At 38.1% G+C, this 60,948-nt stretch overlaps 1 protein-coding gene, 1 non-coding gene and 3 pseudogenes across 2 annotated transcripts; 2 read left to right on the top strand and 3 right to left on the bottom strand.

Annotated features, from left to right (window-relative positions):
- Window positions 1-772: 772 nt before the first annotated feature.
- LOC133062925 (solute carrier family 25 member 3-like) lies at window positions 773-3,091 on the top strand (annotated as a pseudogene).
- Window positions 3,092-8,589: 5,498 nt separating this feature from the next.
- On the bottom strand, window positions 8,590-31,052 carry LOC133062824 (olfactory receptor 4A5-like; annotated as a pseudogene).
- Window positions 31,053-36,581: 5,529 nt separating this feature from the next.
- LOC133065132 (U6 spliceosomal RNA) lies at window positions 36,582-36,688 on the top strand. Its single transcript, XR_009694855.1, has one exon. It is a non-coding gene; the product is annotated as a U6 spliceosomal RNA (small nuclear RNA).
- A 3,877-nt stretch (window positions 36,689-40,565) lies between these two features.
- On the bottom strand, window positions 40,566-41,488 carry LOC133062726 (olfactory receptor 4A47-like; annotated as a pseudogene).
- Window positions 41,489-52,960: 11,472 nt separating this feature from the next.
- Window positions 52,961-53,890, bottom strand: LOC133062675 (olfactory receptor 4A47-like). The gene has a single exon (XM_061152038.1). The coding sequence runs from the start codon at window positions 53,888-53,890 to the stop codon at window positions 52,961-52,963; it is 930 nt and encodes a 309-aa protein (XP_061008021.1).
- Between the last annotated feature and the right edge of the window lie 7,058 nt (window positions 53,891-60,948).

Here is a 60,948-nt window from a genome sequence, read left to right as displayed (position 1 = left end):
GAACAGAATTGAGGGAACCTTGAGACCCCTGGACGAGAGAAAAACAGAAATCAAAAAGGCAGGCCCTAAAGAAAGATCAGTGCGCCTACTGCAGAGAACAGGGGCACTGGAAAAACGAGTGTGCTAAGAGGGACCTGAGGAGAGGTACGACCCAGAGAGAGAATCTCCCCTGGAACTCGAGTTCTATATGCGGGGGAAGACAGTGACTAGGGAGTCAAGACTCGGCACCCCTCCCCGAGTCCTGGGTAACGAAAAGTAGATCTGGGGACCCACCAGGTGTCCCACTCGTTTTTGGTGATGCCAGGATGCCCAGCGCCTCTACTTGGAAGAGACTTGTTGAATACTACCGATGGCATTCCCTGTGGATATGTTGGATAATTGCAGTCATGAGGAACTGGAAAATTCTGCTGAAGATTACATGTTAGATCTGAGGTGTTGGGACCCTGAAAATCTGGATCCTATTAGCCTGTCAAATGTAGGCTTTGTACCTCTCTATGGTGGAGATCAGACCCAGAAAGTTCTTGCTCTCTTTGCACCTGAGGACTCACTCACAGCTGTGGCAGTTTACCTTGCTGATCAGCGGTGGGCTATTGATGATACTGTGAAAACATCTGTCCCTTCTAGAGAGGGGCTTAAGCAGGTGAGAACTCTTGGGGAGAGAGTGGTTAAAGCAGGAAATGGAGAGAAATGAGATCCCATTCCTGTGTCATAGCAGTACTGATTACAGAGCTGGGAGAATGACAGTCACATGTCTTATCCTTAGCCTTAAGAGATGAATAAATACGCGTTGGCCTGGGCTGAAACGGCAGGGATGGGACTGGCCAAACAGACATCCGGTCGTCATCAAGCTAAAGGCCTAGGCAACTCCTGTGAGGGTGAGACAGTACCCCATGAGCCAGGAAGCTCGGCGGGGGATCACTCCCCACATTCGACGTCTCATGGATGCTGGAATTCTCAAGCGGTGTCAATCCCCTTGGAACACCCCCTTACTGCCAGTGAAGAAGCCAGGGGGGACAGATTACCTGCGAGAAGTCAACAAATGGGTGAGTGACATACACCCCACTGTCTCTAACCCGTATACCCTCCTGAGCAGTTTGCTGCCTGAGTACACTTGGTACACTGTGTTGGACTTGAAAGATGTCTTTTTCAGCCTACCCCTGGCGGCCCAGAGCCAGGAGATATTTGCCTTTGAGTGGGCCGAGGGGGAAGGCCAACCAGTAATCCCACAGAGGTTCAAGAGGCTCTGAGGGAGGACCTCTACGAATATCAGACTTGCCACCCAGAGGTCCTTCTGCTACACAATTAATAGCCTGGCAAGAGGTCACCTGTTTGGGGTATAAGATCAGGCAGGGGCAAAGGTGGCTAACCCAGACCATGAAGGCCCAAGACCCCCCGCCAGGTGAGAGAGTTTCTGGGGACTGTTGGATATTGCAGACTGTGGATCATGGGGTTTGCTGAGAAGGCCCGGCCCTTGTATGAGGGAAGTAAAGAGACCCCAAATTGGACTTGGACTGAGCCAATGAAACAGGCTTTCCAGACACTCAGACGGGCCCTACTAGAAGCCCCAGCCCTTGCCCTGCCTAACCCAAATAAGCCATTCCAGCTGTTTGTAGCTCCATGATTGCAGCGACATACTGGCTGAGGCCCTGGCGGCACGAAAAGACTTAACTGATGTACCCCTAGACAACAGTGAGCTAGTATGGTTCACCGATGGAAGCGGCTATGTAAAAGATGGGCAAAGGAAAGCGGGAGCTGCCGCGGTAGAAGAGTACAGTTGTGAATATGGCTCTGCGAAGTTTTATGCACTGTGTGGCTCTGGTGGGGTCTTAAGTTGTGGTCTGACACACACTGCTGTTGTTCCTCTGGATTTAGTGAAATGCCGTATGCAGGTGGACCCACAGAAGTACAAGGGCATTCTTAACTGATTTTCAGTTACACTCAAAGAGAACGGTTTCCGTGGTTTGGCCAAAGGATGGGCCCCGACCCTCACTGGCTCCTCCCTGCAGGGGCTCTGCAAGATTGGCTTTTACATGCTTGGAGAGGAGAATGCCTATCTATGGCGCACATCACTGTATTTGGCTGCCTCTGCCAGTGCTGAATTCTTTGCTGCTGGCTCCTATGGAAGCTGCTACGGTTCGAATTCAAACCCAACCAGGTTATGCTAACACTCTGAGGGATGCAGCTCCCAAAATGTATAAGGAAGAAGGCTTAAAGGCGTTCTACAAGGGGGTTGCTCCTCTTTGGATGAGACAGATACCATACACCATGGTGAAGTTTGCCTGCTTTGATTTTGTGACGGTCTACTTCAGGCTCCCTTGCCCTCCTCCCCCTGAGATACCAGAGTCTCTGACGAGGTACCGAGGGGAAGAACCAGGGCAACACTGGGAGATAGATTTCACTGAGGTAAGGCCAGGCAAGAACGGGTATCGCTATATGTTGGTTCTGGTAGATACCTTCTCAGAGTGGGTGAAAGCCTTCCCCGCTAAGGGAGAGACAGCAATAGTGGTTGCTAAAAAGATCTTAGAGGAGATAATGCTTAGGTACGGGCTGCTGGTGACTATGGGCTCTGATAATGGACCTGCCTTTGTGAGCCAGATTGTACAAGGGCTGGCCCAAGCTCTGGGGACAAAATGGAAGTTACATTGTGAATATAATCCCCAGAGCTCAGGACAGGTTGAGAGAATGACAAAGTTGGCAACAGAGACTGGCGGGGACTGGGTGACCCTCCTTCCCTTTGCACTCTTTCAGGCACGTAACACCCCTTATAAGCTGCCCTTTTGAGATTCTGTATGGAAGACCCCCTCCTGTGTGTCCTACATAACCATGTTTGGAAATTGATTCGAGAGATACACAAGGATATTGGCCCAGGTGATTGAGTTTGGGTAACCTAGATGGAAAGGCCCTTATGCTGTTCTCCTTACCACTCCTACTTCTGTCAAGGTCGACAGAATTGGACCCTGGGTTCACTGCAATCACGTGGAGCAAGCCACACCGGAAGAACAGGAAAAAGCGCGCCTTTAAAACTGAAACTCGTCCGCCGGGAGGTCTCCTAATTCTCCTGCTGATTATTGCAGGAGCTGAAGCTGCGTAACCTCTTGTGATGGGCCCCGGGAATGGGACGTAGGAAACAGAGATTTGGTAGCCCTGAGTATGGTGCAATCCCCAGGGCCAAGTACCTCAGATACGGGGGAATTTAACCAAGCTTCACTATCTCTGCAAGGCCAAGGGCTTTCCTCCCTACGAGCCAAAAGAGAGAACGGGAAGCCCAGCAGAGATGGTTTGAGTCTTGGTTTCAAACACTCCCCCTGGCTGGGTTCACTTATAGTGTCAGTGGCCCAAGATGGAAAAGAGGAAGATTCCTCTACTTGAACAACAGACAGGGGGGAATGTGAGGCGAGCAGGAGTAACGCAGCTTAGATTAGGAGTAGGCCTTCCTACTTGGTAAGATTATCAGGCCACCTGGATACAACCAATTAGCCAATTAGGACCAATTAGCTTTCACTTAATACTGACCGCTGGTTGCCAATTAGGAAATTAGGAACGGGGCGGAAACCCCCAGGAAAGTCCCAATGAAATTGCTTTGCAAACGTGTAACCAATCCGCTTCTCACCCTATAAATTTGTGTAACAGCTTGGGCTCGGGGCTCTCTGACCCGCACCACTGTGTTGGTTGCGCGGAGAGCCCTGGCTCGAGTCAGTAATAAACTTCCCCTTTTTGCCAGTTGCATTGTCTTGGAAGCCTTCTCTCTTCCCGCTCGGGGATTTGGACATCGGGCATAACAGTTACTGAAGGACAAGAAGTTAGATTGGGAGGTTGACATAGGGAAATGGGGTGACCACAAAAGCGTTCAGTGAAAGCGAATCACAGGCAGCTAGAACAGCAGGGGAACTTGAGGACCAGGGCATAGACGCATAGGTCAAAGTCAGGGACAGACAGGCACAGGCTGGCAAGGAGGGAGCTGAGATCCCAGGAGAGGTCTCTGGCCAGAAGCTAAGTTGAAAAGAGGTTAGACGATTGGAGGCCCAGTGAAGAAGGGGAAGTGAAAAGCACAGTGCACCCGGAACCGGAAGCAACTAGAGGAGCAAGCGAGCACATGAGACTGTGGACGCAAGGTTCCCATCCTGGGGGCCCAGAAGGGCGGGCACTGCAGACACGCGGGCAGGGCGCGGAAGGCCGCACTCAGGGAGAGGACTCGAGAGTCTGGAGTGGGACATGGTGCCAGTGAACGAGACCTACTTCTAGCTCCGCACAGACACAGCCGGACAGCCCTCTTCAACCCATCAGGTCGCAGCCAGGGCAGTAAACTCTCAGGGCCGGTTCCTGAAAGGAGAGGCTGCAGGATCCAGCTGGTACACTGTCCAGAAGGTCTCCCCGGCGGCCAGGTCCCACCGCTGTGTGCCTGCAGCTCCCGTTCAGCAGATGTTGGCTGCTCTAGGTTATTTCCCCTCTGAATATCTCTTTTACCCAAGTGACCTTTCCTTTGAAATGCAGCCTTTGAATTTCGTTTCTTGAGCCTATTGTACCCCACTTTTCATGATGTCCATGAAGGATAATGCATCTGCCAAAAAGAGATCAGCAGATGATTTTCCTTGACACAAACGGAATCAGGAGTGTGTGACAAACCTGGGAAATTGAGATTAACAGAGAGATGAAGGAAAGAAATCCCCCCTCCAAAGAGAAATAGAAGAATGCCTCAAAGGCAGTCTTCACAATGTGGCCAATGATCAGACCTGTGTTTTGATATTTCCCCAACAAGGAGTGAGAAAGTGGGAAGTGACATTTTCCCATCATGAAGTGGGATGAGTAGAGGAAGCAGTCTAAAAGACGTCATATTCTTACTTAACTTTATTGAGTCACTTTTGTCTTGTATAAAATGGATAGAAATCTATTTACCAATACTTGTTCCTACAGTAATAATGTATATAAAGAGCCTGTCGGGATGTATGCCTCATAGTTTGTATTCAACAGTAGTTAGCTCACTTCCCTCACTAACACCTAACATTTTTATCAAATGATATTCCAGATTAAACCAAATATGTTTATACAACAGATCCAAACATTATATCTCACTGATTTTTAGGAACAGCACACTTATTCCCTAAATATATATTTTTAATGAATGAAATATAGTCACATGGTAGTTTATCCCCAGGACAGATTTTTGAGGATGTGTAAAGGAAGATCTTAAACGAGCTTTAAATTTACTGACAATCTAGTAAAACTGCATCCACTGTGAATACCAGACTGTTTGCATTTCCTTTTTCAGTTCTCATACCTTCCAAGTGTTCTGTTGACAATTTATAATTTGTGTTGCATTAATCTTACTCCTTCACTGAGCCTCTGATATAGCCCCTAAGATATAATCATTGGCCTTAGTTTTTTGCTCTTTAAATGCTCTCACTACTCTAGAGTAGAAACCACATTTACTCAAGACTTATCCTATCCTTGAAGAAAAATGAAACTGAAAGTTTAGTTACTCAGTGGTGTCCAAATCTTTGCGATTCCCTAGATCATAGCCTGCCAGGCTCCTCTGTCCACAGGATTCTCCAGGTAAAAGTGCTGGAGTCAGTAGCTATTCCCCATCTGCAGGGGATCTTCCTGATCTAGGAATATGAACTCAGGTCTCCAATATTGCAGGCAGACTCTTTACCATCTGAGCCACCAGGGAAGCCCATGAATACTGGAGTAGGGAGCCTACCCCTTCTCCAGGGGATCTTCCTGACTCAGGAATTGAGCTGGTGTCACCTGCATCAGGTAATTCTTTACCAGCTGAGCCATCAGGGTATACATATGTATATATACTTTTTCAGATTCTTTGTCTTTATAGGTTTCCATTACTACACTCATGTTGGTCTTTGTAAAAGTGAAGTGGCATAACAAACCTCCAAAAAGAGAATAAACTTGCACTGCAGAAATATGTTGTTACCTATGAGACAAGGCTAAGCACACTGACACCATCTACTTGAAGGACAGAGTCAGTCATTAAGACGGCAGATCATTTTCTCATCTGTAGGCCTAAACATAAAACAGACAACTCTGCTTTATTTGAAAGAGAGTAAGACTGAGCTTTAAAGACCTGGATTGATATTTCGTAGGTGAAACTGTTGACAGGAAACTGCATTCCAGTGTAATATTCCTGACATACACTGGGGGAAACACATGTGATTTGAGTCAAGTAAATTAGTAAATTAGTAAACCTCTATTTGCTTCTCTTTGTGCCTAATAGATAATAAACCATTCATGTAATGTAAATATATGTATCTGACCTACAGAACAATAGTTTGGAACCTACCCATATGCTTTTTTTGTTGAGATTTATAAAAAGATGTGTACGTTGCTTCAACTGGTTCCTGAAGTCTTGGTATGAAAATGAAAGTATTTCCTTTATACACACACAAAAAAAAATGTGAGTCATAAATGTGTTTAACAAAATAGAGCAAATTAAGAATACTTTCAAATTTTCTGAATTATTCTTTGTTAAGAAAATAATTAGAGATAGTGAATTATTCCGTCCTCCCCAGTGACTCAGAGGTAAAAGAATCTGCCTGCAATGTAGGAGAAACAGAAGACATGAATTCAGTCTCTGGGTCAGGAAGATAAGTTGGAGGAAGAAATGGCAACCAACCCCAGTATTCTTGCCTGGAAAATTCCATGGACAGAGGAGCCTGGCAAGCTAAATTCCATGAGGTCTCAGAGAGTTAGACACGACCGAGGGACTAACATACACAGAGAGTGAGTTACTCTTTCCTTTTGATTAGTTCATAGTACAGAAAAAACTCCAGCTGCTATTCCTTTCCTCGATTGTCCCTTCTCCACATATCTACCTAAGAATTTCTATCCCTTATTTGCTTTACATCAGGTGAAGCAAAACTAGAAGAAGTTCTGAGATCAAAGTTCTATGGACAAGCCAATTTCATCCAATTAACATATATGAAGAAATTGGTAAGTAGCTAAGATAATGGAGAAAAACTTCCTTTACAATCATCAAACCAAGGGTATATAGTTGTTTTTTCCATTGCTTATTCTGAATCTAATAACACAAACACGGAAACCTCAGGAAAATATATTGAAGCTTACCAAAATGCCTAAAATGTGTGTAGTCAATATTAAATAATCAACAAATGTTAACTTCTGGGCCTTATATTTTTGTCAATGATGGAAAAAATTCTTCATTGTCTTCCACAACTTACAACACAAATAATCTTCCCTGTGTATATAAATCATTATTCTCTTGGCATCATGAACAGCCTAAGTCACTCTCTTCTTTAACAAACTCCTCATGGCATTTTTCACTTCTGTGTTTCTGTGTAAATGATAGGATTTAACAAGGGAGTGAGGATTCCATAAAACACTGTCACCAACTTGTCTGCAGGGTAAGTGGCCACAGGACGTGTGTAAGTGAACACACATGGTCCAAAAAAGAGCATCACTACTGTAAAGTGGGAGCCACATGTAGAGAGGGCTTTGCATCGTCCTTTAGGACTATGGGATTTCAGGGAGCCCAGGATGACTATGTAGGAGACGAGGAGCAGAAAAAAAATGAGCAAGGCCATGCCCCCAGTGTTGGCTGCCACCACCATTCCAAGCCTGTAGGTGTCGCTGCAGGAAATTTCCAATAGTGAGTAGTAATCACACATGAAGTGATCAATGACATTGGTACCACAAAAGGTCAAGTCTCCTGTGAAAAGAATCTGCACGGAGGCATGCAGGATCCCCCCGGTCCAGGCCACCAATGCCAGGAGCCGGCAGAGCCCCTGGCGCATGACGGTCGTGTAGTGCAGAGGCTTGCAGATGGCCACGTAGCGGTCGTAGGCCGTGACCGTGAGGACGATGACCTCTGACGCTCCCAGAAAGTGCTCCATGAAGAGCTGAGTCAGGCAGCCTCCCCAGGAGATGGTTCTCCTCTGGTACAGCAGGTCAAAAGTCATTTTAGGGGTGCTGATGGAGTTGACATCTAACAAGGACAAATGAGTCAGAAAGAAGTACATGGGAGCGGACAGTGTGGGGCTGAGGGAGATGGTGACGATGAAAAGATTGGCCAAGACAGTGAACAGGAAAATGAACAGAAAGAAAACAAAGAGTACTTTCTGCAGGTGTGGATCCCGTGTGAGTCCCAGGAGGACAAATTCAGTCACATTGTTGGGAAGCCTGAAGAAATCCATTTAGAAAGTAGCACGTTCCTGGGGCCTCAGTTATTTGCAGAGGAATGAAGAATGATACCTATTCATCATGAAAGGACTGTGTTCTAAATGTCTTAGAAAAAAACAAAAAGCAGAACGATCTATTCACTGTAACTCTGGACCATTTCCTCAGCACTTTTGCCCCAATACTTGCTGCAAGTCTTTATTTTCCCCATGATACTTTTCATCTCTTCAGACACGTGGAACCTGTCCCCTGTGAAACACCTCCACAGCAATATTTCATGTGTAATTTGCTGAGACAACACTGGGCTGGCTACATGACATCTGATTCTCATCCTGGTTCTCATTTGTGTGACTCTGCAAAGCTATCAGAGTGTACCACGCTTCTGAGTTTTCCTCTGTGTCTGTGAGGTTGCAAATTTTAATTCTCAGATGTAATTTTTTAAGTTTACAATTGCTTGAAATAATTAAGAATTTTTCCCACTTCCATGAGGATTTGCATTTCAGTTCTCCGCTCTAAAGTGGAAGGAAAGGCACCATCAATAAGTATCTGTTGTAAGAAGAGAGTTTACGAAAATGTATGTTAGTCGTTGGTGATACACTCTACCTGATATCAACCAGAACACATAAACTATTCCATCGTTTTCTCACTTACCTCTAGTGCCTGAATTCTATTGCATGGGTGCTCAGTCGTATCCCACTCTTTTTGAACCCATGGACTGTAGCCTGCCCACCAGTCTCCTCTGTCCATGGAATTTTCCAGGCTAGAATATTAGAGTGGGGTTACCATTTCCTACTCCAGGGGATCTTCCCAACCCAGGGATTGAACCTGTATCTCCTGCATCTCTGCATTGGAAGATAGATTCGTTACCCCTGCACCACCTGGGAAGCCCCTGAAACCTGTTAGGTGATGGGTAAATACTTAGTGAATTGCCTTTTGCCATGAGTAATGTATAACTGCTTCCCCTGACCATACACCTATGAAAAATTCAAGTGTTCTTTTCCCCCTGCTCTGTTTATCATTAGTCTCTACTTTATGAGAACCATAAATAGATATTTGAAAGCAAGCTGCACCCCAATTTAATAGTTCCTCACACACTATTAATTGTGTGGAATAAATACGAATATATCTAGTTATCTCTAGGAAAGAGTATGTTATTGGGTTATTTTACCTTCAGTGTAATTATGGTGTCTGTTTATTGTTATTCTTTAGTCTTCAAAATTATGTTCCACATACAATTTGACATAGTTAAATTCAGTAAATTTACAGCTTCTGTAGATGTGGATAAACAACTCTTGCATAGGTGTTAAGTACACAAAGAACTTTCATACAGAGGACATCCTTATTTGCAAAGTTCTGAAAGTAAAAATTTGATGTGAAGAACAGAAAGAAATAGATAGGTAGGATAGAAAGTTAATGTGCTACACATATTACATGTATACACAGACTAACACAAACGTATATGAAATCTTTTACCTATCACAGGTTTGCTCATTGAACAAATATTGATCACTTACTGTGTATGTTAATGTATGTTTGTTTACACAATGTCATGAAGAGTGTCTTAGTTAAATGCCTTTAATGCCTGAAATTTCATTACCAAAGAGAGGCAAGGCGTCCATCCATGGTAAGAATGGAATTCTCACTTCTTTATGTTTCTGCTACATATAGTACTGTGTCTTCTTCTCCCATCTTCACATAGCATTTATCTTCCTGGTCCTAGGTTACCACTTTACCATTAATAACAGAGTGAAAAATTGGGGGAACATATATTTTCCAGAGAAAAGAGAAAAGAAAACATAAACATAAAATGTATTCTGCAAAACATATGTCTTTCTTTTCAAAGAAACTGGATAATATCTTTTATTTTTCAATTATCCAGAGGAAAATTTTATACTTAGGTAAAAATGTACAGCAGCTCCATTGCATTGTATTTTTTTCAAGTGGGATTCCCCCAACAGAACAAAAAAGGATATAAATATACAGAAAATAAGAGTTAGATATACTTAAAAATGTTTTTGAAGTAAATATGAAAAAAAAATCACTTTTCCATTTTTCTTTGGCTCCACAATATTCACTTTAGGAATAAACCCTGACAAAAAATACTGTTAAAGGACAAAAATAATTTATAATTATGTTCAACACAAATATTAAGAGCTGCAGAAACTTAGAAACAACATGGAGTGTTCAAAATTGGAGAAATCGATGATTAAATGTAGGGCATCACTTTGATTACTGTGTAGATTTTAAAAATTGTGCAGTGTCACTGGAAGAGTCTCAATTTGTAATATAAAGTGGAGAAAACCTGGATGCAAATTTGAATTGCATAATTATTCTATTTTAATTCTGACTAGTGTATTACTCAAACTGCATTTAAATATATATCCATAAGAAAAAAAACCAAACTTTTTTATTTCTAAAATGAAATTATATATATATGTCTATCTTTCTTAAAAATTTGTATGCTGAAAATGAGATTTCAATGTCAGGTGAAGATAAGCAGTGATTACATGATTTATAAGGTCAATTTAAACCCAAGAATCTATGATTATACAATTTCCTGGGGAAAAAAAAAAAAACCTCACCTGTACTCACCTATGTGTGACATGGATCCGTGGCCAGTGCCTCAGGAAGCTCTTGGTTCACCAAGAAAAAAGTGAAGTTGTAAGATTTTAAAATGTCAACTAGCTGAGCTACAATAAGCATCTTTGTTAATTTATACATGATATCTTTGGATGAGCCTTAAAAGTATGACCATATATATTGTTTGTAGGAAAATCTGTAGTTTCCTAGCTGTGGCTAATAGGACCCCAGGGGTATTCAACCGTCATTAGCAGACCTTGCCAAGTACTCAATTATTTCATATAAGTTAACTGAAGAGCACAGGAGAACTTTTATAGAACTCATCTTTAATTTTGAATGCCTCTTGTGTCTACAAGAAGACAAGACACTATGACAAGAGCAAGAAAATAGTTGAGTACTTATGAATTTAGATATTTGATAACATGAGTTTATTATGAGGTCTTAATATTTAGTATTATACAAATTAAACATCTAAGCGGGTAACTGATTTTTAAATTTTATTATAATAATTATTTTTAAATTGATCTGTTCATGCTAATCATAATTTTAAAATATTGCTTTCAGATATACATTCATTTATAATTATAAATCCTACTGTAGTATTGTCACTTCTCATCAGGTAAAGTGTACAGTTCTTCTTTGAATTCTTTCCTGTGTCAATTCTGGAATTAGATTAGCATGATAATGTTGAAGATAATTCTATTCTTCAATTATACAGAAAGATGTTGAAATGCATTTATTTCAGTCATTTAAATTAATTGTACAATATTTATATGGAATACAAGAAAATGGGCTTCCCTCATAGCTCAGTTGGTAAAAATATCTGCCTGCAATGCAGGAGACCAGGGTTCAATCCTTGGGCTGGGAAGATCCCCTGGAGAAGGAAATGGCAACCCACACCAGTATTCTTGCCTGGAGAATCCCTTGGACAGAAGATCCTGGCAAGCTATAGTCCATGGGATCACAAGAATCAGACACAACTTAGCAACTAAACCAATGGCAACCCACTCCAGTATTCTTGCCTGGAGAATCCCTTGGACAGAAGATCCTGGCAAGCTATAGTCCATGGGATCACAAGAGTCAGGCACAACTTAGCGACTGAACCACCACCACAAAAAATGGGCAATAATATCCACAATTTATAACAGGAAAATATAAGACAGGAAAGAAGAATGTTATTTGCCAAGGAGAAATAAGAAGCCAGGAGACCAAATCTTGGACCAAGATCCTTATCTAAATTATTGTTTACAACTGAAGTGACATGACACATTTACACTGACACCTACTATAAGGCCCATTACAATTGTCTATGTAAATAAATAAATACTGATTTGATATTTGAAAATATTTTATAAATAAATTTAAATAAATTCAACTCAGAAACATTTCTGTATAGATCAACACTCATTCAGCATGTTTGAATATGCTTGCATTACTAAGAAGAAAAATACATTGTACCTAGCGCTCAATTATAGGGGTTCTCGAGGTGGCTCAGACAGTTAAGAATCTGCCTACAATGAGGAAGACCTGGGTTTGATCCCTGGATTGGGAAGATCCCCTGGAGAAGGGAATGACCACCCACTTTAGAATTCTTGCCTGGGAAATCCCATGGACAGAGGAAACTGGTGGGCTATGGTCCATGGGGTTACAAAGAGTCGGATACTACTGAGCGACTAATACTTTCACTTTCTTGGTGACTCAGATGGTAAAGAATTTGCTTGCATTGCGGGAGACCTGGGTTTGATCCCTGGGTCTGGAAGATCCCCTGGAGAGGGAAATGGCTACCCACTCTAGTATTCTTGCCTGGAGAATCCTGTCAACAGAGGAGCCTGGCAGGCTACCGTTCATGGAGTTGCAGAGTCCAACACGACTGAGTGACTAACTGGTTGTTCAGTAAAAATCAATTGACTCCGGAAAATGTGATCACTGTGAGCAGCATGTATTATGAAAGAAAAGAGTTTAAGAAAAGTGAAACCACTTGATCAAACTTATATTCACTGGGCACTCCAATATTAGGGTACACTAATAATATTTGTGGTGTCAGATGCCAAAGATAGTTTGAATGAGAATTTGAAACTAAACAACTACTAGGGGTATGGATTTTCCTGAAGTGTCATCATGAAAATGTCATGACCTTGTCTTTATATTTGGAATGAAAGTCAGATCAGAGAAATAGCATGCCCTGACAAAGTTATCATTCCCAACCTCATAAAAGATTGAAACCCATTCAGAATTGTCTGTTAAGTGGTCATCCAGCCTCTACTTAATTAGCTACAGTGCTGGGTAGAGAGATTGATTTAGAACCCCTATACCTGTCTATTCAACTCCCCAAGCTAAGAACAGCATGAAAAGGAACGAGAGTGGGATCAGGTCCAAATCATAGAAGGTTTCCATAAAAATGTTCTTCTAAAGAGGAGCTCCTGGAACTATACCAGGAAAGTCTGTTTCCAGAATACAAGTTCAAGGACATAGTGATTTAAAATTCCAGAGAGACAGCAACTAAGATTCTCAAAACTGAAGGGTAAACCAGAAGGAAAGCAAGAGAAAGTATATATGGATTTTATTATAGTTGCTCAGAAATTAGTTGAAGGATGATTGAATTTTTGTTGTCAGACACTACTTTTACAAAAACAAGGTACCTGCTAAAGTATTCTTATGAGGAGCTTCATGCATTTAAATAGGTAGAGAAATATATCCTCAAAATAACAAATCCCTCAGGAACAGAGATCGTGTTTAGTCCAATCCGAGAAATCTTTCATTACAGAAGGACAAGGACATCTCCAATGTTTTTTTTACCAGGAATGGAAATGTTTTGGGGAGGTGAACTGTCATCTCATAACTCCTCCAGTTTTACTTCTAATTGAAGTAGAAGTAAAATAAACAATATTTATGGCAATAAACATATTGTTCTGGGTAGAATTACAGAACTTGGAAACACCTTTCAATTTACCTAAATAAAGTATTTGTAGAAACAGGGAAAGCTGTTTAAGGTTATAGAAGATGATGGCATAGTCTGAAAGAAAACTAATGTCTCCTGATCCCAAAGCTAATGTCCTTACACTCCATCACATTTTCATGACAAGAATATGTGCTAAATATTGTTATGATATAGAGTCTATTGGCTTCTTTTTTTTTTTAATTTGGCAACTATTTTTTATTTTTTCATTAAAAAAATTTATTGATGTATTGTTAATTTACAAATTTGTGTCAATTTATACTACCTAGCAAAGTGATTCAGTTATATATATATATATGTATACACTCAGGTTCATATTCTTTTCCAATATGGTTTATCACAGGATATTGAATATAATTCCCTTGTTTCACAGTAGGACCTTGTTGTTTACCATCCTATATATAATAGCTTGCATTTGCTAGCCCCACACTCCCAATCCACCCTTCTCAGCACCCCTTCTCCCTGGGCAAGCACACGTCTGTTGCCTGTTTGTGAGTCTGTTTTTGTCTAGTAGATAAGTTCATTTGTGTCATGTTTTATCAAGAATTCCACATATAAATGATGTCATATGGTATTGGCCTTTATCTTAGTATGATAATCTCTAAGTTCAGCCATGGTGCTGTGAATGGCACTATTTTGTTCTTGTTCATGGCTGAGTAGTATTCTAGTTCATTGCTTTCTTAATAAAACCTATGGTACCATGAAGTGAGAGACTGGAACTTTCTGTCAAAAGAGGAAATACATCTATGAAATACACACACACACACACACACACACATATATATATATGTATGTATCTTCTTAGACTTCATTTACAAAAAGAACTAAAATTAATTTAAAATAAATTCTCATAAGTTTGGCACTTGTTTAGCTGAGAAATACTTCCTTTGATCAACTGTGGAGTAATGATTCCTAGTATATGTATATATTGTATGTATACCCTGTATTATTTCAATTACTATAAAATAGAGGTTCTGATGAAAGGTTTGTTGTCTTTGATACCTTTGAAACTTTTGAAAGTATCAAATTTGGATTTAGAAGAATGCAGATCTGAATACTAGCATTTTCTCTGATATTGAGCAGATTATTGAACTTCTCTGAACTTCATTGCTCTTCATTAATGAAATGGGAATAATCATAATAAATATAATAATCATAGTAAACATGATAACAATTTCTTATCTAAAATTACATTCCTGTTTAATCACATTCTAATGGCACTTTTTGTCCTCTGTAGTCCTTACTGTATATATAACAAGGTTTAAAAGGGCAGTAACGAGAGTATAACATACTGCTGTGGCTTATTCCTGGGAAAAGTAGCTCCCGGCTGCAGACACCAGTAGACAGGGCCTTTTTTTTTTTTCCCTCCCTGAAGAGCTGTGAGTCCTCCAGGAGCACAGGATGGCAACATAGGACGCCAACAACATTACAAGAGTGATCACATGGATGTTCCTACAATTTTGAGCAACCAAGAGAGCAGCAGAAAGTATCAGTGAACACAAGTTGTTTCAGGAGGACATTTTCACACGTGAACTGATACATGATATTGGGGCCACAGAACCAGAGCCAGAAAGTGACTAAGATCTATCCAGTCAAGTGGAGAAAGCCTATCACCCAACACACCTCCAGGAGGCAGCACAGAGCGTGGTTCATGACGGTTACATAGAGCAAGGACATCCATAAGGAGGAGACTCTCTGAAGCTCCTGAAAACTAAAAGTTCAATAAAGACCTGTGCCATGTAGTCACTGAAGGAGAAAAATTTTAATCAGAGAGGGACTCAATTAGCATTTTAAGAACTATGGAAGAGGAGTAGCAGGGATCCATCAAGAACAGGAAGGTCAAGAAGAAACACATCAGGGAGTCCAAAGTCTGGCTGCCGATGGTAGTCACCACAGTGAGCATGTTGCCCACGACAATGACAATGTAGGGGATAAGTAACAACAAAAATAGATCTCTCTGCAGCAGGGAATTCTGTGTAAGTCCCATTAGAATGAATTCAGTCACAGTCGTTCTGTCTTCTTTCATTTCAATGCTCACTATGAATTCAGAAGTGGAGAATTATCCTGTAAAGACAGTATTTTTAATACCAAAGAGATAAGAAAGTTATAATATGGGTTTTAGGTAAGTCCAAAGCATTTTAGTAATAGATGCTATTTTTCCCATGGTATGTAGGAGGATCAGAAACATACTATATTTTCTAGTTTATGAAGAGTGAATTTCTAAAGCTGTTTTTTTCAGCTTATTACGTGTGCATGCAGGCTAAGCTTCTTCAGTTATGTCTGACTCTTTGAAACCCTACAGACTGTAGTCTGCCAGAGTCCTCCGTCCGTGGGACTCTCCAGGCAAGAAAACTGAGTGGGTTGCCGTTCCTTCCTCCAGGGGATCTTCCCAACCTAGGCATCAAACCCACGTCTCTTATGTCTCCTGCATTGACAGGCAGGTTCTTTACCACTAGCACCACCTGGGAAGCCCTCAGCTTATTAAACGATGCTCAAATTCTTCCACATCTTCTGAAAAGTGGTCCCTGGGTCTTTGCTGAAGCACAACCAGGCACAGGGAGCTGAGTTCATCATGTAATAAACTTGATTGCTTTTCAGCCAATAAGAAATTTTAAGAACGCTTCCCTACATATTTTTTAAAAACTGTAAAACTATTGATTCTTATTCTATATCTGTTAATACACAGATTGTCTAATTCACTGTCCTCTTCCATATAAAAGACATTTAAATAAGTCTGAGACATAAGTCTGTATCTGTCTTCATGCATTTATCACCAGCATTTGGTTCAGTGTCTGACTCATACTGGTGTTCAATACAATTGGCTGAATAAATAAGTTGGAAGACTTTTCATTCCCTGATATTTTCCTTTTCCCTCCCCTCTAACTCCCCAAATAGCATTTACTCTCTTTTTATCCTGTGTGCTATTTCACCATGGTTTTTCTGTTCTATTTTGTTTGGGAATTTTTTCCATCTAATTGATTTGTAAAAATCTCCTTTATAACTTGTTTTGAAGTGAAATGTTCTTATAGAACTTTCTCACTTCTGTTTTCATCATTTGTGATATCCAAAGATTACAAGTTCTGAGATAATTAAGGACTTTTCTCTTGAGAGATGTTATTATTTAGTAAATTACAAAGACTTTTTTTGACAATTACAAAGTTTTTTTGAACATCAGGGATCATTATTATAAAAAAATGATCAAAACCTAATATTGACTGCTTCATATATATTAGGATTGTGCAAAGAATTTTATTTAAATAATTTCATTGATTATGTTTAAAACAAGTTATATGTTGTAGGAAGATAGGAAAATTGAGACAAAGAAAGTCAGCAATGTGCCCCAAGTGCATAGAGCAAGTGAGGAGCAGACCTAAAGATACAGTTCAAGACTAACTGATCTCAAGTTTTTCTTACAAATATTAATTACCTTATTTATTTGTGGTGGCTCTGGGTCTCTTTCTGCTGTGCTTAGGCTTCCTCTAGATTCAGAGAGCAGAGGCTACTCTCTAGTTGTGGGGTATGGGCTTCTCATTGCGGTGGCTTCTGCTGTGGAACACAGGCTCTAGACAAAGTCTTCAACGGCTTCAGCACGTGGCTCAGCAGTTTCAGCGGGCAGACTCTAGGACACGCAGGCCTCAGTGACTGCAGCACACAGGCTCAGGAATTGCATCTTGCAGATCCCAGAGCTCTGGCTCAGTATTTGTGGCACATGGACTCAGCTGTTCCTCGGCATGAGGAATACTCTCAGACCAGGGATGCAACCCTTGTTCCCTGCATTGTCAGGTGGATTCGTACCCATTGTGCCACCAGGATGAACTCTTCATGACCCTATGGACTGCAGCACGCCAGGCTCCTGTCCTTCACTATCTCCCAGAGTTTGCTCAAACTCTTGTCTTAAAGAGAATCTAATTTATTTTTTATTGTGCACACAAAGAATCTGAGACTCAGAAAATGAAAGCAATATTTCTAAAATTGCATGTTCTGATACTAGCAAATTAAAGAATTCAGGTTACTTAAATCCCAGTCTGTTTTATCTTTGCCTTATATGGAATAGCTGATATTCTAACTTGTTAGAGAGTAATGAAAGCAATAGGAATTGTTTTGTTTGTCTAATTGATGTATGTAACTACTTCAATGAGCTTCACTGTTTTCCAGTGAGACCTGCCTAGGGAAATGAAGATGTTAAGAGACTATAGGCAAATACATCCTTTGGCTCAATCCTATAGGGTTTTATCATATAAATGTAAATCACTTTATATGATGTGTTTTCTCTGCGACTCAGTCTGGAAAGAATCAGCCTGGAATGCAGGAAACATGGGTTGGATCACTGGGTCAGGAAGATCCCTTGAAGAAGGAAATGGCTACCCACTCCAGTATTCTTGCCTGGAGAATTCCATGGATAGAGGAGCCTGGTGGGCTACAGTCCATGGGGTCACAGTCAGACACAACTGAGAGACTAACACCTTCAAAGATTAACAATATGGTATTTGTTAAGTTTCCATTTTCCATGTTGATTTAGCATGGCTCTCCATTTGTTGCTAAACCAAAAAACTAAAGTACATGGGAGTGGGATAAGACTTATTCCCTGCATCTATCAAATTTCTTTAGGAGCCCAAGAATATGGTACTTCTTTGTGCCAACTATTTAGGAAAGGAAGATTTTTTAAAAAAAAAAAAAAGTTTACTCAGTCCTTTATTATAATGACTTTATTCAAGCATCAGGGACCCAGTATGGAAATACACACCCTCCGTAGAACGGTCATAGGCTACTAGATATCAGAACTGGCCCAGTGTAAGAAGAATGTCAGGTCAATGTTTTGTCACTTTGTAAATGTTAATAAACAGAAAATGAAATGGGGTTAGAAGACTAGAAAAGGGAATTCCTGAACCCTGCCACATAGCAGAGCCTAACAGGAAGAGGAAAGACTCTGCTTTCCTGTCAAGGGCCTAAGGCAATGAAAAATCATGAACTGTTTATTTACTAGAGCCCACCTTCCCTCTCAACTTCCCTTTCCCTTCCATAAAAGCATTGCTGTTCCTTTCTCTTAGGGGTGATTGCACATTTTCCTCCATGATTGCAAGCCTCAAATTGCAATTTTTGCTGATCTCCAATAACCCTGTCTTTTGGTGAAATGTCTGTCAGCCTATTTGTATCATGTCAACAACCGTCAGTAAATTTTCCGACCAGTGGAGGACAGTGCCATTCTGCCAGCCAGGAGTGAGCTTTAGCTTAGAACCTACTTCAAGTCATCTCCGAAAAGATTTGAGTATTTTTATTTGCTCAGAGCATGATTAACTGGTAAATAGTCTCAGACCCACAGGGAAAAACTTAGGTTGAAGGTCTACAGCACCTATTTGAGGTGATATTACAGAGTTCTTATTTTAAAAATGTTTGATGTCTCCCTTCTTCAAAAATCTCTGGGTTTGGAGGTGACTTGATGAGGAGCCACAGTTTTACTGAATTGAATTCTGATTATTCAGTACAGATCTCCATTCACCAAACCTAGTGTAAGGTGTACAGTAAAGAGTATTTGATACATATAAGTATACATACATACATACATATATATATATATAGCAAAAAGGTTACCATAGTAACATTAGCTATCACTTCATCACCTCCCATAATTATAGTTTGTGTGTATGAGGTGAGAACATTTAAGATCTACTGTTAGCAATGGTCAACATATAATCAATATTGTTCATTGTTGTCATCATGCTGTACATTTGATCCATAGAAGCTGCTCACCTTAAAACTGGAAGTGTGAACTCGTTGATCAACATCACCCACTTTCACTTATCCTCAGCCGCCAGTAATCAATACTGTACTCTCTCCTCTGAGTTTTGCCTTAAAATCCACATATGAGTGATACCATACAGTTCTTTTTTATTTCTGTTTCACTTAGCCTGATGCCTTTAATGTCCCTTTATATTGTCACAAATGGCAGGTGTACCTTATTTTATATGGATGAATAATATTCCAATAGATATATTTTTCTCAACTCATTCATCTGCCAATGCACATTTTGGTGATTCCCATATCTTGGCTATAGCGATAAATAAACATTTATTAAATAAATAAGTAAACATTTACTTGCAATAAACATGTAAGTACAGAGATCTCTTCAGATTCCTGATTTCATATTCTTGGATATTTACATATAGTAGGATTGCTTATTTACATGGTACTTTTATTTTGTTTGAGAAACTTCCATAACTTTCTCCATTGTGGTTGAACAAATTTAGATTCCCATGAACAGTATAGAAGGGTTCCATTTTGTTTGTTCTAACCAAGATTCATTGTCTTCTATATATGTCAAATAGCCATCCTAACAGGCATGAGGTGATATCTCATTATGATTTTCATTTGAATTTCCTCTTTGATTAGTGATATTGAGGAACTTATCAGGTTCTTATTGGCATTTGTAGATTTTTTTCTGGAAATATATATGTTCAGGTTATCTGCCTATTTTTAATTGGGCTATTTCTTCTTACATTATTTAGTAGATGTTCCTTATATATTTTAGATATTCACTCCTTATGAGTATATGATTTGCAAACATTCGCTCCTACTCTATAGGTTATATTTTCACTTTGCTTCCTTCCTTATGGAGAAATAGTCTGAATCTAGAACTTGAGATCCTGGACTTTAAGCTGATGTCATCACGGGATGAGACTTAACTGACCTGATAGTTTTCCCTACTCCCTCTAGGAGCCCTGAGCTGACATTTTACAAGTCTGACAACCTCACTGGACAATGTCTATATAGCTCTGTATCTATACGGAGAAGGAAGAGATGACCCAGAAGGGCTTTCTCTTCTATCTATCCCTGCTAAGGCATCATTCATATACCTGAAGTCGTTTTGGACCCTCCTTAAAAGCCAAGCAATATACTGATTACTAGAGAGTGACATCACTCCTTGCCATATGAAAGACTTGTTAAATCAACTCCTGCCTGAATTCATTATGATCAGATACTATCAGGAAGCATTTAACAAAAGGCTTCCTGTGTGCTGTTTTGGATCTGTCAGGAACCCTCTGGCCCTTATTGATTCCTGAATATTCAGGAATTAAGAGGAGAGGCACGCCTTTCCTAGGGCTGAGGAATCCAGGCATTTCTCATTACAGTGATAAGTACCCTCTTCCTTTTTATGAGCCAAATGCTAAAAGGTGATTGTTTGCAGCTCTCTCTCTTTGATAGGGATCATCTTATGTTTTATAAGTCTGGAATTTTAATCTTTGTCTTTGCTGAGAATAACCACCTTGTAAGACAGTATATATGCCCACGCCATGTTGATTAAAACACCTTTGCTCCATCAGAGCTTTGGTCCCCATGTCTTTCTTTCTTTCTTTCTTTCTATTCTATTCTTTCTGTCTTTCTCTCTCTCTCTCTATTTCTGGCTAATTCCTTGGAGCACGGAGGCCCGCTGAGCTCCCTTTCTTGCCTGGGCTTCTAAGACCCTCTGGAGAAGGCGCACTGTGCCTTCACCCACTCGAGAGGGCGCCTGGTGCCTACGTGCAGCAGAGCGAGCCCTAAGAACAGGGCTCTATTGGCTTTCCGCGTAAACCAGGGGATACCAGCCTCTCTCTCTCTCTTACTCTCTGGACCGCCAGGTTCCGGTCCATTAAAGGACCAACAAGTGCTATCAGCCTCTTTCTCTCTCTTACTTTCTTATTGTCGACTCCGGACCACCAGGTTCTGGTCCATTAAAGGACCAACAAGTGGCACCCGAACAGGGACTCTGGTACACGTGGCTTTGGACGGAGTGACCCCTAGGGCCTATTGAGGCCGGTAAGTACTAAGACATGGGTAAATCAGCTGGAAAGCCCCCTCACTTTTCTACTTGACTTCAGCACTTATTTAAAGTTCAGGGATTTTCGGTTTCACGCCAGAGAATAGAGGCTTGCCTTCAGACAGCGGTTGAATGTAACCCTTGGTTCCCTAATGACGGTAGTTCCGATAGATTTCTGGCCCCTATGGGCTCTCATTGAAACTGTGATTCTGCCATTTCAAGGTAATTCTAGCCCTCCTGATATTCGGCAACAGGCAGAACACTTATTACATGAATATAAATTAGACGATGATACCTTACAAAAGGCCCAATTAGAACAACAAAAGATATTTCAAGATTTTCCTACTAACCCTGCCCCAGTTGCTCCAAGGGCTCCTCCCCTGCCAGAGGGCACATATCCCAATGTCCCTCCCTCTATAAAACCTAATGATTTTGACACTCCCCTAAGACACCTTTTAACATTAAAACTGACAACACCTTTCTGAATAACAATAATCTACCCACTTCCGACAGAGGCTCTCTGAGTTGCTGGCTTTACAATTGCAAGTCTCTGAAGCTGAAGGTTTCTCCGCCTTTCCAGTTTTAAAAACTGTTGACGCTCAGGGACAAATAACACCTCAATATGAAGGTATTAACCTTTTTCACATACAACAAATGAAAAGGGCCATAACTTTGGAAGGGCCACATTCGCCTTTTACTAGAGAGATTCTAAATGCTCTGGCATCTAATATTGGAAACTTTATTCCCTATGATTGGCGAATTTTAATAAAGGCTCTCCTTAAACCAGGAGAGTATCTTCAATGGACAATGTGGTTTCAAGATATAGCCAGAGATCATGCTAACAGAAATGCTCGAGCTGGCGCTCCCCAAAACCAAATTACTTTTGAAATGTTAACTTGCACAGGGCAATTTGACGCTATAGAAGCTCAAATACGATGCCCTCCTTTGTTGCATGATCAGTTAAAAACAGTGGCCCTTGAAGCTTGGGATCGAATTACTCCTCAGGGGGAACCTACAGGTAGCTACACTAAAATATTGCAGGGACCTAATGAAAAGTATGCTGATTTCTTAGCTAGATTAGAAACTGCTATTTCTCATACAGTAATTGGAGAAGAAGCTAAAAAGCAACTAGAGAAATTACTTGCTTATAAAAATGCGAATCAGAAATGTCAAAGGGCTATAGCTCCAATTCGTGATACAGGGACTATTTTTGATTATTTGAAGGCTTGTCACAATATAGAATCAGAAACTCAAAAGATGCAAATGCTAGCTGAAACAATGGTTGCTGCCTTAAAAATAGGAAAATAATAGATGTTTTACATGTGGAGATAAGTACCATTTAAAAAGAGGCTGCCCTAAGAAAACTTTAAAAAACCTCCAAAAATCTGCCCTTACTGCCGTAAAAAAATGCACTAGGCCAAAGAGTGTAAATCTAAATTTGATATTAAAGGAAAACCTATTCCGGGAAACTCCAAGCAGGAGACCTCCCAGGTCCCCTTCAACAAAAACCAGGGACAAATTCCATCTTTTTCCTCAAACCCTCATCATCCAGCAGTGATGCCCTCGATATACCAGCCCTAAACTCCTTTACCCTCAAACAGTCCTCTCTAAAAATACCTACTGGACGTTTTGTGCCCCTGCCCCCACAAACCTTCAGTCTTTTATTGACCGATCTAGTTTGACTTAACAGACAAAAAAGACAGGGGTCTCCAAATGGAAAAAATAGGCTGCAAGTGTCAGACATTTTTATCTCTCTTAAGCAGCAGGAAAAAACAAACTGGCGAGATATATATATATATATATATATATATATATATATATATATATATATATATATTTTCTTCTCTATATAAATTTAAAAAGAAGTTTCTCTTAAAATACTGTGTTGCCATAATGACACCTGGTTTCACTTGAACTTAACTTTTCTCAAACCTTGAGCTAACCAATGCGTTTTTCTTATGGAAATGTTTGTCTTAAGCTATGTTAATGTGCTATACATTTACCCCAGACTCAATGTCTTCAAGTTGGTTCTGCCTAAGACTCAAAACAGACTTGACAAACCTTTATGTTTTACTCATGCAAATGTTCTCTTAAACTATGTTAATGAAAGTATATTTGCTTAAAAACCTGCCTTTCTTCAAGATTCTTGTCCTAAATATTCAGTTTTTGTATTGAAAGATACAGAAAGCTCCACCATAAACTCCTACTTCTATTAAAACAGACACTGGTCCTGCCTATATTTCTAGATACTTTAAACAATTTTTACAATCTTTTTCTATTAAACATATTACAGATATTCCTTATAATCCACAGACATAAGACATAGTCGAACGAACACATCACACACTAAAGTTACAAATAAAAAAATTAAAGAAGGGGGAATACACAGGTACACCACTGTCTTCCTTATCTAAAGCAGACTTTACTAGATTCCAACATAAGATATTTTCTAAACTCATAATTATTGTTAATGCAGCTCTATTTGTTTTAAATTTTTTAAACCTACCACAGGGAAATATTTTAACAAGAGAAGAAAGACTTGGAGGAATTGAAGGACACTTCTCTTCCTCTGCCCATTTGGGACCAAGACGGGTTCAATAAACAATAGAAATTTGAGAAATTAATCTTATAGGGAAAGGGATATGCTTGTATTTCCCCAGGTGGATCCAACAACTTTTTCCTCAGAAAATTCTACCCAAAGGGGCCCCCAACATTCAAAATGGAAACAACAAAAAGCCCGGGAGGAAGAAGTTCCAATACAGGCCATGGCTGCTCTAAAGATCTCCAGAAAGCACTGCCCTCAGCGACATCAACCCTATGATCTCCCCACTTGGGGACAAATAAAAACCCTCGCTAATCAAGTTAAGAATCTGATTTCTCAACAGGGAATGCCTCAGAGTCCTGAAACCTTATCACTGTGCTCCGTTGGTCTGCGACCCCCCTCCCCCACTCAAGCAGGATTAACTAACTTACTTACCCAACCCCCCTTTATTTCAGGTCATAAAATGGACGGAGAAAAGACCCAGCTTATCAACCAATGACTCCACCCACATGCCCCCTCCCTGGAACCCTCACACCCTGGGGAGGAGGGAAACCTGATTAACATTTCTTTAGGTTTTGAAGTCCTTCCAGTGCCTGGGCCCAGGAAAATTATGCATAAATATCAGCCTACAAACTTGGGCTTTTGTCCTGCCTCCAAAAGAAGACTTTTGGACATTGCTGCCCTTTTTCTGTCTGTGAACCATGTTTACTACTGAAACTTTAGGGAAACAGTTAGGGAAAGAACAAAAAACATTATGTAAAAGGTTACTAACACAACATTACCATTAACATGAAACATTACCATGACAAAGGACTTCTTGGCTGACATCCTCCTCTTCCTCCTCCTCAAATCATCCTCGATAAACAAATTGGGCCTGAACTAGAGACATATAAAACATATGGAAACTTGCTGCCAGCACCAAAGAACTTGGGACTCGGACCAGACATTTCACAGAGACCAGTTGTGGTCCTAGTAACTATTTCTTTTGCTATAATCAGTCATATTTTATACAGGCCTGTGTTCCACTTCCTTTTGTTATAGTCATAAGAAATCTACAAATTGATCTGTAACTTGTATTAATTGCCAATTTTGTGTTACTCCTGTTCATTTCAATCATAGTACCTACAGCTGGGAACAAATCAAATTTCATTCACATGATAATGCCTCTCTGAGTGTACAATTACTGCAAAAGGAAATCTTTGAAACTTTCTAAATGTCTGCCCTCCTCCACTAATTTAGAAACTTTAGCTAAACAAATTATCCGGGCTAGACCCACAAGGATGGTTTCAAAGTATTACCCACAGCATCAGGTCTAGAACTGTAACTTTGGTGATTGTCTTGATAATTTTATTTGTTGTTAATCATCGCCCTTCTATAAGGTTGGTTAATACTAATCAGACTCATTTGGTCAGGACCTTTATTTTCAAATATAATAAAATAGGGGGAATTGTCAGGAAGCATTTAACAAAAGGCTTCCTGTGTGCTGTTTTGGATCTGTCAGGAACCCTCTGGCCCTTATTGATTCCTGAATATTCAGGAATTAAGAGGAGAGGCACGCCTTTCCTAGGGCTGAGGAATCCAGGCATTTCTCATTACAGTGATAAGTACCCTCTTCCTTTTTATGAGCCAAATGCTAAAAGGTGATTGTTTGCAGCTCTCTCTCTTTGATAGGGATCATCTTATGTTTTGTAAGTCTGGAATTTTAATCTTTGTCTTTGCTGAGAATAACCACCTTGTAAGACAGTATATATGCCCACGCCATGTTGATTAAAACACCTTTGCTCCATCAGAGCTTTGGTCCCTGTGTCTGTCTTTCTTTCTTTCTTTCTTTTTCTTTCTATTCTATTCTTTCTGTCTTTCTCTCTCTCTCTCTATTTCTGGCTAATTCCTTGGAGCGCGGAGGCCCGCTGAGCTCCCTTTCTTGCCCGGGCTTCTAAGACCCTCTGGAGAAGGCGCACTGCGCCTTCACCAACTCGAGAGGGCGCCTGGTGCCTACGTGCAGCAGAGCGAGCCCTAAGAACAGGGCTCTATTGGCTTCCCGCGTAAACCAGGGGATATCAGCCTCTCTCTCTCTCACTCTCGGAACCACCAGGTTCCGGTCCATTAAAGGACCAACAAGCGCTATCAGCCTCTTTCTCTCTCTTACTTTCTTATCGTCGACTCTGGACCACCAGGTTCCGGTCCATTAAAGGACCAACAAGATACAGAGCAGTGAATGGAAAGATATAACCCTGTGTGTGGACAGATGTAGGCTGGTGTGTGATCACATCAAATACATATGCATATGCATATACAATTGCATGCATATCAGTAGTCAGATACTGATCCATGTGTGGTCAGATACAGACATGGTTGTGTTCACTTACAGACACAAACGTCCAATTGGGTAGAAACCTACATAACATTGAATACGTATGTACAGGTGGTCATAGTGATTTATATGAGGTTGGATACAAATTTGAGAGTGTAGTAGGATAAATAGTTTTGTTGAATACAGGCCTATGAATGTTGGGATACAGACATACGCCTGTGGCTTTGAGAACTGAGCTGTTGTTCATGACAGCAAAGGATACTGATCCTTTCTGAGCAGCTCATTGAAGGTGTGAATCAAGTGTAAATAAGAGAGTCTTCTTTTTCAAAAAGGAAAACAAAGGAAAGGTCCATAAACACTTTTTGGAGATGATTGCATATGTTTATTGAGACATTAATCAATCTTTCACCGTATGTATCTTATTCTGGATGGAAAAACAAAATATTTAAACATGCCATTTTCCTTAAAATAAATACATAGAGTCATGACACTATACATTTACCTTTATGGGAAGATTTCAAATTTTGAAAATTACCCCAAATCTTGGTGTCTCAGATGGTAAAGAATCTGCCTAACATGAAGAAGACCTGAGTTCAATTCCTGAGTTGGGAAGATCCCCTGGAGAAGGGAATGGCAATACACTCCAATACTCTTGCCTGGAGAATTCCATGGACAGAGGAGCCTGGCAGGTTACAGTCCATGGGATCACAGAGAGTCAGACATGACTGAGTGACTAACAGTTTGTAGTGAAGGAGGGGAAGGTTGAGGAGGAGGAAGAGGAGAAAGTGTTCCAAAATTGAATATTCTAGGTAGCATAAAATACTTACATACTAAATAAAATAATATCAAATTAACTGAAATTAATAATTATGTTGGTAGACTATATTATCTGCAGAGGAAAAGAGGCTTAGATATTTGCTCATCAAAAACAAAATAAATGCTAATGGGTGGGAAATAAGTTTCAAAAGTTGTTTTTAAAAACAAACAAGATGTTAAAATTTATAAAAATCCTTGCGAGGAAATGGAATTTTCCAAAAGAATGTGTTAGAAAAAATAAAACAGTGAAAAAAAAATTAAAATAGCATGCTTATATATTTTTCTAATTATATATACATAGGAAATAAGTTACTTAGCAAATGTCAAAGAAGAGTAAATATCTATAATAAGTATATGTATTTTTTTCTGTAAAAAGTGTTAGTCAAAATTTATCAGTAAATATTCTCACTCCAATAGATCAAGAATTCAAAAAAATTGAAAAGGGCTATAAAGTGGGTGCTGTATCCCCTACATTGGACAAGGAATAGAAAACACAAAGTCAATGAAAAAACTTTCCCTGACTTCAAGGAACTTGTAGATAAATAAACACAGGCAATTCACAAAGCTATTTATCTCATCACTTGAAATAAAAAAACAAATTTGAAAATTAACTAAATTTCTCTGTTTGGTTTTTTGGGCTACTGTTAAAGAATACCACCAATTTAGATAAACTAAATAATAAACAATTATTTTTCACAAGTTTGGTGGCTAGAAAACTAAGGGACCAAAACAGATTCCGTATCTGATGAGTCTCCCTCCCTAGTTTATAGACAGCCATCTTTTTTCCTATGTCCTTTCATAGCAAAAGGGTCATGTGAGCTCTCTGATGTCTCTTCATAATGGCATTAACCCCAATCAGGGATTCCCTCACAGCTCAGTTGGTAAAGAATCTGCCTGCAATGCAGGAGACCATGGTTTGATTCCTGGTCTGGGAAGATCCACTGAAGAAGGGATTGGCTCCCCACTCCAGTATTCTTGGGCTTCCATTGTGGCTCAGCTGGTAAAGAATCCACCTGCAATACAGGAGACCTGGGTTCGATCCCTGAGTTGGGAAGATCCCCTGGAGAAGGGAAAGGCTACGCACTCCAGTGTTCGGATCTGGAGAATCCCGTGGACTGTATAGTCCATGGGGTCGCAGAGTCAGACTCAGCAACTGTCACACACACACTATAACCCCAATCATCAGAATGCACCTTCATGACTTAGTCATCTCCCAAAGGGCCCCCTCCAAATAGTACCACATTAGAAAGGAACTAAGTTATGATTCTGGAGAGGGACACAAAATTTTACTTCTATAGCAACATCCAAAAGTCAAGGAACAAATTATTTAAGATTTGGTAAACATAAAATTTGCCATTATTCAGTGAATAGTATTGTGTTTGAGAAGGTTTTGAGAAATAGAAGAAATATAAGACATTAGAATATAAGAACTCTCTATCTAAAAGGTATAAAAATCAGGATATGAGATTTCTCATTTAGTATCATTTACAAGTGAAAAGCATCCATTGCCCCATATCCTCAGCCCCACACGAATCCAGGCTGAATAAGGGAGACAGAATAACAAGTTCCTTGAAGCACATGCTTCTAACCGTATTAGAGGCAGCTAATATTTTATTTCAAGCCTGTTTCCGAGGAAGAGGGAGGGTTTTATGAATGACGTCTCTGTCAAATAAAACAGTACAGTCTGGGCCCTTTATTACCTGATCATCTGTGTTAGTGACGTCCTGGTGACTCAGGGGGTAAAGGGTCCTCCTCCAATGCAGGAGGCACAGGAAACACAGGTTCCAGCCCTGGGTCGGGAGGATCCCCTGGGGAAGGAAATGGCAACCCACTGCAGTACCCCAGCCTGCAAAGTTCCACGGACAGAGGAGCCTGCTGAGCCACAGTCTATGGGGTCACAAAGAGTTGGACACGGCTGAGCGACTGAGCAGTGCATGTTGGTCTCATAAATGATTTGACTTGTCTTGACTAAATCTGTGTTTCATTAATAAGAGAAACGAGAATGGCATATATTGTCAGAATCTTTCTTAACAATGATATCACTTAAAATGTCTGTTGTCAAGTTCCGTAATACAAATTTGAAGCTCATGAATGATGAATTATGCTAAATTTATGCATAAAAGACAGAGCCTTCATCTCTATAGAGGTTATGAGACACTATAAACAAAGAAACAGGGATATTGAAAAATAGTGGAGGTTTTACCAGAAATTCTAAAGTATCAGGGAAGGTGAAACAATCATCTTTATAAAAATTTAACTCCTAACAAAGCTGGTAAGCTTCGGGAGATAACATGATTGTCCAGTTGGAAAAGTAAGCAAGATCTGGTTATTTTTCTGCATTTACACCATGCTTATTCAGATTATTCGTGTAGCCTCTTCATGATAAATATCACAACTCTGAAACATTCTTTGACTTTAACATTCTAAGTAACATAAGCAACATAGTATATGAAGAGAACCTTACAGATGGAAGAATAACTCATGTGCCTCAAATATTAATATGTGCTGTCTTTGTGTGAAGAGCAGTGAACCAAGATTTTATGCCATATTTCTTGTATTTTTTTTTTAATTTGTAATGAGCCTTATTAATTCTAAAAGGTCAGTTTTTAAGAGAAAAACATAAAATCTTCCACTAATTAAATAAATTTAAAATATTAACTATAGCTTAACTCATCATATAGAAAATAAATTTAAAGTCTCAAGAGACCTTTTACAACCAGAAACTATAAATATTTTCTGAAGAAATTGTGGAAATCTTTAAAAAATGTGTTTTGAACATAATATGTACTTTGAACTAAAAAAATAATGAAAATATTAAAAGTATATTTTGATCATTAGGACTCTTACCAAAAAATCTTTTCATTATGTTCAACTTATTAAAGCAGAGAAGATTATTTTTTCCAGTTAAATAATCACACATGGCTTTCCTTGGAGGAACAATGCTTCATAAAAAAAAAAAGAAAAAGGTTATATATATTCATGCTGTTTCATTTTCTTCTTTTGCCTCTGTTCCAGAGCTTTTCCATGGCATTTTTCATCTCACCATTTCTCAGTGTATAGATTAGAGGGTTCAACATAGGGGTGATAATGGTGTAAAACACAGTCAAGTATTTATCAATGGGTAAAGTAGAAAGAGGTCTCACATACAGAAAAATACAGGGCACGAAGAAGAGGACCACCACGGTGATGTGGGAGCCACAGGTAGACAAGGCTTTGTGCCTTCCTTATTGATTATGATTTTTTAGGGAGCACAGAATGACCCCATAGGAGATGAGTAAGAGTGTGAAGATGGCCATACAGATGGCCCCATCATTGGCCAGGACTGTGAGGGCAATAAATTGGGTGTCAGTGCAGGCTAGTTTTAACAAGGGGTACATGTCACACACAAAGTGGTCCATGACATTGGGGCCACGGAAAGGGAGTTTATAAACAAAGAGAGGATGAAGGACAGCATGTAAAAACCCACCAGCCCAGGCAAAAGCAGAAGCAGAACATACACTCGCTGATTCATGATTGTCAAATAATGCAAGGGTTTGCAGATGGCCACATAGCGGTCATAGGCCATGACCACCAGGAATAAAATCTCAGCACCACCAAATAAGTGACCTATAAAAATCTGGGCCATGCAAGCTTGGAAGGAGATGGTTCTTTTCTCATAGAGTAAGTTTATAATCATATTTGGGGTGAATGTAGTAGAATAAACAGCATCCATAAATGATAAGTTGCCAAGAAAGAAGTACATAGGGGCATCCAGGGTTGGACTGACCACCACAGTCAGGACAATGAGTAGGTTTCCCACCATGGTCACAATGTAGATGAGCAAGAAGATGACAAATAGTACTTTCTGACCCTGGGGGCTCTGAGTGAGCCCCAGGAGGAAAAATTCAGTTACATTGTTCCTTTGTTCCATGGGTTCTTCTGTATGTCATATTTCAGAGTTCTGGACAAAATTACCTGTAAATATATATTATTAATAGTGACTTCCCAAAAGCTTAAGCTAATTTGTTTATGCAACAATTAGGCAGTAAAGTTTATTATGTGTCCATATTTTCAGATGTTATAAGACTGATTAAAATATTAATCCTAATCTCAACAAGCATATAGTCTAATGGAGAGGTGAGTGATTAGAGACATGTGTGGGGAAAAGCCACAGTATTAAATACATGAGTTGCCACAACTAGCTTTCCATTTGGAAGCTCATTAAATTGTATAATGTAGATAGTATCTTTTGAACTGTGGTGTTGGAGAAGACTCTTGAGAGTCCCTTGGACTGCAAAGAGATCCAACCAGTTCATCCTAAAGGAAATCAGTCTTGAATATTCATTAAAAGGATTGATACTGAAGCTGAAACTCCAATACTTTGGCTACCTGATGCGAAGAACTGACTCATTTGAAAAGACCCTGATGCTGGGAAAGATTGAAGGCAGGAGGAAAAGGATGAGATGGTTGGATGGCATCACCAACTCAATGGACATGAGTTTGAGTAAGCTCCAGGAGCTGGTGATGGACGGAGAAGCCTGGGGTACTGCAAAGAGTCAAACACGACTGAGCAACTGAACTAAACTGAAACTCAGAGTTACTTTTTATTTACTTTCCAGTTAATGGAGGTTACCTTGCACATTTTAGGAGCAGAAGAATCTTCTTAAGAAATTATTAAAATCCCAAATAGATATATTTGACAACATAATTTTTTTATGGGTTTAGGAAAAGTACTAAAACAATAGACGAATGTAGTTTGTGGAAATTATTTACATTTTAGAGGATATACACAGCTAAATCTAAAATAGACAAAAAAATTTAAACTATTAAGTTATAATAGATATAAATAAAATCATGGCATAAAATACATAAACAAACAGTTAAAGGAAGAATACCTCTAAGTGGTCATCGGATATATGATAGGTTGTTGACTCTCACCTGTGAACAAACAAGTAGGAATTGTAGTCACAGTTTGCTTACTACACTCTTAATTTTTGTTCTTGAAAGTCAGTGAATCAAAGTCTACAGATGCTACCTCATCTTTTAATTTTAACAGATTAACATATTATATTTAGAGCACATATTAATTGAGCATATTATCAGATTTAAAAATATTTGCCCACAAAAATATCTCCAAATAGTTGCATTTAAAATTAATTTCTAAGAATATTTTTGAGAAGGTTAATTTACTCTAGACCATTACAATATGAACGTATTGAAGAAGAGAATTACAGAATAGACTTAATCTGCAGATTTTTCAGAAATTACAAAGGATTCCTAACATAATTGATTATGAAAATCACAAAGGAGAACCCCTAAAAAACTTAATTGTCAAACCACCAATGTACTCTTGCAAAATGTAAAGCCTAGTTCAGAATTTTATGTATAAATATACTTCCTGAGTTACCAGCATAAAGAGAAAGCCTTTCAATCCATGTTCTGGACTCCCATGCTGTCTTCCTCATCCTTCATGAACTCACTCCATCTCTGGGAACAGAGAGCAAGATACATGCACCATCACTGGACCTTGAACTGCTTCCGCGTGATCAACTCTTCTCAAGCTTGCAGGAAATCTAATTCATCTCTGTCACTCAGAGAAAATTGCATTTTCAAATTGTTGGGATTCAAAGACGAACATCAATGTCCTGTAATCCAAGCAATTTGAATCTTGATTGTCAACAGAAACTCAGAATATCCATTGTTGGCAGGATGTGTTCTGATAACAAATGTTAAATCAGTTTTTTGATTGAGGAGAGAGAGAGAAAACTTCAAATTCTGCAAGAATTGTTTACAATAAAAATTTTGCTCTTTGCGCTTATACCAGTGAAGATGAAATAGTGAAAGAGCTTTTGCAACATTTTGATTCTCAGTCACTTATACTGTCCTGTCTTCAAATAGCACTGTTGAACTTTGGATTTCCTGAAGAATAACTTCTTATACACACTTTTTCATGTTTTGAGTCCATCATTTCAATTCAAGAAGAAGCCTGTCATGTGGTTACTGCTACAGACAAATACTCTCTGAGGTAAGGGCACAGGGTCATAAACACTTTGTCTACATTTAATTGTGTCTCATATTATTGAGCCATTCAATTGCTTCATCTCCAAACATGATCATTGTCTAATTAAATTCACTGGGACCATGATCATGATTTTGAGGTAGATTCTTTATCTCCAGAGATACCACCAGGATAATCACTGTGTAGTACATGACTTATAGAATCCTGTCCCCTGGGAGAAAATCATGAAAAACAACTTGAGGTCATCTCACAGGAATGGAAATGTCCAGTCTGGGAAGAAATAAAATATATAAAAACTTTCTTGTGTAAATCTTGACTTTCAAAACAGGAAATCTGTTCAAATTTAAGTTTTATCTTTGAAGATATCCGAGCTGATTTCAATTTATTCTTTGAATGTTAAATAAAATTAATACATTCCTAGCAAAATGGATTATAAAAAATAAGAAAAAAATAAATTATTAGAATCAAGATTGAAAATAGGGTCATCCCTACAAATTCTACAGACCTTAAAAAGATAATCAGGTGATATGATTAATTAATTTTTGACAGTATACTTGCCAATTGAAAGAAAATAGAAAAACTGCCATGAAAAATACAACTTTATAAACTCAGAGAAAAATAATTAAAAACTGGGATAATCTAATACTTAAATAAATTTACATGACTAGAATTCTATCTTTTAACCCCCAAAAAAGTTCATTCCCATATAGATTTGATCAACCAATTCTATATAAAAGCTAATCTGGGAATAGTACACACTTTCTCAGAAGGGAGGAAATTAATATACTCCCTAATACCCTAGTATAACCTTTATACTATAATAACACAAGGGTATCACAAGAAAAATATTTGCATGAATATCTCACAGTAACAAAGATACAAAATTCTGAACAGGATATTTACTTTGATTCTTTTGGATCATTCCTTTCAGAATTTCTTTTAAAGAAATCTTCATATGGTGTTTGAAGCAAGTCTTGAGAAGTTCTCAGTCTAGGGCTAATCATGCCCCACTACCAATGCAAAATCTTCCTAAATATTCAACCAAGAGCACTGCCCCAGTGAACCATGAGGCTTTCCAGCTGGTTAGAATAGGCTCTCTTCCTGGCCCAGCCTGAACACCAGCCCTCATCTCACTAACCATCTGGGTAAATCTTTCCCCATCCTTAGGTATTCTTGTATGTATGCACTAATCAGTACTCTGATGAATAGTTGAAAGGGATCCTCTTTTGTTGTTGCCCAGAATTCTCTCTCTCTCATCCTCCTTCCCCATCCTGGATTACAAGTGTATCATCTATAGTATTCTACTCTCAGAATTTTGTCTGCCTTGGTCTCCTCAGATCCCTAACTTCATCTCCTCAACTCATACAGTCTACATGGACATTTTGAGGTATCTCTCTCTGTAGCACAATGTGGAAATTTTTTAAAGGTAATAAACGGGAAAAAGTCTTGCAGGCCAATTTGTTTCCCATCTCTCAGTAATCATAGTCACTTATTTTTCAAATCTAGTGCCTTGAAAATTATGATGTCATTTTTTTTCTGGTGTGTTTCCTTGTTTGTCAAAATTCTACATGGATACTTAGATCAGTTTTAATCATAATTCCAAATAGCTGGAAATAGCCAAAATATTGAGAAAATAATAAAGAAAAGGATACAAAAGCTGTGATACATCCATAAAATGAAATACTAGTCATCCATAAAATAAACTGCAGATTAACACACTGATATTTACAAATCTCATATGCATGATACTAAGATTAAGAAGCCATACTGAAGAGTACAGAGTAGACATAGTTGTACAAACAGAAAATGCAAATAATTGCACCAAAACTGTTAGAATTGCTGAGCAAATCCAACAGTATTTCAGAACACAAAATCAATATACAGAAACAAGTTGCATTTACATATAATAACAAAATATTTAAAAAATTAAAATATTCCAATTTAAAGCAGCATCAAAAAGAATAAAATACATAGGAATAAACTGTGGAAAATTCTGAAAGAGATGGAAATACCAGACCACCTGACCTGCCTTTTGAGAAATTTGTATGCAGGTCGGGAAGCAACAGTTAGAACTGGACATGGAACAGCAGACTGGTTCCAGATAGGAAAAGGAGTATGTCAGGCTGTATATTGTCACCCTGCTTACTTAACTTATATGCAGAGTACATCATGAGAAACGCTGGGCAGGAGGAAGCATAAGCTGGAATCAAGATTGCCCGGAGAAATATCAATAACCTCAGATATGCAGATGACACCACCTTTATGGCAGAAAGAGAAGAAGAGCCTCTTTATTAAAGTGAAAGAGGAGAGTGAAAAAGTTGGAGTAGAAAATGTCAACCCATTCCAGTATTCTTGCCTGGAAATTCCATGGACAGAGCAGCTACAGTCCATGGAATTGCAAAGAGGCAGACATGACTGAGCATACACACAAAATTTTTTTCCAGATCTAGAGACTTTTGAATGAAGGAGTCTTCATGTATTATGGAATAAGATGTTTGCAATAACCACACATAGGTGATGTAAGTCTTCATTCCAACCTTTCTATGAAGGAACTGAGAAAGGAATATTTAATTCACTGTATTAAGTGAAGTGAAGTTGCTCAGTCGTGTCCAACTCTTTGTGACCCTATGGACTGTAGCCTATTGGGCTCCTCAGTCCATGGAATTTTCCAGGCAAGAGTACTGGAGTGGGTTGCCATTTCCTTCTCCAGGGGATCTTCCCGGCCCAGGAATTGAACCCGGGTCTCCCGCGTTGCAGGCAGACGCTTTACCATCTGAGCCACCAGGAAAGCTAATTCACTGTACTACACACTTCCAAATTATGAAAATAGGGGGAGTTCACACCTGGATACTGCAGTGAACATGGCTGGGATCAAGGATTAACCACCTGTTCAATCATGTAGAAATATGGAAACTAGATTCAGGATGAAAGTTCTCTGCATGTACTTCTCAAAGTCCTTCTCTGCCTCAAGTTTATAAAGATAATTATCTTTAAACATTTTAAAGTTATTTATTTCACATTTACATATATAACCCACATAGACTATACTCTTTAAAGTATAATGTGACATGAAAATACACTTTCCTATCATAAAGATAAATAGGGACTTCCCTGGCAGTCTAGTGGATAAGACTCTGTGCTTCCAATGCAGGGGTGCAGGTTCAAACCCTGGGTGAGGAACGAAAACCCCATGTGCCTTGTGGCAAAAAATAAAGAAATTTTCCCGGTACATATATTGAATAACCATTCTGTCTCCCAATACCTTGCAACATCATTACTTCCAGATACAAAAATCTGTATATTTACTATTCTATTTCTTAGCTTTCTCTTTTGTTCTATCAGTGTACATATCCATGAGCCAGTACCATAGTGTCTAAATTACTAGAGTGTTTCAGATACTATTGTGATATCTGAAAAAATTCACTATTTAAAGCACCAATAGTGCTCGCTTTGGCAGCACATATACTAAAATTGGAATGCTATAGAGAAGATTAGCATGGCCCCTGTGCAAGGATGACATGCAAATTTGTGAAGCACTCCATATTTTTTAAATGGATTAAAGATCTAAATGTAAGACCAGAAACTATAAAACTCCTAGAGGAAAGCACAGGCAAAACACTCTCCGACATAAATCACAGAGGATCCTCTATGACCCACCTCCCAGAATACTGGAAATAAAAGCAAAAATAAACAAATGGGACCTAATGAAACTTAAAAGCTTTTGCACAATGAAGGAAACTATAAGCAAAGTTAAAAGACAGCCTTCAGAATGGGAGAAAATAATAGCAAATGAAGCAACTGACAAAGAATTAATCACAAAAATATACAAGGAAATCCTACTGTTCAATTCCAGAAAACTAAGTGACCCAATCAAAAAATGGGCCAAAGAACTAAACAGACATTTCGCCAAAGACATACAGATGGCTAACAAACACATGAAAAGATGCTCAACATCACTCATTATCAGAGAAAAGCAAATCAAAACCAAAATGAGGTACCATTACACGCCAGTCAGGATGGCTGCTATCCAAAAGTCTACAAGCAATAAATGCTGGAGAGGGTGTGGAGAAAAGGGAACCCCCTTACACTGTTGGTGGGAATGCAAACTAGTACAGCCACTATGGAGAACAGTGTGGAGATTTCTTAAAAAACTGGAAATAGAACTGCCATATGACCCAGCAATCCCACTCCTGGGCATACACACCAAGGAAACCAGAATTGAAAGAGACACGTGTAACCCAATGTTCATCACAGCACTGTTTACAATAGCCAGGACATGGAAGCAACCTAGATGCCCATCAGCAGATGAATGGATAAGGAAGCTATGGTACATATACACCATGGAATATTACTCAGCCATTAAAAAGAATTCATTTGAATCAGTTCTAATGAGATGGATGAAACTGGAGCCTATTATACAGAGTGAAGTAAGCCAGAAAGAAAAACACCAATACAGTATACTAACGCATATATATGGAATTTAGAAAGATGGTAACAATAACCCTATATGCAAGACAGCAAAAGAGACACAAATGTATAGAACAGTCTTTTGGACTCTGTGGGAGAAGGCGAGGGTGGGATGATCTGAGATAATAGGATTAAAACATATATTATCATATGTGAACCAGATCGTCAGTCCAGGTTCGATGCATGAGACAAGGTGCTCAGGGCTGGTGCACTGGGATGACCCAGAGGAGTGGGATGGGGAACACATGTACACCCATGGCTGACTCATGTCAATGTATGGCAAAAACTACTACAATATTGTAAAGTAATTAGCCTCCAACTAAAAAAAAAAATTAAAAAAATAAAGTACCAATATTCACTCTATTATATTAGATTATTTCAGTAGGGCAAGAATTTGATCCATTCAGCTGAATACTTCTGTCTCCACCTCTCTCATGACTGCAGTTAGAAATTGTCAGACTGAGGTCATCTAAAAAGTTTATTCACTCCTACATCTTGTACCTAGGCTTGGAAACCTTGAAGTGGGGGCTGAAATAGCTGGTACTCCTTGAGATCATAAGGGTGGGTCCTAATCTGATAGAACCAGCATCCTTATAAGAAGTGGAAGGGGCAAAGAGCTTTCTCTTGCACGAGTGCACAGAAGAAAGGCCATGCAAGGACAGAGTGAGAAGGTGCCCCATGCAAGGGAGGAAGAGAGGGTTCACCAGAAACCAACCTAGCAATCACCTTGATCTTGGACATCAGCCTGCAGAACTATGGGAAAATGAATGTCTGTTGTCTAAGCTCCACAGTCTGTAGTATTTTGTTATGGCAACCCATGCAGACTAAGGTGACAATGATAATGATAATAATAATAATAATAATAATAATGTAGGTCTGGTGAACAGAGGCCTGAACTGAACAACCAGAACTCAACTCAGGAAAATCATGTTCCCTCATCCAATTACCAGATGCAAATATTTTTCAAACCAAGAGATTTTTGAATTTGCATATTCTTGAATAAGATGTATGCAATATGACCATAAATAGGTGGCATAAATCTTCATTACAATCTAGGAATCTGATACCATTTAGTTTGGGGATAGGAATTCTCAATTCTCTGAAGATACAAATGCTTTCTCAATCAAATATTACTCAAAATACTAACTCAATGTATTTTTTACCAGACTAGCTTACTGAAATTTAATTTTAAAATGCAAATATGCAAAAATAGACATAGTTCTGATAAAAAATTAGCTGTGAAGGAATTCTAGGCTTTTAAGATAGTAAAGTATATTCTAAATCAAATGTACACAGTTACATTGTGTGTTAAATGGCACATGAATAAAGACATCAATAGAAGCTAGTGGAGGAATGAATTTGATGCAAACATATGCCATATTTACAAAGTTAGGATATCAAAGCCATGGGGAAAAATAACTATGCATCTAAAATAATGACAATCCAGAAAAATAATTAAAATATAATCCCTACTTATCTCTCTATATCAAAGGAAAATGTAAGCATAAAATGTAAAGACAGAAAATTGAGTGTTGAAAATGTGAAGAATATTTTGACAACATTGAGTTAGACAAATTCAAGATATAGAGGCAAAAAATATTGATAGAATTAATTATGCAAATGTATAAATATTTGTCCATGCCCCAAAATATTCTTCACATTATTTAAAAAATTAAAAAATAAATCATAAGCAAGAAAAACAGTAATCCAAACACAGGGTAATAGGGATAATTAGTGTGTAACTCAATCATTAATATCAGTATGGAACAGTGTCAGCAGTCAAATACACACAAAAATTCATTAATAGGCAATTCATGAAAAAGGACTATAAATCATTTAAACAAGGATGACACGCCAATTCAATTATGTTTATTGAATATCAATTAAAGTATACAAATGAAACAATTTGTTTAATCACATTTTCATATACCATAGATGTTTATCAAGCCCTAGTGGTTCAGCATGTTGTCAAATGTATTTTCCAAAGTGAGGAGAGTAATAAGTTTGTTCAAGCTCATAATGACATTTTTGCAATTAACTATGAATATCAATATTTTAAATATACATACCACTTAACTCAACAATTCCACTTCTAGAAACTCATGCTGAGAAAATTTTAAAAAGACTTCTTTGCAGAATTATTTATTGTAGAAAAAGAGAATGAACTTGAAGAAAACTGGATACCTAAATTTTAGAGACTTTTAAAGAAGCTGAGTAGTATGAGAAAACTAGAATGAGTTAGATCTGTGAAGACTGTATGGAAAGATCTTAAGAAATCTGAGCTGCAAAATGGAAATTTATACACAGAGATATACAGGCAAACACATGTGAAAATAAGCTTCTTTTGCAAAAATTATTATTTGAGTAATCTTAGAAACAGTATAGTGACTGCATCTGGAAAAACTGGGAAACTCTGATATAGGTTGGACAGGAGGAACATTTTACATGATTCTATTTCTGTAGGGATTCTATTTTTTAACATTTACTATTATCCATCATACTTTCAATTTCCTATATAAAGGAAACTGTTACACTAAATTTTCATATGTAGCAAATAAAAGTGAATGAAGAGGATAGAATATATAGTATAAAATATTTTAATTAGTACAATAAAAAGTGAGGATAAAAGGTAAGAATCTGGTTACAAAAATTGAGAAAGTAATAAAAGTAATGCATATTAGTTAATTATTTTTGTAATTCTGACCAACACATTACATATGACTTATTGACTCTATTTTAAATCCATTTCAACTTTCCAGTTGCAGTGATAGACTAGACATTGATGTTTACATTCAAGGAGGGTAACTACTATTAATAACATAAACAAATATTCTATTCTTTAATAAAACTCATGATAAATTCTTCAGAGAAAAGAAAAGTTTTCATCAAAACAATAGACTTTGATATTTGAAGTAAATTCCTAGTGTTAAACTACTTTCTCTGTAATGCACAATGCACTTATTTGCTACTTGATCTCACTTTTTTTGTCCAGAGCTTCTTTGTAGCATTCATGATCTCAGAACTTCTTAGACTATAAATCAATGGGTTGAACATGGGGCTTATGACTGTATAAAACACACTCAATGATTTGTCAATAGGGAAGGTCTTAGCAGGTCTTGCATACATGAAAATGCAGGGGACAAAAAAACAGACAACCACAGTGATGTGGGAACCACAGGTCTGGAGGGCTTTCCGCCTCCCTTCCTGACTCAGGTTCTTCAGAGAGTGCAGGATGACTCCGTAGGAGGCGAGTAAGAGCAGAAACAAAAGAGTGCACATCAGTCCTCCATTGGCCACCTCTAAAATGCCAATGACAAAGATGTCAGTACAGACGAGTTTCAATAAGGGGAACATGTCACACATAAAGTGATCAATGACATTGGGACCACAGAATGGGAGCCCATAAACCATGCCAACTTGAATCATTGAGTGCAGAAAACCTCCAACAAAGGACACCAGCAGCAGCGCAACACACACCCTCTGCCTCATGATCACCAGATAATGCAAGGGCTTACAGATGGCCACATAGCGGTTATAGGCCATCACCAGCAGAAGGGATATCTCAGATCCACCAAAAAAGTGCTCTGTAAACAGCTGGGTCATACAGGATTCAAAGTATTCTCCCCAAAGTACAAGTCTGAAATCAATCTGGGGGAAGCAGAAGAGGAATAAACTAGATCTATAAATGATAAACTAGCAAGAAAAAAGTACATCGGTGAGTTCAGGGTCTTACTGACAGCTACAGTCGCAACAATAAGCAGGTTGCCCACTACAGTCAAGATGTAGAAGAACAAGAACATAACAAAAAGGACTTTCTGTTCCTTTGGATTCTGTGTGAGGCCCAAGAGGATGAAATAAGTTACATTGCTCCTTGGTTCCATCTAGTCTGTATAGGTGCTATGTTCACATATTAGAGGCAGTGTGTCTACAAAACAAGGGGGAAATTTTTAAATGAATTATAATTTTCATTCTTTGTTACAAATTCAATTAAAAGAATGTGTGTGGAGAATCTTTTCATATACAATGTGTTATTGACATTTTAATTGCCAAGTTGAATACGTAGAGTTGCTTGCCCTCATGATATAACACACGACTAGGGATCAGATAATTCCAGACCCATGCATTAAGTTATAAGGATATTCACAGAAGTTAAGAGTCACAGTACAGGAATGTATCAATCAAAATAGAATCAGAGAAGAATTTCCGGAAGAATTAATGTTTCAGCTTAACTTTTTTTAAGTGAATTAGCAAGAAAGGACAGGAATGGACTTCAGTGAAGTCACAAAGTGTAAAAGTGAGACTCACTTAAGGTAATTTACATAATCAATGTGAGTCGATCAAATCATGAAAAGAAGGTTTCTGTCCTGAATTGTCCCAGACCTCACTGATACTTCTTAGGTCTTTAAGTGATTATTTCCCTTTTTGTGACCAATAAACGCTGCAACAGTCTAATTTTGTGCCTCCAGACACCGTGTCTCCCCTAATTTTCAAACTATATATCTCTAATTGTGGACATCCAACTGAATGCAATTTAATATTTGTAAACTCCGGGAGTTGGTGATGGACAGGGAGGCTTGGCATGCTGTGGTTCTTGGGGTCACAAAGAGTCTGAACTGAACTGAACTAATATTTATAAAACAAACTTTTTTATTTTCCACAATAAACGTAGGCATTACCTATACAAAATTTAAAGAATTATTACCTATTTATCTTGCTAAATGGTATAATTTTCCATGTTATTGTTCAGATAAAAAATTTCAGTGCTCTTCACTTATTTTTCACTCTCATAAAAATTAAACAAATCCTATTGATGCTACTTTCAAAATATACCACAAATTGCAATCCCTTCTATTTTTTTTCTGCTATACTTTTTTTTTTTTCCTGGTCCACTGTGATAACCTCCTACCAAGTCTCTCCATGTTTATTCTGGCCTCCAAAATTGGTTCTCCTGAAGCAGCCCAAATTGTCCTTTTCAGTCTTATTCTGAAGATATCACTCTGCTGCTCAAAAGAATTACAGTATATCCCAATCATGCAGTCATAGTTTAACGTATTACATTTAATATTAATAGTAACATAGACTATAATCCCTGTTTCATAACTGAAGAAACCAAGGCTGAGAACATCTATTTCTTGTTCCCAAAGTCACACATTTCTAAGCGCTATACCCGCAATTGAATCTAAGTTTCATTTATTTCAAAGTAAGTTAATTTCTTCCATAATAAATAAAGTCACTCAATTGTTAAGCTGTCTCCCAGTATTCTCCATTAGTCTTACCTTGTGGAGGCTTGTCCACAATCTGAAGAATGAGTTTTAACTCAATGTAAGCCCTGGAATTCTTTCATCCGGTATGACAGTATAGGGCAAAGGATACCTTATTACTTGAGGATAAAATTATGTCATTTGACTGTTCATTTTCTAAATGGATTCTTCTCATTATTAAGAAGGTCATTTTTATATGAAGTGTAGATTGTTTGAAAAGAATTCCACAGTGTACACAGAAAAACAAAGGTTTATCACATTAGGAAATTTGTCAGAATGGCCAACAAATCCTATATAAACATAGGAAGATAGCAAATAGTCATTTCCCAGGGAAATTTTTCATAAGCAACCTCTTTGCTAATAACATTAAAAAGAAAAATAGCATTTGATTGTTTAGCCCTTCTCGATCTGTCACATTGACATGGCCAGATTGTATTTTTTAAGTCTAAGAAAGGACCTCCTGAAGAGTTGATGCCAGTTACTAAGTCACTAGCATTTTCTTTGACTTAAGAATGATGATCATGAAACACCCCCATCCCTTCCAGATGCAATTATTATTGAATCTTAGATTTGGAATGTGCCCAAGACTGATTCTTGCTTAATTAATTCAGTGGGATTTTCCACAAAGTTTTTAAAGAACATCTATATGTAAAGATATTAATAGGCCAAATCACACAATTCATGTCAGAAAAGTGCAACAAGGGGAAAAAAATAGTATTTTAGATCTCTATCAGACTGCTGCCAATCAAGAATAAAATATCAACCCAGTCATTTTGCTTCAGTGAACTTACTTGTGTATTTCCCCACCTGCAATAGCAAGATTTTCTTTACTTTTATTTAATACTCAATTTAGTCACCATAATAATTTGGTACAAATATGGAAATCATATCAAAAGACACAATTAAATATATTAAAGCTAATAATTTCAACAATCAGTAATTTTTTAAAAAAAATTAGGGCACCTCTGTAAATGCCAGCAACTGTTCTATATAAGGACACGGCAATTAATAAAACTGGGCTAAAATCAGGTAAAAGTTTCTTTTTCCTGCATTCCTTTATTATTTTTTCATAATAAAGTCAGACAATAAGGAAGGAGACGTTAATTGTAGTTGTATTCATGGTGTGTAGTATAAGAAATAGAGTACTGGATAGAAAATAAGAGGAAGAATTCTACTGTGGGTAATGTAATCAGAGAAGGTCTTTCTTAAAAAGTGATGCTTAAACTGAAAGCATTAAAAGGAAAAGAAATGGCTATCATTAGAAGCACTGTTAAGAAAGCAAAACTAAATTAAAATTAATAACAAAATTGTCTCACTTCAGAAAACAGGAGCTATACTTGGGAAAATCTAAGATTTCCCCAGGAATTTTTATGTCAGCACTATGTCACAAAGGACTTGTGAGACTGACCATTTGTCTTCCTCCAGATTTTAATGTGGAAGCTTTAAAGCTTTAATGTTGAGGAAGATGTGAGCAATGGATTTGTCACATATGGACTTTATCATGTCAAGGTACATTCCTTCTCGTGACATTGTACAGGAGAGAGTGATAAAGAGCATCCACAAGAAAAAGAAATGCAAAAAAGCAAAATGTCTGAGGAGGCCTTAAGAATAGCTGTGAAAAGAAGCGAAGCAAAAGGCAAAGGAGAAAAAGAAAGACAATCCCATTTGAATGCAGAGTTCCAAAGAATAGCAAGGAGAGATAAGAAAGCCTTCCTCAGTGATCAGTGCAAAGAAATAGAGGAAAACAATAGAATGGGAAAGACTAGAGATCTCTTCAAGAAAATTAGAGATACCAAGTGAAAATTTCATGCAAAGATGGGCACAATAAAGGACAGAAATGGCATGGACCTAACAGAAGCAGAAGATATTAAGAAGAAGTGGCAAGAATACACAGAAGAACTGTACAGAAAAGATCTTCATGACCCAGATAATCACGATGGTATGATCATTCACCTAGAGCCAGATTTCCCAGAATGTGAAGTCAAGTGGGCCTTAGGAAGCATCACTACAAACAAAGCTAGTGGAGGTGATGGAATTCCAGTTGAGCTATTTCAAATCCTAAAAGATGATGCTGTGAAAGTCCTGCACTTAATATGCCAGCAAATTTGGAATACTCAGGAGTGGCCACAGAACTGGAAAAGCTCAGTTTTCATTCCAATTCCAAAGAAAGGCAATGCCAAAGAATGCTCAAACTACCGCACAATTGCACTCGTCTCACATGCTAGTAAAGTAATGCTCAAAATTCTCCAAGCCAGACTTGAGCAATATGTGAACCATGAAATTCCAGATGTTCAAGCTGGTTTTAGAAAGGGTAGACCTACCAGAGATCAAATTGCCAACATCTGCTGGATGATCAGAAAAGCAAGAGAGTTCCAGAAAAACATCTATCTATGTTTTATTGACTATGCCAAAGCCTTTGACTGTTTGGATCACAAAAAACTGTGGAAAATTCTTCAAGAGATGGGAATACCAGACCACCTGATCTGCCTCTTGAGAAACCTATATGCAGGTCAGGAAGCAACAGTTAGAACTGGACATGGAACAACTGACTGGTTCCAAATAGGAAAAGGAGTATGTCAAGGCTGTATATTGTCACCCTGCTTATTTAACTTATATGCAGAGTACATCATGAGAAATGCTGGGCTGGAGGAAGCACAAGATTGGAATCAAGATTGCTGGGGGAAATATCAATAACCTCAGATACACAGATGATACCACTCTTATGGCAGAAAGAGAAGAAGAACTAAGGAGCCTCTTGATGAAAGTGAAAGAGGAGAGTGAAAAAATTGACTTAAGTCTCAACATTCAGAAAACTAAGCATCTGGTCCCATCATTCCATGGCAAATAGATGGATAAACAGTGGAAATAGTGGCAGGCTTTACTTTTTTAGGCTCCAAAATCACTGCGGATGGCGATTACGGCCATGAAATTAAAAGACGCTTACTCCTTGGAAGAAAAGCTATGACCAACCTAGACAGCATATTAAAAAGCAGAAACATTACGTGGCCAACAAATTCCATCTAGTCAAAGCTATGGTTTTTCCAGTGGTCATGTATGGATGTGAGAGTTGGACTAAAAAAAAGCTGAGTGCTGAAGAATTGAGGCTTTTGAACTGTGGTTTGGAGAAGACTCTTGAGAGTCCCTTGGACTGCAAGGAGATCCAACCAGTCCATCCTAAAGGAGATCAGTCCTGGGTGTTCATTGGAAGGACTGATGTTGAAGCTGAAACTCCAATACTTTGGCCACTTGATGCGAATAACTGACTCATTGGAGAAGACCCTGATGCTGGGAGGGATTGAGGACAGGAGGAGAAGGGGATGATAGAGGATGAGATGGTTGAATGACATCACTGACTCAATGGACATGAGTTTGAGTAAGCTCTGGGAGTTGGTTATGGACAGGGAGGCCTGGCGTGCTGCGATTCATGGGATCACAAAGAGTAATACATGACTGAGCAACTGAACTGGACTAAACTGACATCCCTTTTATTTCCAACTTGCTAAGAGTTGTTTATGAAAAGATGTATAGGTTTTTATATGGTTGTAATCAAACCAAGGAGAAATTAAGAAATTAATTTCAGTTAAAAATCACCAAAAAGAACAAAATATTAACAGCAAACTTAACCAATGAGGCAAAAGTCTTGTAAATAGAAAATCACAAAATGTTAAAGTATTTCTAGAACACACACATATATGGGAAAACATTTAAGAACTAGAATATTTAATAGTATTTAGATGTTAATATTACTTCAAGTGATCTAAAGATTCAGGACATTCCCTATCAAAACTCAAAAATGTTTTTTGCAGAAGTAAAAAATTCATGATAAAATTCATATGGAATATCAAGGACTTCAAAATTGCCAAAAGAGTTTTGCAAATGAAGAAAGTTGGAGGTCTCATAATTCCTGATTCTGAAACATAATACAAAGCTACAGTAACCACAGCACTAGTATTGGGGTAAAGATGGACAACAGACTAATGGAGTAAAAAGAGTCTAGAAATAAGCTTTTGTATTTGTCCCAGATAATTTTCAATCACCAAGAGTATTTTATGGAAAAAAGATATAATATGACATTAAGTGAAAAAAAAAGGCAGTCACAAAAAAACATATATTGTATGATTCCACATGACCGAGACACTTAATCAAATCATCGACCAAAAGTCGAATGGTGGCTGCCCACAGGTCAGTGAGGGACAATGGAGAATTTTGTTTAATGGTTTTAACATTTCAGTTAGAGAAGTTGGAAAAGTTCTGGATATAGACAGTGGTAATAATTGCATAACAATGAGAATTCACTTAATGCCACTTTAAAATGATGAAAGTTATGAATTTATTATGGATATTCAGCCATAATTTAAAAAGTAAATTTAAGAACTAAGATGACCTCATTAGTTGATTTATGATATGAACATAGAGTATATAGCATGATAGCCCAAAGTAAAGGCAAATATCACTGGCTTCAGATACATCTGGGGAATTTAAGAGGTAAATACGTCAATACAGTGGCAAAACTACTGAAGTAAAATTGTTACTTTTAAATTTTTATTTTAATTTGGAGCATGCATGCTTGCGTGCTCGGTGGCTTCAGTCGTGTCCCACTCGTTGTAAACCTGTGGACTGCAGCCCGCCCGACTCCTCTGTCCGTGGGATGCTCCTGACGAGGATACTGGATTGGGACGCCATGCCCTCCTCCACAGGATCTGCCCAATCCAGGGATCCAGCCCGCATCTCCTGCAGCTCTTGCATGGCGGGTGGGTTCTCTCCCACAGAGCCACCATGGAAGCCCATGTTAGAGTCCAGTGTTAACAGTGTGCTGGTTTCAGGTCTATAGCAGTGACTGGGTTATACACATGCATGTGTCTACTCTCTCTCAATTTCTTTTCCCATTTAGTTTATTACAAAATATTGAGTAGAGTTCCCTGTGCTATACAGTAGGACTTGTCATAATCTATGTTAAATATGTGGTGATTTAGTTGCTCAGTCATGTCTGACTCTTGGGATATCAGGGACTGCAGCCCGCTAGGCTCCTCTGTCCATGGGGTTTTCCAGGTAAGAATACTGAAGTGATTTGCCATTTCCTTCTCCAGGAGAACTTCCGACTCAGGGATGGAACTTGGATCTCCTGTGCTGTAGGCAGATTCTTTACAGACTGAGCTACCAGGTGTATTTGGGGCTTCTCTGGTGGCTCAGTGGTAAAGAAATCACCTGCGATGCAGAAGACATAGGAGACGCGGGTTCCATCACTGGATTGAGAAGATCCCCTGGAGGAGGGCATGCAACTCACTCCAGTATTCTTGCCTAGAAAATCCTATGAACAGAGGAGCTTGGTGGGCTACAGTCCATAGGGTCATAGAGTCTGACATGACAGAAGTGATTAGGCATGAGCAGGAGTGTGTATTTGTCAATTTTAAATTTTTTTGTAATCAAGTCAACAAATATTGTGTACCTACATGAGCCAACACTTTCATTTTCACCATGGACTAGTCATTGTTCTAAGTACTCAGGATGCATCAAAAAACAAAGCAGACAAAAAAAAAAAAAAAAGAAGAAGAAGAAGAAGGCAAAAAGAAAGAAGGAAACAAAACCCAAACTCTTTATTTTGGAGTTTCAAAATCAGATTTTAGATGCAAGTGAGCAAACATATTTGAAGGATTTTTGTGCTCCTCCAGACCAGTGCAGATTGCCTACTTTTGCAGGGGAAAGAGGGGATTTTATGACTTGAAACTTGCCTCCCTACAAAGCAGTGGGAATACACACTACAGATTGTATTTCAATTCCCTGCTGCAAACAGAGTTGCCAAAGTGACCGATGAAACACTGATTGGAAAGAGTTTACCTTCCGAGTAACAGGGGAAATTTTATGCTACATGGAAGAGTGATGACTTAAATAGAAATTGTAATGACTTGAAATAAATAAATATGTTTGTATTTCAAAAGAACAAAATACATGTAACTCCATGGCTGATTCATGTCAATGTAAGACAAAAACCACTACAATATTGTAAACTAATTAGCCTCCAACTAATAAAAATAAATGAAAAAAAAAAAAGAACAAAATCTCTAGAACTGTATCTTAATGGCTTCTCTCTTTTTTTATTGTTAACTAGATTTATTTGTTTTGTTGTTTTGTTTGTTTGTTGGTTTTGGCTGTGCCATGCGGCTTGTGGGATCCTAGCCCCTTTACCAGGGGCTGAAACCCTGACCCTTGTCAATGAAACCAGGTAGTCCCAACCACTGCAGGAAATTCCCGAAAACTAATTCTGACAAAAATTAAAGTTCAACTGACAGTTGAGCAATACATAAACCTGAATAGTCTTCATAATGGTGAAAAATGCTCTGCCTGGATCTTTTCTCTGAGTGCCTATATTTCAAAATCAACATAATTTTGATAAGTAGTGTTCATTTGTCTGCAATTATAAACTTGTATTCTCTCTTTTCCATTTTAAAGAAAAACTCATTGTATATTGTTATACACTCACTTTTTCATTCTAGAAATTTCTCACCTCTAAATTACTGAGTGTGCAAGCTTAAGAAATTTAGCAAAGATGTTATCATGATATAAAATGTAGCCAGGATTTGGGAACAGATACACAAATAAGCAAACACAAAGATTAAGATGACCAGAGTGATGTGAGAGACACAGGTGGAGAGGACTTTGCCTCTCTCCTCCAACAGGTAAGTCTCTAGGGAGCAGAAGATGACCACACAGGAGACCTTCAAGGGAAAATATTTAACAGGCAAATGAACCCACTGCTGGTAGCAACAGAGACCAAGCGTGTGAGCGTCCATGCAGACAAGTTTCAATAAAGAGTTCGTCACACATTAACTGCCCAGTACATTGGAACCACAGACAGGCAGCTGCACTATGAAGAGAATCTGGGTGGTTCCAAGGACAAACCCTCCAGCTCGTGTTACTTGAAAGAGGAAGCCACATCTCTGTCACTCATGATGGTTTTGTAGCAGAGGATTTTGCAGATGGCCACATAGTGCTCATGGTAATCACGATGGGCAGAATGATCTCAGCAGAGACAAAAGGTGTTCAGCAAAGATTTGAGAGCTGAACTGACTGAAAGGGAAGGATTTTTTGTTGCTGTTTTTTGTTTTTGTTTGTTTTTTGTTTTTACAGCAAGTGTCAGCCAGCATTTCAGGTGTCATAGCTGAAACACAACAGCGATCTACAAGGGATAAGAAAGTGATCTACAAGAAACACAAACAGGAACGCTAAACTCTACCCAAGCTTACAATAGGTGACTTGCTGACTGAAGATGCGTATTATGACCTAAATAACAGTTTTTTAAACTCTTCCTAATTTCACCTTCTTAAGGTGAATCTTAATTGAAAGTACTGCCTGAACAGTTTTGTGACTTTTTTTTTTAAAGTCACTCAGTCATGTCCAACTCTTTGCGACCCCGTGGACTGTAGCCCACCAGGCTCCTCCGTCCATGGGATTCTCCAGGCAAGAATACTGGAGTGGATTTCCATGTCCTTCTCCAGGGGATCTTCTCAACCCAGGGATCGAACCCAGGTCTCGCACATTGCAAGCAGATGCTTTAACTCTGAGCCACCAAGGAAGTCTGACCTCATTTAAATTTCTTTTACTTAATTTTAATTTTACTTTTAAACTATATCATTTATTTTATTTACATTAAATTTATCATTACTTTTTAATAATTTTGAAATAGAAATATGTAAGTCTAGGCATATTTGTGAGATACAACAGGAATGAGAGACTGCGAGTCTCCTCACAGATCAAAATATCTTACATATTATGGCAATTACATGTCAACCGGCACATGAATAGATTAGTGAAACAGAAGAGTGTCAAACTGGATCCAAATACATTGGGATTTCAAGATATAATAATCATGATTTCAAATTAATGGCCAAAAGATAATCATGCAACTATTTTTTAAAAACCATAAAATATAGAGAAACCACTAAAATTTCAATCCCCATTTAACTCCTAAACCAAAATAAATTAGAGATGAATCAAAATTTTTAACATAAGATATGAAAATGCTTTAAAAATTAAACTCTGGAAAAAAAAATTTAAGAATATTTGACACAAGAGGAATGGGGAAAATCTTTCTAAGCAAGGTAAAAAAATTTTTTAAATTGAATACCAAATGTAAAACAATTACATGCAAAAAGCATTCTACATAGTTTAAAAACTTAAAAACATATAACCAGAAAATATTAACTACACATGCAGTGGTAAAAGTGATCATTTCTTTAGTATATAAATATCTCATAAAATTTTGTATGGAAAAGATTAACCATTGAGTGAAACAGATAAAATTTGAATGAATATATGTATATAATTCTGTATATTTATATACACATAAACTCACACAAAAATAATACAAATAAAAATAAACATATGGAAAGATAATCAAATTCAATTATATCAAAAGGGTTGTGGTTAAACTATGAGTTACTTTAATCAGATGTCATAAATACTTATCAGGTACTGGTCATTGAGATGTGGACAAAAGAATTCTCATAGAGTGGACAGGACTGTAACTATTTAAACAACCTCAAGTATGGTAGTTTGGCAAGAGCTATCAACATCAACATTTTAAATTCATATATTACCTGATCATTGGTTCAAATATCATAGGAACAATCCTATGCCTATGAACTCATACTTTCACATATATAAAGCTTGTATTTATTGGAATATTATTTGTTATAAAAAAGTTTAGCAACCACATGAAGAGAAATGTGCATATTAATTTTTGTATAAATTTATAAGGAGAACTTTGTACCATAAGAAAAATTAAGAGATATATATATGTTAAGATAAGATATATATATATATATATATATATATATATATATACACATATACATATATATATATATATATGGACTTGGGCTTCCCAGGTGGCACATTGGTAAATGCAGGAGATGCAGAAGACACAAGTTTGATCCTGGATTGGGAAGATCACCTGGAGAAGGAAATGGCAACCCACTCCAGAATTCTTGCCTGGGAAATTCCATGGACAGAGGAACCTGGCAGTCTACAGTCCACGGTAACTCAAACAGCCAGAAACTACAAGCAACTGAGCATGCATGCACGAAATATATGGACTGGTATGGAAATATATTCAAGATGTTGAATAGTGAAAGCAAGTGTTACATATATAGAAAGAAACAAATACATGTATGTTAATTACATTTGCATTTGTAAAGATTATTACCAGATGAAAAGAAACAGATTTAGGGCCAACAATTAGGGCTGGAAAATGCTGAGAAAAAATAGCAAATTCATTTTCACTTCATACCATATTGTTTGGTTTCCATCACTGCAGTTTATTAATACCTGTTTTACTTCAAATTTTCTTGTAAACAGGAAAAGCATTAAGTTAAAAATTTTGTGTATAATGCAACTGAAATATAGTAAAGAAGGCAATATATATAGAATTAAATACTTTAAATTGTATAAATTAAAAGTTCATTTACATGATAAGTATCTAAATAAAAATGGATCTATCCTGAAAAAGAGTTGTTGCTTTCAGTCTCTAAGTTGTGTCCAACTCTCTGCTACCCCATGAACTGCAGCATCATTTTTACTTTTTCTTTCATGAAAAAGAGTAAAAAATATATATCCATAAATTGGTTGGGCTTCCCAGGTGTCTCTTTGCTATATAGGCATTATATCATTCTAGGTACAGAGATGAACAAGTAATCATAGACTTTACATTCCAGTAGGGAGAAAAGCTGTTATTAATAGCAGAGTTGTACAATTGTAATCTTTAATTATAATTAGCATAAACTTGTTGAAGAAAGAGAAACAAGAATCAAACTGCAAAATGGCTTCACTGGTGGCTCAGATGGTAAAGAATCTGCCAGCAATGTGGGAGACCTGGGTTTGATCCATGGGTTGGGAAGACCCCCTGGAGGAGGACATGGCAGCCCACTCTAGAGTTCTTCTCTGGAGAATCCCCATGGACAGAGAAGCCTAGCAGGCCACAGTTCATGGGGTCGCAGAGAGTTGGACACAACTGAGGGACTAAACACAAAATGACTTTTGCATTCAAAGGAAATGGCCACTGATGTCAAATGACTCCTTTCATAGTAACTAATGCACTTAGTTAAAAGGAGCTATGATGTTCCTTCTCCAGACCTTCTTCATGGAATTACTTAACTCAGAATTTCTTAGACTGTAGATTAATGGGTTCAGCATGGGACTGATGACTGTATAAAACACACTCAATGATTTGTCAATGGGGAAGGTCTTAGCAGGTCTTGCATTTACAAATATAGAGGGAACAAAAAAGCAGACAACCACAGTGATGTGGGAACCACAGGTCTGGAGGGCTTTCCGCCTCCCTTCCTGACTCAGGTTCTTCAGAGAGTGCAGGATGACTCCATAGGAGATGAGTAAGAGCAGAAAAACAAGAGTGCAGATCAGTCCTCCATTGGCCAACACTAAGATGCCGATGATATAGGTGTCAGCACAGACGAGTTTCAATAAAGGGAACATGTCACAGATAAAGTGATCAATGACATTGGGGCCACAGAATGGGAGCCCGGAAACAGTGCTGAGTTGAATCACTGAGTGCAGAAAACCTCCAACCCAGGACACCACCAGCAGTAAAACACACACCCTCTGCCTCATGATCACCAGATAATGCAAGGGCTTACAGATGGCCACATAGCGGTCATAGGCCATCACCAGCAGAAGCACAATCTCTGATGCACCAAAAAAGTGCTCTGTAAACAGTTGGGTCATGCAAGATTCAAATGATATGATTTTTTCCCCTAAGAACAAGTCTGAAATCATTCTAGGGGTAATACAAGAAGAATAAGTGACATCCATAAATGATAAGCTAGCAAGAAAAAAGTACATCGGTGAGTTCAGGGTCTTACTGACAGTTATAGTCATGATAATGAGCAGGTTGCCTACCAGGGTCAAAATATAGAAGAACAAGAACATAACAGAAAGGACTTTCTGTTCCTTTGGATTCTGAGTGAGACCGAGGAGGACAAAGTAAGTTACATTGTTCCTTGGTTCCATCCAGTCTGGACAAAAGCTGAGTTCAGGTATTAGAAGCAGTTGATCTAAAACACAAGGGAAAAACAAAAACAAAAACACACTTAAACTGGGGGGAAAAAAAACACTTGAAGGGGAAAACACTCAATGTATAATTGTTTATTTTCCCATTCATTAGAAAAAAAAAAGAAAAATGTATATAGAACATCTATTTGTGTCTACTGTGTCATGGCCACTTGATTACCAAGTTGAATGAGGTAGTTTCTTTCCCTCAATGATATGGTACATAACAAGGGATTAGGCAATTCCAAATCCAAGTTATAAGTGCCACTAATATTTGGCTTCTCTGGTGCTCAGATAGTAAAGAATCTGCCCACAATGCAGGAGACCCAGGTTTGATCTCTGGGTTGTTAAGATCCATTGGAAGTGGAAAGGGCAACCCACTCTCTTATTCTTGCCTGGAAAATTCCATGGAGAGAGAAGCCTGGTGAACTATGGTTCAAGCAGTCAGAGAGTTGGACATGGCTGAGAGACTACTTTAAAATGCATATTTACATGGTGCTTAGGGTCACAGTATAGGACTATAACAAACTATAATCAAAGAAAGCTTCCTGGAGGAAGAATTGCTTTGGCTGAGATTAAAAAAAAATTGAAAGAATAAAAAAGATGGGAAGAGAACTCCATAAAAAGGTGCATCATTTATAGAGTCAGAAAGCATAAAAAATGAAACCCAGTTAAGGTAATTTACATAATCAGTGTAGGGAGGTCAAACAGTGAATAGAAGATTCTTGTCGTCTCTCTGTCTAGTCGCTCAGTCGTGTCCTGCTCTTTGCAACCCCATAGACTGTAGCCTGCCAGGCTCCTCTGTCCATGGGATTTTTCAGTGTAGGGAGATCAAACTGTGAACAGAAGATCCTAGTCCTGAATTGTCTCAAACCTCACTGACACTTCTTAGGTCTTTAGTTGGATATTTCCCTTCTCCTGACCAATAAATGCTACAGTCTCATTTTGTATCAGTCCCTATTTCTCCTCTAATTTTCAAATGCATATATGCAACATATCTAATTCTGACATACAATTTAATGACAGTGTAGTATTTATAAAACCAACTTTTAAAAGTTCTACTATAAACATTTCCTATACAAAACTTAAACAGGTGTTCCATATTTATCTATTAAATCCTATTGTTTTCCACGCTCTTATTCAGACAAAAAAATTCAGTGCTCTTCACTCACTGATAGTCTCATAAAACTTTAATTCCTCTTTCCTCTACTTTCAAAATATATCACAAGTTTGATCATATCCTACTTCTTACTTTCTTCCTGGTCTACTGCAGTAGCCTCCTGCCAAACCTCTCCATGTTTATTCTGGCCTCCAAAAACTGGTTCTCCCAAAGCAGCCCAAATTGTCCTTTCAAATTTTATTCTGATGACATCATCCTGCTGCTGAAAAGTCTTAACCATATATTGCAATCACACACTCATGATTTAATGTATCACATTAAATATTTACAGTAACAAGAACTGGAATTCCCATTTTATAATGGAAGAAACTAGTACTCAGAGTATCTCATTCATTTTCTTCAAATAACAAATTTTAAGTGGTATATCTAGAATTGAACCTAAGTTTGATTGATTTCAAAGTAATATAGCTTCTTATACAACAAAGACAGTCCCACACTTATGAGTCTGGTTCCCACGATTGACCACTAGTCTTACCTTTGGAGACTTGTTCAAAATCTGAACGATGACTTTAAGTTACACATAGACACTAGGAATTATTTTTCATCCAGTATAATGATAGATGGCAAAAGGTTGCCTTATTATTTGAGAATATATTTTATTTCATTTGACTGTACATTTTCTTCATGGAATCTTATAATTATTCAAGTCATTTTTATGTGCACTGTAGATTATTTGAAAGGAATTTCAAATAAGGTACATACAGAAGAACAAAAGTTTATCATGTTAGGAAATTTATCAAAATGACCAAGAAATCCTATAAATACATAGAAGATATCAAGTAGCCATTTCCCAGGGAGATTTTTCACAAGTAACTTCTTTTTACTAACTTGAAAAAGAAAATTAGCATTTGGCTATTTAGCCCTTTTCACTCTGTCATGTTAACATGGTCAGATTAGTTAATCTAAGATTTTGAAAGATATTGCCATGAATTTTTTTTTTAAGTCATACTTACAAACTTTCGGAAAAATCAATGCCAGTTACTAAGTGATTATCATCTTCTTCTTCTTAGGAGTGGAGATCACGGGATATTTTATCCCTTCCAGCTGCAATTATTATTGAGTCTTGGAACTGGAATGTGTCCAAGACTGATTCTTATTTAATTAACTCACTTGGATTTTCCCCAAAATTTTTAAAGGTCATCTATATGTAAAGATGTTAATACACCAAGTCACGTAATTCATGTCAGAAAGGTCCAACACGGGGGGAAAAAAAGTCCAACATTCTAAAAAGTGATTTAGAATCCTTTGAGACTAAAGGCAATCAAATTTTTCTCATTATCAGAGAAATGCAAATCAAAACCAAAATGAGGTACTGTTACACACCAGTCAGAATGGCTGCTATCCAAAAGTCTACAAGCAATAAATGCTGGAGAGGGTGTGGAGAAAAGAGAACCCTCTTACACTGTTGGTGGGAATGCAGACTAATACAGCCACTATGGAGAACAGTGTGGAGATTTCTTAAAAAACTGGAAATAGAACTGTCATATGACCAGCAATCCCACTCCTGGGCATACATACCGTGGAAACTAGATCTGAAAGAGACATGTGCACCCCAATGTTCATCGCAGCACTGTTTATAATAGCCAGGACATGGAAGCAACCTAGATGCCCATCAGCAGACGAATGGATAAGGAAGCTGTGGTACATATACACCATGGAATATTACTTAGCCATTAAAAAGAATTCATTTGAATCAGTCCTAATGAGATGGATGAAGCTGGAGCCCATTATACAGAGTGAAGTAAGCCAGAAAGATAAAGAACATTACAGCATACTAACACATATATATGGAATTTAGAAAGATGGTAACGATAACCCTATATGCAAAACAGAAAAAGAGACACAGAAATACAGAACAGACTTTTGAACTCTCTGAGAGAAGGCGAGGGTGGGATGTTTCGAGAGGAATCGGGTGGAGAGGGAGGTGGGAGCGGGGATTGGGATGGGGAAGACGTGTAAATCCATGGCTGATTCATATCAATGTATGACAAAACCCACTGAAATGTTGTGAAGTAATTAGCCTCCAAATAATAAAAAAATTAAAAAAAATAAAAATAAAAAGTGATTTAGAATCCTTTGAGACTAAAGGCAATCAAATTTTTCTCATTATCAGAGAAATGCAAATCAAAACCAAAATGAGGTACTGTTACACACCAGTCAGAATGGCTGCTATCCAAAAGTCTACAAGTAATAAATGCTGGAGAGGGTGTGGAGAAAAGAGAACCCTCTTACACTGTTGGTGGGAATGCAGACTAATACAGCCACTATGGAGAACAGTGTGGAGATTTCTTAAAAAACTGGAAATAGAACTGTCATATGACCAGCAATCCCACTCCTGGGCATACATACCATGGAAACTAGATCTGAAAGAGACATGTGCACCCCAATGTTCATCGCAGCACTGTTTATAATAGCCAGGACATGGAAGCAACCTAGATGCCCATCAGCAGACGAATGGATAAGGAAGCTGTGGTACATATACACCATGGAATATTACTCAGCTATTAAAAAGAATGCATTTGAATCAGTTCTAATGGGGTGGATGAAACTGGAGCCCATTATACAGAGTGAAGTAAGCCAGAAAGATAAACACCAATACAGTATACTAACGTACATATATGAAATTTAAAAAGATGGTAACAATAACCCAATATGCAAAACAGAAAAAGAGACACATATGTATAGAACAGACTTTTGGACTCTGTGGGAGAAGATGAGGGTGGGATGATCTGAGAGAACAGCACTGAAACAAGTATACTATCAAGGGTGAAACAGACCACCAGCCCAGGTTGGATGCATGAGACAAGTGCTCGGGGCTGGTGCAGTGGGAAGACCCAGAGGGATGGGATGGGGAGGGAGGCGGGAGGGGGGATTGGGGTGGGGAACACATGTAAACCCATGGCTGATCCATGTCATTATATGGCAAAAACCACTACAATATTGTAAAGTAATTAGCCTCCAACTAATAAAAATAAATTAAGAAAAAAAAAATAGAATTTCAAACAGTAAAAAAAAAAAAAGCAATCAAGAATAATATATAAACCCAGTCATTTTTCTTCATTGAACTTGTCATGTATTTCCCTACCTGCCAGAGCATGAATTTCTTTCCATTTATTTAATATGCAATTTAATCACCTTAAATTTTGGTTAGATGTACAAAAGTTATATCAAAAAACACAATTAAACACCTTAAAATAAAATAACTAATAGCTAATTATATATCCAGTTATTAATTTTTTAAATGTTAAGCCACCTCTTTATGCCAGCAATTTTGCTATGAATAAGGATATAGCAATTAGCCTAACCTGGGGGAAAATCATGTAAAAAAAATATTTTTTGCAAGAATCTTATTTTCTTATAGAGCAGTCAAAAAATAAAGAAGGAGACGTTTAATAAAGTACTTGTATTCTTATTTATGCCTTGCAATATAAGAACTAGAGTACTGTGACAAAAAAGAGGGAGAATTTGACTAATGCTGAAGCTGAAACTCCAATACTTTCGCGACCTGATGGGAAAAACTGACTCATTGGAAAAGACCGTGATGCTGGGAAATATTGAAGGCGGAAGGAGCAGGGGATGACAGAGGGTGAGATGGTTGGATGGCATCACCGATGAGATGGGCCTGAGTTTGAGTAGGCTCTGGGAGTTGGTGATGGACAGGGAAGCCTGGCGTGCTTGCAGTCCATGGGGTCGCAAAGAGTCGGACACGACTGAGCGACTGAACCGAAATGGAGTCCTCTCTTAGAAGGTGATATTTAATCTGTGATTTAAAGGAGAGGAAGTGGCTGCCATTAGAGAGAGTGTTACAGAAGGGAAAGCTAAATAAAAATTAATAAATAAAATTATCTCACTTCAGAGGTGACAGTAGCTTTACATAGAAAGCCCTGAATTTTTCACAGGAATTTTTATGGCAGTACTGTGTATAAAAAGCTTTCTCAGCATGAGCCCTCTTGTCCTCTTTCTGATATTAAGGGGAAGGTTTAAATCTTTCAATGGTGAGGATGATGTTAGCTGTGGATCTGTCATACATGGACTTCATTATGTCGAGGTACTTTCCTTCTATTTCAAACTTGCTGAGATTTTTTGTAAAATGTTGAATTTTTGTATGATCATGAACAAACCAAGGAGAAGTTAAGAAAATAATACCATTTACAACAGCACCAAAAAGAATAAAATAATTAAGAATAAACAACCATAGAACAATAGTCATATAAACTAAAAACAGCAAAATATTAGTCAGAGATACTGCAGAATACACAGATATATGGGAAGATATTTATAAGCTAGAATATTTAATAATATTATGATGTTAATGCCACCTCCAGTGATCTACAGGTTTAGTACAAACCCTGTCAGAATTCCAACCTATTTTTCACTGAAATAGAATAATTCATGAGAATCTCAAGACTCCAAATTGTCAAAACAATTTTGAAAAATAAGAAAGTTGGAAGTCTCATACTTCCAGATTGCAAAACATACTACAAAGCTATAGTAATCACAGCACTAGTGTTAGAATAAATATGGACAACAGACTAATGGAGTAAAACACAGAGTCTAGAAATAAACCTTTGCATATGTCTTTAGGACATTATATGACATTAAGTGACAAAAGCAGTCACAAAAAATCTGAATATTGTTTGATTCCACTTGACTGAAACACTTATAAAGGCAAATCATAAACAGAAAGTAGAATCGTGTTTGCCTGGGGCTCAGTGGCTGAAATTGGACAGTTTTGTTTGATGGTTGCAGAATTTCAGTCTGAGAAGCTGGGAAAGTTCTGGATACAGACATGATAATGCTTGCATAACATCATGAATTAACCTAATGCTGCTTTAATATGGTTAAAATTGTACATTTTATTATGCATATTTGACCATAATTTAAAAAATAAATTTAAGAACTAAGGTGACTTCATTAATAGGTTTATGATGTGAACATAAGCTGTGTAGCATGATAGTCCAAAATATATGCAAATATCATGGGATTAGGATTGTTCTTGTTCAGCCTCTAAGTCGTGTCCAACTCTTTGTGACCCCATGGACAGCAGCATGTCAGGCTTCCCTGTCTTTCAGTATCTCCTGGAGTTTGCTCAAACTCATGTCCATTGAGTTGGTGATGCCATCCAATCATCTCATCCTCTACTGCCCTCTTCTACTCTTTCCCTCAATCTTTCTCAGCATCAAGGTTTTTTTCAATGAGTTGGCTCTTTGCATGAAGTGGCCAAAGTATTGAGCTTCAGCTTCAACATCAGTCCTTACAATGAATATTCAGAGTTGAATATTCCTTTAGGATTTCCTTTAGGATTGACTGGTTTGATCTCCTTGCAGTCTGAGGGCTTCTCAGGAGTTTTCTCCAACACCACAGTTCAAAAGCATCAATTCTTCAACACTCAGCCTTGTTTATGGTCCAAATCTCACAACAGTCCATGACTACTGGAAAATCCATAGCTTTCACTATACAGACCTTTGTCAGCATAGTGATGTCTCTGCCTTTAAATAAATTGTCTAGGTTTGTAATTGTCTTTCTTCCAAGGAGTAAGTATCTTTTAATTTTATGGATGTAGTCACAGGCCACAGCAATTTTGAAGACCAAGAAAATTAAGGAAAATTAGTGGTAAAGAACCCGTCTGCCAACACAGGAGACATAAGAAATGCAGTTTCAATCCCTGGTTTCGGAAGATCCCCTGGAGGAGGTGATGGCAATCTTGCCTGGAGAATCCCATGGACGGAGGAGCCTGGCAGGCTACAGTCCCTGGGGTCGCAAAGGGTCAGGCACAACTGAAGTGAATTAACGTGCACACAAGAAAATTAAATCTGCCACTGTTTCCACCTGTCCCCCT

This window comes from Dama dama, chromosome 1, assembly GCF_033118175.1.
Source record: "Dama dama isolate Ldn47 chromosome 1, ASM3311817v1, whole genome shotgun sequence".
In the NCBI taxonomy this organism is placed as follows: Eukaryota; Metazoa; Chordata; class Mammalia; order Artiodactyla; family Cervidae; genus Dama; species Dama dama.
Note: the sequence above shows the minus strand (reverse complement) of the source record. Positions and strands in the feature narration are given on the sequence as shown.

Bases quoted from the DNA above. Each gene is read 5' to 3' on its own strand.
- LOC133062675 (XM_061152038.1), bottom strand. From the start codon at position 53,890: ATGGAACCAAGGAACAATGTAACTTACTTTGTCCTCCTCGGTCTCACT.